This window comes from Gymnoscopelus microlampas (assembly GCF_963454915.1).
Source record: "Gymnoscopelus microlampas genome assembly, chromosome: 9".
NCBI lineage: Eukaryota > Metazoa > Chordata > Actinopteri > Myctophiformes > Myctophidae > Gymnoscopelus > Gymnoscopelus microlampas.
The window spans coordinates 48,335,624-48,407,712 of record NC_139946.1 but is presented as its reverse complement, the minus strand read 5'-3'; the positions used below and the strand labels follow the sequence as shown (position 1 = coordinate 48,407,712).

The 72,089-nt window shown below is 40.6% G+C and overlaps 1 protein-coding gene across 1 annotated transcript; it reads left to right on the top strand.

Annotated features, from left to right (window-relative positions):
• The first annotated feature begins 17,333 nt into the window (after window positions 1-17,333).
• On the top strand, window positions 17,334-51,295 carry dsg2.1 (desmoglein 2, tandem duplicate 1). The gene is made up of 16 exons (XM_084065639.1): window positions 17,334-17,576; window positions 25,284-25,409; window positions 27,427-27,585; window positions 28,836-28,977; window positions 29,748-29,914; window positions 32,428-32,562; window positions 33,605-33,790; window positions 34,195-34,378; window positions 35,872-36,070; window positions 38,183-38,325; window positions 40,061-40,282; window positions 41,454-41,684; window positions 44,790-44,920; window positions 45,957-46,322; window positions 46,969-47,398; window positions 48,181-51,295. The coding sequence occupies exons 1-16, from the start codon at window positions 17,523-17,525 to the stop codon at window positions 48,915-48,917; spliced, it is 3,612 nt and encodes a 1,203-aa protein (XP_083921765.1). The 5' UTR covers window positions 17,334-17,522; the 3' UTR covers window positions 48,918-51,295.
• The last annotated feature ends 20,794 nt before the right edge of the window (window positions 51,296-72,089 follow it).

Sequence of the window (72,089 nt, the reverse complement as noted above, 5' to 3'; positions counted from 1 at the left end):
CTGGTTAGGGCCTCAAAACGAGCAAAAAAAGTGTGAAAAAAGTTTAAAAGCCTTTATTAAGGTGGCTATTTCATCCGTGAAATGAATTATAAACAGTCACAGGGTTACACCTCACACGTAGCGGCCCCATGCACAGCCTTCTTCAGGGTGTCTTTTTATTAATGTTCTCAAAACCCATTATTATCTTGGTCATAATAACTCACACCATCAATCGTAGCAGAGCTACGGCGCCTCCTCCCTAAAGCAGGTGTGGAACAACAAAGAGACCTCCGCGCCTCAAGCAATGCAATACTGTAAATACTGTATTAAGCTCCCTCCCAACCCCTCACCCCCTACTGCCAAGGTTCAAGGTGTAAAGGGTTTGTTTGTGTGCTTGTGTGTGAAAACATCGTCTATAGCTGCCCTTGCCAGTGATTCAGAGTGTTTTCACTAACCTTTGAAAAATCATAGAATATTATTCTTCACAACGATCCACCCGGAGATCGCTTTAAAAGACATAGGGGGGTCTCGGCGAATCGGAGAAAATAAATTGTGCCGCCGCAATAATCCATTCCATAGTTATGGGCAGTTGAATGTAGGTTGTTTTCAGAAAGCAGAGAAAATGGATTTTTATAAATCTATAATACTAAACCAAACCAGCTCCATTTTGTTGTGATTACGTGATCTTTGGCTGTGCTCTTCATCATCATCATCATGATTCACAGGCTGTGGAACAGCGCCCTCTAGCGTAAACCATTGAAAACGCCACACACTCGTCAACTCTTCATCGGCAGTGTGAGCCTCGGGCCAAATGACGAGTGTACTCCTCGTCACTCAGTGGCAGTCAATGAGTCTTGCGGGCCTAAAGGCCATTAAGACCAGGGACGCGTCTGTGTCATTTTAGATTTCTTTGGCTATTAAAACATAGCAGATATACAAGCTCATAGCGCGGCACCGAGTGCCGCGCTATGAGCTTGTAGATCTGCTATTTTTTTTAAATCTTGAAAAAAGATTTTTTATAATTTTTTCAAAAAACGTTTTGTTTTTAGAAAACATTTTTAAGAATCGGCCTCAGGTCTTAATGGGTTAAGGCCGACAGGACCTTATAGGACCGCATATACCAAACTTTCGCTTGAGAAAGTGGAGGCGCTGTGCCTTCTTCACCACCCTGTTCAGTGTGTACGTCCCAGGTTTCTCAGTGATGCCAACTCCCAGGCATTTGTAAAAACCCTATAGTACAGACTAGTATATACACTGTGTCCTCTATGGCTGACAGCCCTGGAGTGATAGGCAGGCTGGCACTTCATCCATACTATAGCCCTCACTCTGACACACAGATATACTGTATAATATGGGGATACTTACAGGCCTATAATGACTTGCCCAAAATAGGCACTGCAGGTTGAAAGAGGCTAATATCTTCCCTCTCCTCCCTGAGTCCCTGCCTCTCTCTGTTAGGTGTCACTCATCTCCTTACTCTCACCTTGTATCCTATAATGCCTCCTCCTCTCTCCTTGCCTGTGGTGTAAAGTAACTTTAAGTACATTTACTTAAGCACTGTATGTACTTAAGTACAATTTTGAGATATTTTTACTTTAGTGGAGTATTTCCAATTTTAAATACTTTTACTTCTGCTACATCTCTTTTTTAGTAACTTTAGTTACTAGATACTTAGATTTTGATTATTATTATTTGAAAATAGCAGATCTACAAGCCTACAATGCCTCACGATGCGACGCATAGCTTGTAGATCTGCTATTTACAAAATATGTTTTATACATTTTGAACTTGTGAAACGGGACAGTCTGCATAATACTTGTACCTTTGGTACTTAAAGTACATGTTGCTACCAATACGTGTATACTTTTACTCAAGTACATTTTGAATTCCGGACATTTAATTGTAACAGTATTTCTACATTGCAGTATTGATACTTTTACTTAAGTAAAACATGTGAATACTTTTTCCACCACTGCTCCTTGCCTCTCACCAAGGGTGAAATTAGAACTCAGATTTTTTTGGGGGGAAATACTCAACTAAAGTAAAAGCACCTCAAACTTGAGTAAATGTACTGTACTTAGTTGAATGTCAGCCAGAGAAGAGGAGGAAAGGAGTGGAGAAGGAGAAGACTTCTCTGCTGTTCTCTGCGCTGCTACTGTTTTTTATTCCCAGAGGGAGGAAGTCACATCCAGCCGACAGGAACTTGGCATCGATCGGCACCAACACGCCGCTGAGGAGGCCCCAGGGGGGAACCGGAGATGTGTGTTTGTGTGTGTGTGTGTGTGTGTGTGTGTGTGTGTGTGTGTGTGTGTGTGTGTGTGTGTGTGTGTGTGTGTGTGTGTGTGTGTGTGTGTGTGTGTGTGTGTGTGTCAATGGTGGAAGAAGTACTCACATATTTTACTTAAGTAAAAGTTGCAATACCACAATATAAAAATACTCTGTAAGGCCTGTGTCCAAAATGTTACTTGAGGAAAAGTACAAAAGTATTGGCATTAAAATATACTTAAAGTACCAAAAGTATAAAGTACTCATGCGCGTGTGCGTGTGCGTGTGCGTGTGCGTGTGCGTGTGTGTGTGTGTCTGTGTCTGTGTGTGTGTGCCACAGGCGTTCAACTCATTTCTCCCGCTGTCTGTGTCATTTCTTTCTTGTTTTGTTGTTGTGTGTGTCGTTTCCAGAGGAGCTGACAGGACAGGCCCGGGGGTAACGAGTTGTCTCCGCTCCTCGGGGTGTGTCTGCCTGTCAACGCCATCGCCTCCTCCTCCTCCTCCTCCTCGCCACCAGTGGTGTAAAGTAAGTAAGTACATTTACTCAAGTACTGTACTTGAGTAAAATGTGTAGGTATTTTCCAGTGGGTCCCCAGCTCAGATCTACAAGCTTGTAGATCTGATATTTTTTTAAATATCTGAAAAGATATAAAAATGTTTGGATCATTTTCAACATAGCATTTTTTAACACAAATATTATCTTCTGGGGGTCCCTGGCACAAAACCTTTTCAGATGGGGGTCCATGGCCAATTACATGAAAATGTTTGAGAACTACATGCTCTATGCTACAGCAGGGATTCACTTAGAACGAGACTGTTCTGATTTGAATTCCTAAAACAGCATAAAAAAAGTTCCCCAACCGTTAAATTGACATTCTTTCTCTTTTGCTACATTTAGAGTACAGCCAATTTATGTTGTTGTTATGCCAATGTATCCTCCCCACACACACATTCCTGTGTTGTCACTGCTGTCTGTCTGTCTGTCTGTCTGGCTCGCCTGCCAGTGAGGAGCCCCCACCGAGAGGACATAGCATCTCCATTCTGGTGTTGATTCTGACAGCAATTTTTTTGTCTTTTGAATCATATTCCATTTAGTTTTAGTCATATTTTAGTCATCTGAAATGTTTTACTGTTAGTCTAGTTTTAGTCGACTAAATATCATAACATTTTAGTCGACTACAGTAGATTTAGTCGACTATAATGTATTTTGGTGGTGCCTTGATGGCGTCGTAATGGCTGATTTTACACTGCGTTGCATGCTGAAAATAGCCGATCTACAAGCTCACAACGCGTCGCGAGCTTGTAGATCGGCTATTTTCAGAGCGCAACACCAACAATCAGAACAACAACACTCAAAGAACAATCTACAAAATATCAAATATAAAGCTGCAGTGTTGTTGTTCTTGTTAGAAACATGGCACAGACTCACAAGAATGGTCTGATATCAAAGTCCTCATTATAAGGCCTGTTAGAGGTCACAGTGTCCGGTTGTAGATGTCATGTTTTAGAAGCATAGCGTTCATATTTCTCCCCCTCTCTCTGTGTGTGTGATCGTAATTAACTCATTCCTCACATATCTGAGAGTGGATGTGATGTGATGCGCTGTGTTTGGCCTTGGGAACGCATCTCTGTCATTTTAGATTTCTTTGGCTATTCAAAAATAGTAGATATACATATATATAAAATGTAGATTTGCTATTTTTTTTTTAAATCTTGAAAATGTATGCAAATCTTTGAATATATATATTTTTTAAAGCGAACATTTGTAACTTCAATCTTTGCCTCTGGGAGGGTCCCTGGAACAAAATTATGTTACAACTGTTCCAAAAAAAAAAGTGTATTCAAAGATTTGCACAAATGTTCACAATTTTTCAAAAATAGCAGATCTACAAGCTCGTAGCTTGTATATCCGCTATTTTTTTTAATAGCCAAAGACATCTAAAAATTACAGATGCGTTCCGGATTGAATGGGATAAGCCTGAATTATTCCTTGTTGTACAATAGTGCTTTGCGATGAAAAGAGCAGATCTACTGGCTTGCAATGCTTTGCGATGTCTTGTGAGCTAGTTACTTTAGTAGATCAGCTATTTTCAAAACATATATAAATCACGTACGGTATAATGACATGCCCAAAATAGGGACACCAGATTGAAAGTGCTCATGCATGACATTAGCAGTACAACATGGAATTAGATTAGACAAAATGTTTATGCTGTTCCGTATTTTCTTCCCGTAAGGGGGGCGGTTGAATGAATTGGTGTGATTTGGCAGCTGTTGACAATGTCCACATACAGTAGGCTATAGAGGTCATATCCGTGGTGTAAAGTAACTAAGTACATTTACTTAAGTACTGTACTTAAGTACAATTGTGAGGTATTTTGACTTTACTTTGACGTTACTAGTTACTTTGTAGATTTTGATTATTATGACAAAACATACATTAACCACTTCAGCCCCTATATACATTTCGGCCATTTGAAAATAGCAGATCTACAAGCTCACAATGCGTCGCATCAATGCGTCGCATTGTGAGCTTGTAGAACTGCTATTATCAAATGATTTTTATTTGAAAACGTGAAACGGGACATTCTGCAGAATGAGCACTCTCTACCTTTGATACTTTAAGCACATTTTGATACCAATAATGTTGTACTTTTACTCAAGTAAATTTTGAATTCCGGACTTTTACTTTTTACATTGCAGTATTGTTACTTTTACTTAACTAAAAATAAAATTGTACTTCTTCACCACTGGTCATTTCCAGAAGGGAGAGAGTTAAATAAATGTGAGGGTGTACAAGCTGAAGGTCTGCTCTCATCACCAGCATGTGAAAATACTTTCTCCCTCTTCTATCTCTAGTCTAGCCTAGTCTGGCTTAAGGCCAAGTATCTTTTTATATTTTTATTTTATTTACCATGGTTTCACTGAGCTGTACTATTTACTTTAAACAGTAGGTATCTTCAATTGTTATCAGTGGTTAAAAAAAAACTAATTTGATCTTAACTCTGACAAGCCAAAGTCATTTGTGCAAAATTGCCTATTTTGTGGTTTCGGGGAAGAATGTGCAAGACTATGAGCAGAATAAATAGATTGTGGTTTTGTGATATGTCTCTATGAATAATAGTGCTCAGAGCAGTGGTGTAAAGTAACTAAGTACATGTACTCAAGTACTGTAATTAAGTACAGTTTTCAGGTATTTTTTACTTTACTGGAGAATTTCCAGTTTTCAGTACTTTTATATACTTCTACTCGTCTCAGAGGCAAATATTGTACTTTTTACTCCACTACAATTATTTGAAAACTTTAGTTACTAGTTACTTTTTTTGTATTACTATTACAAAACATACATTAACCACTTCAACCCTATATACATTTCGGCCATTTGAAAATAGTCGATCTACAAGCTCATGATGCGACGAATTGTGAGCTTTTGATCTGCTATTTTCAAAAGATTTGTATACATTTGAAAACTTGAACTGGGACACTCTGTATAATGAGTACTTTTACTTTTGGTACTTTAAGTACATCTTGATGCCAATACTTTTGTACTTTTACTCAAGTACATTTTGATTTCCGGACTTTTTACTTGTAACAGAGTATTTCTACATTGCAGTATTGATACTTCCACTTAAGTACAAAATGTGAGTACTTTTTCCACCACCGGTTTTTGTGTCTCCATAAATAATAGGTCTCAGAGACGGTGTTACAGTGGTACAATGCTGCCCCCTGTTGACAATATTCAGCAGAATGTTGTCATATATCTGTGTTTGTCAGAAGACAGCTGTAGGGTGTGTGTGTGTGTGTGTGTGTGTGTGTGTGTGTGTGTGTGTGTGTGTGTGTGTGTGTGTGTGTGTGTGTGTGTGTGTGTGTGTGTGTGTGTGTGTGTGTGGGGGGGGGGGGGGGGGGGAGTCACTTCACAATATGTACAGTAATTACTCATGCATACTGGAACTGATTAACACACCCTACTGCAATATTCACAACATATGAATATCATCCAAATTGCTCAACTTTTTTGCGTACCGTTGATTGCAAAATAATAGAACAGCATGTTATAGTGTTACTGTCTAGCAACTGTTATATACAGCAGTATATAACAGTTAAGGAACAAAGTTTTGTATATATTTTTATTTATTTTTTACAAAATTACAAATGTCATACAAATGCTTCTCTAATATGCTTGTACTACCTGCGAAATTCCATGAATTTGAACGTACAGTTTATTCAAGGTTTCAGTTGAGAACGATAAAAACAAATATAGCGTATACAGTTAATAATCGTAATACAAGAGAGAGGGAGAGAGAGATAATGGGCATGTCTGTCTGTCTGTCTTTCTCTTTCTATGAATGAGTTTCTGATTCACTCAATAAAGTACGTTTTCTCTGTCTTTTTTCTCTCTCTCACACACACAAACGCACACACACACACACACACACACACACACACACACACACACACACACACACACACACACACACACACACACACACACACACACACACACACACACACACACACACACACACACTGTCTGTCTGTCTGTCACAGTGTGGCTGGCAGACAGACAGACAGACAGATAGATAGATAGCAGTGAGTCATGTAGTCTCTGTCCCCACCTGCGTCACTCTTCACTATAAAGGTGTGTTTGTGTGTGAAAGTGATGACTAAAGTGATGATGATGATGATGTGCAGAGAAAACCTGTTCTAGGAGCAGGTGTAACCACGGTTTACACATTTGTTTTGGAGGATATGTTGTTAGAACAATGTGAGAATGATAACGGAACAAGTTTCGCTCTTTAAATATTAAACAGAAGTGACACGTTTTCAGCTTCTCGATTGGCTATTTTCAGCTAAGACATTTAATTTCGAGCGAAAACAGAAGGGGGCTTAGTATAGAGCCCTGCATACTAGAACGTATAGAGTGTTAAGTGGTTACATTTAGCGCTGAAACCTGCTGAAATGAGAGGGATACTGCTGACCTTTAACCAGCAGGGTCCTTGAGGCGGTTCCAGGGGGTACCCAGCAAAATGAGTTAATACAGCATCACAATCTTTATCCATATTTTATACGTTGGCTATTCAAAAATAGCCGCTGTGCCGTGGCCAAATTACATATCATTTTGGGGGTCTTTGACATGAAAACGTTTGAGAAACTGTAGACTGTATACAGAAAAAGTTCTACAACAGAAGCTGTTTTATGCCACAGATGTGTTGTATCACTGACAGACATAGAGAGAGTTCAGTACTGGACAGATAGAACAGTGTTTTACAGCAAAAACAACTCCAACAGCCACCAGAGGACTCACTTTGACCCTTTGACCTGTGTGGTAGTGCTAATGTTCTTCAGCCAAGGTGTTTGGCTCACAGCCTGTGTCACTGCATCATAGAAACAGGATGGAACAGGACTGTCTTTATGCAGCACACAATCAACCCCACCTGTGTAGGTGGAGGTACTTACATAAGACTAGAATGCATTCACACAAGTAGTAAAAAACACTTTTTATACGTGCCCCACATTGCAAAATGGATTTAAAAAAGAAAAGAAAAGTGCTTTTAGATCACTAGAGCCGATCTATAAGCTCACAGCACATCGCCATTGTAAGTGTGTGGATCTGCTATTTTCGTTATGTAACCTTTGTTATGTTTGGGGCGGGGGGTGAAACTGGCACAATAATCTTATGCATTGAATTTGAATTGATATTCAATTATATATTCTTATTTATTTATTCATCTATCCCTCATGCTTTCATGCTTTTAATGTCAACGACCCCCAAATTGAATAGATATGCCAGGGACCCCCATACGAGAAGACTTCTACAGCTATAGGAGTGAACCATGTACGTATATTACATATATACGTACAACATGACAGCTGTTTAACAGTGGACATAGTATGTAACAATACATACGTATTGTTACATACTATGTCCACTGTTAAACAGCTGTCATGTTTTACAGTTGTCATGTTGTGAATCATGAACGTTTTGTATATTTTGCGTATTTTGCTACAAAACAGTCCTGATAGTTAAGGAACCATGCATATAGTAACTAAAATAAATGTTTGCATTAGCTAAACAAAAACAATAGCTAGAAAAAAACTAAAAGTAGAATTGCTTAATTTCACTGTTCACAGTTCTCACGTTGTAAATAATGAAAGTGTTGTATCTTTTACGTAAGTGTTCCCTCTCTGCCAAAACAAAAAGAGATGTATCAGTGGTTCTAGTTAAAGTTGCAGTGTATCATTAGCTGTCAATGAGGACAAACAGTGAACAAGTCCTCTTTATGTCCTCTCTTCATTCTGACCAGAAACTCTCACATTACAGACATCCAGCTTCACTGTGAGCAGGTTACTGGAGCAACCGGCTAGTGTTACTGAGAGAGAGGGGGGGGGGGGTGGGGAGAGAGAGAGAGAGACGGGGGTGGGGTGGGAGAGAGAGAGAGAGAGAGAGAGAGAGAGAGAGAGAGACAGAGAGAGAGAGAGAGAGAGAGAGAGAGAGAGAGAGAGAGAGAGAGAGAGAGAGCTGAAAGTGAGCGGGTGAAGTAGAAAAGAGTCTGGAATGCAGCAGAAAGGCCAAGGTGAAAGCACATACTAACAAGAAAGAAAACAAACTTGGGAGTTACCCTTTCTCTCTCTCTCTCTCTCTCTCTCTCTCTCTCTCTCTCTCTCTCTCTCTCTCTCTCTCTCTCTCTCTGTTAGAGATTCTCTCCCCCTCAAGCACACGACTCCTTGCTCTCTCTTTCTGTTTGTCAAGTGCAGCTCTGTGTTGTGCTACACACTGTTACTTCACTGAAATGTATTTCATGGTATCTTATGTATTTTAGCTGTGTTGTCACTGTCTCTTTTAGTACCTTATTGCCATATCATTGATATATGTATTGATCACAAAATAAAAACATATGTCACGTGTAACATACATACATCTGACCAACCAAAGCGTACAGCTTGTTTTTATTGCGGTCCTTAAATGCTAATAGATATTAACGTTTTCTCATCTTATTTTATCAGTTAAATATTATTCTGAAATAGAAATACAACTGTATACCGTATAATATCCCCACTTCATTTCAATTCTTCCCAATTTACTTCAGTTTCCGGTTGTAGTGTGTTGATTGTATTGAGAGTACAATGTTTATTCTGCACTGTGGCTAAAAGCAAATGTGTGTTGATGCACTGTGCAATTTTTGTAAGGTGGATTGATAGGCCTACTAAAATGAAATTGAATAAAGTAAATTGAATATACCCAGGCCAGCATAATACAGTAGGCCTACATGTTTGCTTGCATTGTTATAGTGTGGTTTAGTACAGTAGGCTACATACTGTACTACCAACATGTTATTTCCATTTCCATGTAGGGAACAAAGAAATGCGGAGAGTCTGCAGTGCACACTGTTATTGTTTATTACAATATCAATGTTTCAATCACCTATACATCTTTCATCATCTTCATCATCTTGATGAAGGTCTATAGGTGATCGAACAGCAGCAATCATCGTGGGAGCAAGTTGGAGCGTCCCATAGCTGAGTGGTTATAGGACGTGTACCACATGGGCTCTATGCCTGACAGAGAGCAAATTTTCTGCATATTACGCCCATGTTCTCTCCCCATGTTTCTCTGTCCACTATAACTGTCGAATAAAGGCTTTGAAAATAGCAGATCTACAAGCTCGCAACGCGTCGCTTGTGAGCTTGTAGATCTGCTATTTTCAAATAGCCTGAGTATGCATAGGGCTGAAGTGGTTAATGCATGTTTTGTAATAATAATCAAAATCTACAAAGTAACTAGTAACTAATGTTTTCAAATAATTGTAGTGGAGTAAAAGCCTTTGCCTTTGAGTATTGAAAACTGGAAATACTCCAGTAAAGTAAAAAATACCTCAAAATTGTACTTAAGTACAGTACTTGGGTAAATGTACTGTATATCATATAGGAACGTTAATGCAGGGAAGCACTCAAAAGGATCTGAAAAGTACACAGATTGCATGAACGAGCTTGTCTACCTTTAAGTGTTTTTATTTTTTACAGAATCACATTGGATCAAAGATCCATTTCCAGGAAGGCAGTTGGCCAACTGTAATGAGGAAACATTTGGAAAGTAACCATAACAACCGCAGTCATGCTATGCTATGAACGATCAAAAATTCTTCACTAGAAACAGCTAATATTATGTACATCCTCCTGAGTGTACATCCTCTGTGTTAATGTATCCTTTTGTGTCAGACTTACAGTACATTAACACTAAGGATTTTACTGTGTGTGTAGGGCAGAGTTATTATAGTTTTAAACAAATTAATTATCTAGGTTTTTAGTTTAGTTGAAGTTGAGTCAAAAGTCAGTGTTAGTTTTAGTTTTAGGAATTGATTCGTTTAGTTTAGAATGTTCCAGTTTTTAAATAATGACATGATGGAAGTACTAATACAAAGTCAATGTACATGTAATTAAAATGTTCCCCTTTTACAGTTTTCCACCATTGTTAACGACACGTTTCTCAAAACAATAACGGCTTTCTCAAAACTGCACATGCAAAACTCACACACAAAATGCTAAACCCTGACACTGCCTCTGCAAGATGACTCTTTCCCTGACACTGCCTCTGCAAGATGACTCTTTGCCATCAAATCTCTTAACTGTTCAGAAAATGGAACTCATCTGTTTTAATTTGGTACACACAGCCATATTTCCAAATGACACACACATACCAAACACACATATTTGTGTGTTGTAGGTTGGTGCTTTGAGAGTTTATGTGAGAAGTGTGTGCAACAACAAGGTGTGTAAAGGGTGTGCAAATTTCACTTTCTGTGTGTAAACAACATGGTGAAAAACTGTAATGTTAGTTTCAGTCTTTAGTGTTCCTCTCTAACCCTGGTAGGGCGTGTCACCTGGCATCTCTAACCCTGGTAAAATCTTAAATAAAGGTGTAGGGCGTGTCACCTGGCTGGGAGGACACATCTGTTCCTCTCACAGGATTATTGTTTCAGGTCTGGAGAACCACACCTTTCTCACTAAATACGCTGGGCATGTTTAGGCCAGTGTGTGTTTATTTGTGCCAGTGTGTGTGTGTGTGTGTGTGTGTGTGTGTGTGTGTGTGTGTGTGTGTGTGTGTGTGCGTGCGTGCGTGCGTGCGTGCGTGCGTGCGTGCGTGCGTGCGTGCGTGCGTGCGTGCGTGCGTGCGTGCGTGCGTGCGTGTGTGTGTGTGTGCGTGCGTGCATGTATGCGTGCATGTGTGGGTGCATGCGTGGGTGCGTGCGTGCGTTATGTGTACATGCATGGCCTGTGTCTATCTCTGCCTGTCAACGATGTACAGTGTATACTATGTGATATACCATGCCATACCTACAGGTACACATGCATGAGCGGTTCCCTCGTTGTCATTGTTGCCGGGTGACAGTTGTGTGACTATCCCGAAGAACCTGTTCTGTGTCTCCTCTCCGGCCACACCCCATGTGTCCTTAAACAGAGCCTGCTGCACACTCAGCTTTATACTGCATTCAAGGACCAGGGCACTTTCAAAGGACACTGACATTTTAGACTTTAGGTCTCTAGACGGTTGTGTCTAGACTAAGCTGACAGAGAGACGAGTCGTGTAGAAGAGACACGTAGTAGGAAAGCTGAGAGGGAGACAGTGTACTGTAGGAGAGACAGGCCGAAGGAAAGGAAGACAGTCTAGGACAGACAGGCCGAGGTGCATGGTCCACTTATGTTAGGTGTATAGTATGTGTACAACATGTCACATTCAGTGCCAGGTGTGTGTAGCAGCCCCCAAGGTCATCAGGTAGGAACAGACCTGATATTTCATCATTTTAGGGGGCCTCTTGACCTTTGGTGTTGTCAATGTTTTGAGGGCACAAAGGCCAAATTTCAGGGCAGGAATTAAGGCTATCAAATAAAACAATGATTTTAAGTTGACTGAACTAATGACTCAATAAAAATGTTTTAAAAAATGGTATAACTATCAGTGATACAAATAAATAAACAGCTGTTTATTTCACAAAATGCTGAAGGCCACTTTGTCCTCTAGGGTATATTCTGAGGGACAGAAGGCCAAACTGAGGGGTCACGGCGGCCATGGCCTTCATGGCCTCCCATGACATTCCTGATTGCCTGTGTTTGCTTTATAGTATGTGTTTGGACACGAGGGACGTTGTTATCGAAGATGAGATTGAGAGCTGAGGGGGACACAGTACAGGGAAACACTGGAGAGGAGTCTGGGACAGGATGCAATCCTATGCCAGGGAGGGGACGTAAATTCACAACTCTGTATTTCAATATCTAGTTTTTTATTATACTAAATACACAGTGTAGAAATGGGGAATTTCTAAATCCAACTAATGGGTTTCACTAAAAGTGATTTATTTGTTAGCATGTTTTATCATTGCTCAATGGTTGCAGCTGGCTGTGAGCTGTCATGCAATCTTCTTTCTACCAATTACTCATATTTTTAATGAGTAATGCTATAACAGAATCTGGTCGAGTCCTATTTCCGGGTGGTGTAACTACAGAACAGAGGGTCAATGAGTTCATAGCTCCTGAACTGGCAAGTTTGAGAATCTGAGAGTTTGAGAATATCGTTGGCTAACTGCCAATTTTGTTGTGTTATGCTTTACCTTCTGCCTCTCCCATCCCATGTCTTTCTTAAATTCCACTGAAGATTCTTACTCATGATGATACCAATGCTAAGCAGCATCTCACAAAGCCAGGTACGGCCAAGTGCTGCTAAAGTTCTTATTATGTAATAGGTGTTTATGGGAACATGATTCCTGACAATGCATGTGTGGACACAGTCTAGGGGCGTGTGAGAGAGAGTGTGTGTGTGTGTGTGTGTGTGAGAACTTGTGATTGTGTAACAATGTTTTGAGTTATTTTAACCTCTTTCGGTCTGGCCACTCTATTTTGATAATATCATTATAGGCAAATAAAAACAAATAAAACAAATAACATTTTTTTTTAAGCTTTAAAGGAAATTCTAAATGTCACAGTGCAACGCATTGTGAGCTTGTAAATCATTTGTTTTTGCTATTAATCATATGACTACATATATAGGGCTTAAGTGGTTAAAATGTCATGGTGGCCATCAAAGGGACTGTCAACGGGTTCAATGCCCACAACAGAAGATGGGTCAATGCATGTGACCATGAGCAAGGCACTGAACCCCTGTAGCTACCTTTTTCACTAAACTCAAGGACTTATACCCATTGTCAGCGGAGTTGGACTGTTGTTACATTGTCAACCCATTCCATGTATTTGTTTGACATTAAATGAGTCTAGAATGGATGGGTGGACTTTCATGAAACTTGGTGGGAATAACTTTTGAGTCTAAAACGTCAAACGCCACTATATGAGCCATATATCAAGTGGACATTTCATATCTTAAATAATGCATAGCATTGGCAGTGCATGCACTCTGCTGAGTGCAATCTTTGTTTTAGTTTCCTGCTGTATTGTTATTTATTAGACATGTTTCACTGAAGAACATCAGTCAATGTTGTCTGGTGCTGCCTTACTGCTGTATGTATATAACCTAAAGCAGTGGCACTCAAAGTGGGGTCCGCGGGGACCCCCATGGGTCCTTGAGGGGGTTCCAGGGGGTCCCCGGCAAAATGAGGAACAGTTTAACCACTTTAACCCTATCGTCTCTGTCCGGTGGCAGTCTGGGAACCCATCTGCAAAAAAAGGTCAAAAAGCTTCAGATCTGCTACTTTTGAGGCTTTTGTGTCACGCTGTAGTATGATCAAGTAGAGCGTTAATTTACGAAAAAACACACAAAAAGTTAAAATAGGGAGATTTCTGCCCGACAGCAACCATATGAGATGGAGATAAAACTAGGAACCAGGTTTAGTTTTGCTGCCAGTTTCAAGGTTGCTCAGTGACGTGTGCACACGTAGGGCGGGGAAAGGACAGTGATTCATCCAGCAACACACCCAGACACACACATGCCTACCAGCTAGGGGGCTGAGAAACACACCACGCCACGCCCTGCCCTGCACACACACACACACACACACACACACACACACACACACACACACACACACACACACACACACACACACACACACACACACACACACACACACACACACACATAATTTGAAACAATGAAGCAGATATGCATTGCTATAAACCAGTAAATTAAGACATTATACAATGTCAAATTCATGGATGTTTCATGGTGAAATGGTCAAAACATCAATGGACAAACAGGGACAAACAGGTATTGCATAACCGGGTGTGGCATCATGCATTTACAACTTGAATCGTTCCCGACTTGCATTGATTCGTTCCCAATTAACCAATTAAGACCTGAGGCCGATTCTACACAATGTCTTCTAAATCCTAACAGTTTTTTGAAAAAGCCATGTTGCTACATCAGTGGTTCTCAAGCTTTTTCATGTCAAGGACCATCCAAAATGATTATGTATTTGGCCACGGACCCCTCTCAAAATATTTTTGTTACAGGGACCCCCAGAAGCAAATATTTGAGTTACAAATGTTCGCTTTTTAAAAAAAAAGTATTATTCAAAGATTTGCAGAAATGTTCACGATTAAAAAAAAAAATAGCAGATCTACAAGCTATGAGCTTGTATATCTGCTAGTTTTGAATAGCCAAAGAAATCTAAAATGACACAGATGCATTCCCGGTCTTTATTACCTAGGCCTAGCAGCTGGCACTAGACCTTGATGCCATGATAATCTGACATGATCTGTTCATATGAGCTCCAATTATGCTGTTTTTTCTTTTTCTTTTCTTTTTTTTCTCTCCACACCCACTTTAATTGAATATAATCATTGCTACATGTTCAATCTGCCTGTTTGTGCACAATTACTTCTTTTTTTTTCACTGCCAATGTACTTTACTGTGGCAAGTTGGAACATATTATATTGCTGCAAACAACAACCCTGTTTTCTTTTATCCCATGGCTAAGAGCTATATCTAGACTTCAGGGATTGATGTGATTGGATACAGTAGTTCAGGGTGTTCTCAAATGTTTTTTATACCAGGACCCCGTTGTATGGCTGAATTGTTTTGGCCACACTTGATTTATAGTGCACTTTCAGAGTTGAAATAAAGCCTATCGTTGCTGTCCGGCAGAAACCAGCTAACTCCATTGAACACCCTTAACGTCTGTGTGTTGTTAAAAAAATATTGAACCAATGAAAAGCATTAAAAAGCGCTTCTGACAAAAGCGTGTGTGCGTGCGTGCGTGCGTGCGTGCGTGCGTGCGTGCGTGCGTGCGTGCGTGCGTATGTATGTATGTATGTATGTATTTATTTATGTATTTATCTATTCATTCATTCATTTCATCCATTGGCTTGGCTTTGCTGTACAGTTGTACAGTATATGGGTCACATGTCCACACCTGTCTGACGTACTTCAGTGTGTCATTCATTCCAGTGAAGATGTCAGTTCATGTAAACCACAGTCTGACCTGGAGCAGTCATGCCTACAGGCTTAATAGTCACGTGACTGACTGGCAACACTACTCATCCTGCCTTTATCACCGTAGGCTATTCTGTAGAAACACACTGCACAGTACTGGAAGAACTACTCAGATTTCTAAGTAAAAGTAGTATTACCCAGCGGTGGAAAAAGTTCTCACATGTTTTATTTAAGTAAAAGTATCAATACTACAGTGTAGACATATAATATTGGTATGAAAATGTACTTAGTTACCAAAGTACCAAAAGTAGAAAGTACTCATTATGCAGAATGTCCCATTTCACAAGTTTTCAAATGTATAAAATGTATGAACATCTTTTGAAAATCGCAGATCTACAAGCTCACAATGTGTCACATTGCGACACATTGTGAGCTTGTAGATCTGCTATTTTCAAATGGCCGAAATTTATAGGCGGAAAACACTAAATGCACCTCAAAACTGTACTTAAAGTACTTGAGTAAATTTACTTAGTTACTTTACACAACTGCTTCAGGACAAAACATCCTGACAAGTGTCTCGTGTCACCATGATTTACAGATTCAGCAGGTGGGTCTGCTTTGAGTATGTCTCTGTGAAATATGTATGCTATGTTTCTATGGAATATGTAGGCTATATCACCTATATGGCATATGTAGGCTACTGTATATGTTTCTATGGCATATGTAGGCTATACTGTATGCTTCTATGGCATATGTAGGCTATATGTTTCTATTGAATATGTAGGCTATTTTTCTATGGAATATGTGTCAGTGTTACAGTTAGGCCGCTACACTAACCTACTCTAATCATGCAGGGTCTATAACAATTTTATTTGAATAGGAAATCACCAATATAAACAGAAAACACTTGTATCTGTGTCTGTCTGTCTGTCTGTGTGTGTGTGTGTGTGTGTGTGTGTGTGTGTGTGTGTCTCTCTCTCTCTCTCTCTCTCTCTCTCTCTCTCGCTCGCTCTCTCGCTCTCTCTCTCTCTCACACGCACGCACGCGCGCGCGCGCGCACGCACACACACACACACACACACACACACACACACACACACACACACACACACACACACACACACACACACACACACACACACACACACACACTCTCTCTCTCTCTCTCTCTCTCTCTCTCTCTCTCTCTCTCTCTCTCTCTCTCTCTTTCTCTGTAACTCACATATTCACCTCTCTCTCTCTCTCTCTCTCTTTCTCTGTAACTCACATATTCACCTCTCTCTCTCTCTCTCTCTCTCTCTCTCTCTCTCTCTCTCTCTCTCTCTCTCTCTCTCTCTCCATACATTTACACATAGCCAAAGCCAGTGTGAAGAAAAAAGAAAAAAGCCTACAATTAAAGATATAAACTGCTAGATTAAGAGAAGGTGTAAACAGACTAGATATGTTTGAAGTTGCAACATCACAATCTAAATATCAAATCTCACTCTCCCTGTCGCACGCACGCACGCATGCGCGGGCGCGCGCGCACACACACACACACACACACACACACACACACACACACACACACACACACACACACACACACACACACACACACACACACACACACTTCCGAGTGAGAGCGACATTCCCCTGCCTACAGGTGAGGGTGTGACTACAGACAGGAGGAGTTTGTCATCATCATCATCATCATCATCATCATAATCATCTCATTAGAGTGTGTGTGTTCTTCATTGAAGGAAACACACATAAACAGTAAACACACGGATCTATTGGATATATCGTTTTCCTGGTAGAGAGACTCGCTAACGCTGTGGACCAGGGATAGATACATTGTTGCGGTGGACCTGAGGATACGTTTGGATACTTTTTGGGATCCATTGTGTCTCTGATCGTCATGAAACACGTTTCTGTTTCCTCTGTGGTTTTATTATCTGTGTTTGCTGTGACGGTGAGTAGCCTATTTTCTTTATTATACATTATCTGGCTGGGATCTTTGTAATTATATCGACTCTTACAACAGGCATATGGCTGAACTTGTGAGTTTTGTAAACAAACGTGTAAGACACTTTATTTGCTGTTTTATCAAGGCTGTTTATTGTGGACAAAGTAGGTAAACTGGTAGGCCTATGGGACGTTCTGAGGTGTAGGACAATGTCGATGGTCAACAAAAGAACAGATCTACAAGCTTGCATGGCAATGCAACACGTTTATTAGTTGTTGTTTTTTTCTTGACAAGCGACAGCCTGGTATGATGGATTTATAGGCACATAAATGAGGCTTTTAAGTTTCAGTGTGCTAAAAGTGAGGACAAGGTGTCACATTGTTGCTGAATGACGACAATAGAACAGGTCTACCTGGTTGCTATGGCAACAGTAGGTTGTTGTGGGAGCTGGGAGGAGCTACAGCCTCTCAGGTTTCACTCACAGAGATGATAGTGGTCAATATTAGGTCACACATTCAAATGGGCTGCTGGATTATTAGATTATTTACTATTTAGGCTATTTATTGACATTTATTCATACCATAAAGGACGTTTAGTGTAGCTGCAGTGTCAATATAGCCTAGTCAAGTCTTAACATCTTGAAATGTGACTTATTACAACACAGGCATCAGGATGAGAACACTGAATCAAAACATTTATTCACTCATTCATTCACTTGCTTGCTTATTTATTTATCTATGTATCTATGTATCTATTTATCTATTTATTTATTTATTTATGTATTTATTGTAAACACTAGGCTTTCTTTTTGCTTACTCAACACTTTATTTGGGATTTCTCAGGGCGTGTATTGTTTTGTGGACAAAGTAGGTAAACTGGTATGAGACGTTCTAAGGTGTAGGACAATGTAGAACAGATCTACAAGCTGCAGTGACAACTATTTTGCCACCACCAGTACTTTTCATTTCCTCACAACAACGCTGCAGTACATTGTTGACAACAAACCATGCTTTGGACAACAAACCATGCTTTGGTTTCATCTTGGCAATTTGTTGTGATTGCCAAGATGAAACCAAAGCATGGGAAACTTCCTCTGAGCCGGAACAGTTTTTCAAACGTACCATGTTACCGTGTTTGCATATTTATGATTCATCTTCTCCTTTTGTAAAAAAAAAAAAAAAAAGAAAAAAAAGAAGGTGTTCTTGGTGTCTGTTGGGTCGACCCACAACCAACCTGACTCATCTGTTACGCACTGTTACTGTATGAGGCTTTAGTCTAGTCTCTGGGCTTGGTAGGGTGGGTCACACACACACACACACACACACACACACACACACACACACACACACACACACACACACACACACACACACACACACACACACACACACACCACTTCTATCCTCAGTAATTACAGCTACATTTGTTGGATACGTCTATCTAAAGCAGTGCTGACTCCCAGAATGCTAAGATTTTTTTTATTATCTGTGAGACCCAAGCACCGTAAAATCCTCAGCGTTAATCTAACTCTGAGAGTGTACAAATGGAACCAAATGGACCAGGTTCCATTTGTACAGACCTGTAACTCCTCAAGGACCCCTGAGGGTCTTAGGAGGACCCCCACGTATAAATTGATAAAGTGGTTAAAATGATTGTGATGCTATGTTAACTACTTTTGCTGGGGACCCCCTCAAAAGGACCCCCCCCACTTTGAGAACCAATGCACTACAGTATCATGTGTGCAAAGCCTACATGTGAAACATGGGTGGGTGTGGATATCTGGAATGGATATCCTTACAGGATACTTACTTCTACTCAAATATTGTACTTTTACTCCACTACAATTATTTGAAAAATGGCCGATCTACAAGCTCACAACGCGTCGCGTTGTGAGCTTGTAGATCTGCTGTTTTCAAACATTTTTCTACTTTTATTTTTGGTACTACTTTGATGCCAATAATTTTGTACTTTTACTCAAGTAGCATTTTGAACACCGGCCTTTTACTTGTAACAGACTATTTCTACATTGCGGTATTGATACTTTTACTCAAGTAAAACATTTTGAGGACTTTTTCCACCACTGCTTGCAGGAATGAGAGCTTGAACCCTGTCAGTATCTATCTGTCCCCATTACTACAATGACAGGACAGTTCACTGCTGTATGTGACAGCTTTATAACTTTATCCACGGATTACATACAGACTGAGTTTTCATTACAGAAGTGGTACTGTAGTGCATTTTATTGCCACAGTATACGTTTCAACATGTGAGATTTCCTTTCCATTCAGGCCTGTCTAAACATTACATCATAGCATGAATACCTTGTCTCCACTCCAGTGCAGAAACACAAAGTAAACAGGAAAGAACAACTCTATTATTCTCAGTTGAGATGGAAATCAGAAAAAAAACTCAAATTCCTGACAGTGGATTTAAGATTTCAACTGAAGAGGGATATAGTCTAATACAGGGGTGCCCAAAAGGTAGATTGTGATCTACCAGTAGATCACAAAGGCTGTGCAAGTACCACATGACATTCCCCTTAAAAAGTATGATTACAAAAATGATGAACAAAAATCACAAAACTCCTCTTTTTAGCAGCTGCAACGCTGCTGCTCTACAAACAGGGTCAGTCCTAGTCCGACACCTGAGTGACACCTAAGTGTCATTGGCTGTCCTGGCTGTCCTTCACTCCTTTAAGCCAATGGCGACACGAATGGGGAGACGGCCCGCCCCCCCGCAGTTAACATGCTCCGCTGCGCTCCCCTCATTCACAGACAGTGCAAGTCAGGCAGGAGGGTTAGCCTAAATGCTAGCGTGCTTCATTAGACCTAGTTTGGCTATTAAGTTATTATTTGGCCATGTTCACACTGACGTCAATCTTAGCTATTGTTGGGAAGACCCGTGTGGTGTCAAAAAATGTTGCCACCACTTGTATAAAAAACATTACAGCGTTTAGCGTCGCAGATTTTGTCATTCACAATCACAATGACAGACAACCATTTTTATTTCAAGGACCCCCAGTTTGATATTTATTAGGCCACGGATATGATTTTGTTTTAATCTCTGGGATCCCAATCTACACTGTAAAGTCCTCGATGTTATTTTAACTCCAAGAGTGTACAAATGGAGTTAATCTCTTGGAGTTACAGAACTGTACAGGTCCATTTGGTTCCTATTCCTAACTATTAATCATTCAGTTGGGGACCGCCTTAAACCTCCTTAAGGACCCCTGGGGGTCCCCCGACCTCACGTTGAGAACCACTGGTCTAGATCCACTGATATGCAGAACAGTAGAAACATGACCTATTCAAATGTATGGAAACCAGTCAGACGTCCTGGAGTTTCATTAGATCAAACTAAATGTTCACTTTTTGTTAACATGTTAAAGCTCTATTATATTGTGATAGTAATCATTGCTATAAAGTGTTTGTTTAGTAATAGCAAGGAGTATCCCTGTCTCTCCAGATCTTTAATAAACAGAAAATACATGTTCAGGTGGGATTCGACCAATACACATTGATCAGCTTCAATTTGATGTTGTTCCGGTTCTATTTGTGTCAGCTCATTTCTTTGTGTCATCACTTCCAATTTCACTTGTTTAACCTGTATCTTGTCTGAGTTGTCTGTCCACTCCTGATTCGATAAAATTGGTATACTAAAGAGCTGGAGAGACAAGGAGACTCCTGTTACTGATCAAACACTCTATAGCAATGAGTACTATCCGAATATAGAGCTATTTGAACCAAAATAATATCACCTACCCCACCTTTAATGTTGTTTGTACCATAAATGTATTTGGAAGCTGTACTTGTTGTGGTGGCATACTAACAGAGGAATGTTTAGAGGCCAACAAGTTTGTCAACAGCATTACATGCTTTGCATATTTCTTTTCACTTTGGTTACTTTCTTCCCCTTGAAGAATGTACATTTTATGTGAAAGCTGACATACTTTTCTTGTAACCTCGTGAACCCTATGTCCCCATTCTTGGCACGTCACAAGAGGTGAACTCTTTGCGACGTGTTTGAATCCTGAAAAGTAACATTTTTGGACATATGAGGTTTTCACCTGACAGAGACTATATATAGTTTCATTAGTTGGTCAAACTCAGTCCTTGCCTTTGGACCAACTTGGTTGATTATTGTGTCTGTGTGAGTCTGACAGATCCACTACTTAGAGAATAAGGGCGAGAAACATACTGTATAATATAGTACATAAACTATTGAAATAGATCTGCCTGCATAATCATATCAAAACTATTTCCCTATTTCCCATGAAAAATGTAACTGCTTAACCAATAACTTACTGAGCTCTGAAAGCGATCACCTGAGGGCAACATTGCTGGCTGTCATGAAAGAAACCTGATCGATTATAGATATGATCATTCTTTGGTATTTCCTGTAGCTGATACTCTAACATACAGTGACATACAGCTTGGGTCATGCTTAAGGACACATGGCAATGGACTGCTTACGGGATCAAACCTGTGACTTTTCAGTGGGCCACTGTAGCTGTTTTTATATGATACACTATAAGACAGTGTGAAGTTTAGAGAGTGTAAAATGATAGTGATACTATTAGGAACATATCCTACATACTGATCCGTGTGGGATATGATGTAGATTGGTAGTCAAACGACCATAGATGTTGAAGCAATAACTGAAACAAATAAACCATAACCCATTAAGTTAACTTGCATGTGCACAAAATGTATGTACTGTATGAGCATCACGTGCAGAATGAATTCAGTACACTTTACATCAGTGGTAAACCAACCTTTTCAAGCCCATGAGCACTTTTTATTCCAAAGTGTGAGCCAAGATCTACCACTGTAAATCATCTTCACTTAGCACGACTAAGACACATATTAACCATATGCGGCAGTGGCTCAGGGGTAGAGTAGCCGGGTAGAGTGAACTGGAAACCGCAAGGTTCCCAATTCGATCGCTCCCCCAGAGTTAGTGTCGAAGTGTCCTTGAGCAAGACGCTGAACCACTAATTGCTCCCGATGAGCAGGTTGGTGCCTTGCATGGTTTCCTCCGCCAACGGTGTATGAATGTGTGTGTGAATGGGTGAATGGCACAATCAATGTAAAGCGCTTTGGATAAAAGCGCTATATAAATGCACCATTTAACGTGTGCATAGTCTTGAAGCCATCTATTGTATCACATTGACAGGCTAGAGACTTGAAGATTTGAGATGCGGAAGCTATACTCTAGGAAACCAAAAACACTCATAAGTTTAAAACATCAAAGAGCTATGGATTATTGATATCGTGAAATATAGCCTGGGGATTTTGGATATCATAATAATGTGATATGGTATAGTGTGTTGTCTTTTCCTGGTTTTAATCACTTTAACCCTGGTGTCCCAGGGATGTAGATGTTTCAGTTTCAGAATGCTTCGAAAATAGCAGAATCAGAAACTGAATCAGAATCATCTTTATTGTCACATATCATCGTCACAGGCTTACATGTGTAAAACCAGTGGATGATTCTTTTGTTTGTGTGCAAGCTCGTTGTTTTTGTTGTTTTCAGAAAGAGAAAGAAAAATAAGATGGGTGGGGGGCAGGGGTAGCAGGGGGGGGGGGGTAAAGAATAAAAAACAAAGGGTATTTACACATAGAATGTCAGTCCAGTACAGCATGTACATGAGGTTAGACAGATGTACAAGCTCACAAAACACGTTGTGATCCTATATTCCTGCCTGGCTCAATGCAAGGAAGCTTCAGTCTTTTTCTGCCACAGACTCGCATGTTAACTGGTACAGGTGTACTATAACAACACTGTAACACATAAACGTATACCACTCTTATGACATCTGATGTTGCATAGTGTAGTTCATTGGTTCTCCAAGTGGGGTCCGGGGACCCCCAGGGGTACTTGAGGGGGTTCCAGGGGGTCCCCAGCTAAATGATGGACAGGAACCAAATGGACCCTTATGGGTCTGTAAGAGTTAAATTAACATTGATTTTACAATATAAATTGGGGTCCCAGAGATAGAAATGCCATTAAATGAGGGTCCGTAGCCTAACGCATGTCAAACTGGGGGTCCTTGAAATTAAAATGGTTGAGAATCACTACTAGAGCCATAAAAATCTACTCTTATGGGGGTCCCTGGCATATTTTTTCAAATGGGGGTCCGCGGGGTATTAAGTGTCAATTTGGGGGTCCTTGACATGAAAAAGTTTGAGAACCACTGGTTTAGTTAATGCTAAATATGGGCAGAAATGCTGAAGCTTGACTTTCATCCCCCAATGGCCTAAATCAGAGCTGTTTGAATGACAGATAAGGCTCATGTGCCATGGATGATGAGTGGTGAGTGATGGGTGTGTCTTTGGGGTTTGGGATTGCTTTTGCAGCCAATGGGCTGAATGACTGAAGACCTTACTCACTGCGGGTGTAGGTCATCATAAAATACTTTTATACTTTTACTCAAGTCAATTTTGAATTGCGGACTTTTACTTGTAACCGAGTATTTCTACATTGCAGTATTGAGACTTCTACTCAAGTAAAACATTTGAGTACTTTTTCCACCACTGTTACTGTATTGTTGTATTGTATGGTGTAATCTGGGTCTTGCTGCTCTCTTGACTGCAGGGCTCTTGTAAAACACAACTATCTTTAGTGGGAATCAACTGGTTAGATGAAGGAGAAATAAATAAAAACAGGATTTCTCACGGGTGTTAACTTGTTTACATAAGGGAGGGTGAAGGGTGGGGTTCTGTACACGCCCTCAGTGAATTCCTCCTAACATTTAGTTGTGTCGTTGCACAACAACTGCTTGTTGCTTCAGTCAGTTGAGGAAGTCCTAATCAGCCTTTACAGGTTCATCTTAAAAACTATTTAATTATCATGGAAAAAGTTATTTTTTTAATATAATTTGAAAAGTGAAACGTTAATATATTCTAGATCAGGGGTCTTCAACAAGGGGTCCGGGACCCCTAGGGGGTCCTCAGAGTTAATACAGGGGGTCCGCCAAATCTTTGTGTGATATGATTGTTTATTTTTTTTCATTAACCACTTGAACCCTAACATCCCTTTTCTGAGGAGAACTTTAGCCAAAAATAGCATATCTACAAGCTCACAACGCCTCGCGCTGCGAGGCGTTGTGAGCTTGTAGATCGGCCCAGGTTTGCTTTGATAGCGGACTTCACTCATTAAAACCAGCACTTACCATTATTTTATACTTTAGCTTTTCAAAAATAGCAGATCTACAAGCTCATAGCTCACTCCGTGCTTTGAGTTGTATATCTGCTATTTTTTGAAAAATCTTGAAAATGTGTGCAAATCTTTTAATATATATTCTTTCCTTTTTTAACCCCTAGGGGGTCCTCAGAGCTACTATAGGGGGTCCGCCAAATCTTTGAGTGATAGGATTTAGTTTTTTTACATTAACCACTTGAACCCTAGAATTCCTTTTCTGAGGGGAACATTAGCCGAAAATAGCAGATCTACAAGCTCTCAACGCCTCGCAGAAAGAGGCTATAGATGTAGAGGTAAAAAAGAGCAGACTAAGTAAAAAAAAAAAAAACTTTAATCTGAAACACAATTTTATACAATATAGAGTAGGGGGTCCCTGCTTCATCTCTCTCTCAGCTAGGGGGTCCTTGGCCTGAAAACGTTGAAGACCCCTGCTCTAAAATCTCCTAGTTGGCTAGATGTGTTGACTCTGAATCTGATGCATTGTGTTGTGTTGTGTGTGTTCTGTTCCAGCTCCTTCCAGCGGTGGTAGAGGCTACTTTTTGGAATCGTCTGCTGAGGAGGAGAAGAGAATGGATCATTCCTCCAACCAAACTAGAGGAGAACAAGGATCACACCAAGAAAGACTACATCGCCAAGGTCAGTCTATTAGGTCTCACACATCATGATGATATTATACATGGATCCGTGATTACCTGGCTGTGGATCAAGGGTTTCTATTATTACAGATGATGAGTCTGTCTGTCTGTCTGTCTGTCTGTCTGTCTGTCTGTGTGTTCACTGTTGCTGTCTGCTTGTCTTTGTTTTGTCTTTTTGTCCGTCTCTTGTCATAATGACAAAACCCAAATACAAACACTGTCCAAACTGCCATGAACAGTTACAGAACTGATGAAGGTAGATGGTTCGAGGTTTATTATTGTGTTCTCATGGGGATTTCTGTGTCTCTGTAAATGATGTAAAGTAAACCTTGTGATTTGGTGCTATATATGACTTGACAATAAGACGATTCCCTCTGACCGCTGCATTATTAAACAAAGACAGATATGGCTATAAAATAAAGCTTAAGATAATAGATGGGCATCACAGACTATTATTTATTTAAAAATCAAACAAACAAACACATCATTCTTCTTGTAAATCTCCTTAATTACCATATTTTGTCTCTTTCACTCCATCTAGTTTTTAGTTTGTTTCCATAATTATTTAGAAAAACACAAAAAGGAAAAAAGATGATTACTTTAGCAGGTGGGCTTACAAACCAAAACAAGCTTCTGAAAGAATGAACACAGACTAATTAATCCATTAAGACCGGGAACGCATGTGTCATTTTAGATTTCTTTGGCTATTAAAAAATAGCAGATCTACAAGCTCATAGCTTGGCACTGAGTGTCGCTATTTAAAAAAAAATGGTGAATGTGTTTGCAAATCTTTGAGTATATATTATTTTAAAAGCCAACATTTGTAACTCAAATCCTATTGCTTCTGGGGATTCTAATATCTTCTAAATGAGTATTTACAGTTCAGCATTAACAGTTTAAAAAACAAATATATATATCAATGGTTCTTACACTTTTTCATGTCAAGGACCTCCCAAAATTATATGTATTTATTTGGCCACGGACCCCCATCTGAAAATATTTTGTTCCAGAAACAAGATTTGAGTTAAAAATGTAGATATATTCAAAGATTTGCACACATTTTCACGTTTTTTTTTCAAAGAAATTGCAGATCTACAAACTCATAGCATGGCATTCGGTGCCACACTATGAGCTTGTAGATCTGCTATTTTTGAATAGCCAAAGAAATCTGAAAATGGCACTGATGCGTTCCCGGTCTTAATAGATTAAATAATAAATGACAGCTGGGATGGAGTCATTGTAGAAAACACAAAGATATTGTTGAGCTGCAGCAAATATCTAACCCTGCCTGCACCAACATGTCTAGTCTGAGATATGAAGAAATAAAGTCTGCACACACTGGTAATAATGCTGTATTTTTATTACTGTCAACGTATCAGGACTCAATGTAAGTCCTGATCACTGGGTGCTCCAAACGTTGAAAGCAATAAAAATACTACAGCAGAGCTTTTACTTACATTTTTACTCAGCATTTAACTTGAGCTTTTACTTAGCATTTAACTTACAGTGTGCTGACTTTATGTTTGTCCTGCACCTGGGCCATCTTCTTCATGTAGTCTGAGATATGACAAATATCTGTAATTTATCAAATTGTACACAAGTGCAAAATAATACTGCCATTAATTTAAGCTCACATTCAACTAAGTCAGTGGTTCTCAAACTTTTTCATGTCAAGGACTCCAAAAATGATATGAATTTGGCCGCGGACCCCCATCAAAATATTTAGTTCCAGGGACCCCCAGAGGCAACGATTTGAGTTAAAAATGTTCGCTTTAAAAATATATATATTCAAAGGTTTGCACATATTTTCACGATTTAAAAAAAATAGCAGATCTACAAGCTCGTAGCGCGGCACTCGGTGCCGTGCTATGAGCTTGTATATCTGCTATTTTTGAATAGCCCAAAGTGTAAAATAATTAGCTCAAATCTAAAAATGACACAGTTCCAGGTCTTAATGGGTTAATTTAAGCCCACATTCAAGTACATAGGTTTTACATTATTGTATGTTTGTGTTTCAGATCCGTTCAGACAATGAGAACCTGGCCGGGGACGTGGAGTACTCCCTCACCGGGGTGGGAGCAGACAAGTACCCCTTCAACCTGTTCGTGGTGAACCACGTCACCGGCTGGGTCACCGTCACCGGCATGCTGGACCGGGAGGTCATCTCTCAGTACAACGTGAGTGACATAGTGACATCACTTCTCTCTCTCACACACAAACTGATCTCACAATATTTAATGAAAAGGTTAAGTAGTGGTTGAAATCAAACCAAAGCTGTGAACACTAATGTTAGGCACGTTTTTACGTTAATGTCACTGCTTTCATGAATGTAATTGTCTCCGCCAGGCCGAAAGGCATGGCGAGAGAGTATGTTTTACCCCCTGTCCGTCCGTCCGTCCGTGTATGTGTCCATCTGTCCGTTAGCAGCTAATCTACGGCACCGTTGGCCCGGTCGCTGCGAAACTATGCACACACACTCCCTGGATGCCAATTCAGACACATTTTTCACATGGGCCTGTTATAGCGCCACCAGGAGGCCGATTTGTGCAAAATCAATTTTTTGACATTACTTCTACAGATTTTATCCAAACATCATGCAAATTGGTACACAGCATCTCTACAGTCATGTGATCAACACGAATTTGTCCGATTTCCCATATTCCATCCTGATTGGCTAAGGTTGGCTTCCAAAGTTTGCAGGATTGGTCCGTTTTGAACAAAAGGCCTCAAATGATGCACGCAGTTCAGGTCTAATTTAGCAAAACACATTTTTGGAACAAAATGCCACAAATCATGAATGCAGTGTCCGCTTGCCATGCAAGGCCTAGGAATAAATGGCACAACTTTCACATTGGTCTATTATAGCGCCACCAGGAGGCCACAATAACATACCTGACCTGGCGGAGACCTGTGCTCCGAGGAGCACTTTTTCTAGTTTGGGAATGTTATTGTTATTCTACTTGTTTAGATTAGAGCTTCATGCATGTCCTTTTTGTAACAGAATGTTTTAATTAGGTAGATATTTGTATAGAAAGGTCTAACCAGGGACTGGGGTCGCAAATTAGCCTCGGCTATAAACCCCTTGTACAATTGCAACGGTTTCATGTTTTTATAACTTGATTCATTGTTTTTTGTATTGTCCCTGTCAAATAAACATATAAATACAAATATATATATATATAAAAAAAAAACATATATTTACAGTAACTCTGATAGTATTACAAATGTAACTAAATGGACCCGTATACTAGTAGAGTTACATCATTATTCAGGTCGGGATACCAGTTTCATTTGGTCCATCACCCTCTGAGTTATGCCCCGGACAGACTGACACTCAGAGATTTGATGACTTATATATATAATTTATATAATTTCAAATCTAGTGTGAGTTTTACCACAGGTAATAATGGTGCCGTCCTCCTCTCAGCTGTCAGGTATCGCCACGTTCAGGGATGGAAGGCCTGCAGAGAAAGACATCGAGCTGAGGATCAAGGTTCTGGATGAGAACGACAACGCTCCAGTGTTTAGTGTCATGGAACACCAGACAGTGCCTGAACTCAGCCCCAAAGGTATGTATGTGTACATCTTCACTTCAACATTATGTCTAGCATACAATGATTCTTATAGACACCTCTCATAAACTGTGAGGCTATTTTTCGGAATGTTTGCGACCTTTGTAAAATGTTTGCTTCAGAAAAATGAATGAGGACATATCACACATTATTTCCTGCTGTTACGGTTTTCGATGTGCACAGTGCCATGTCATTTTATTGAGGTATCTAAAGAGCACACAGAACGTTAACTGTAAGTATGGGCTTTTATTGCAAAAACTGTCAACTATTGCCAGCCTCAGAAAATGTGTGATATTAACTTATTCTAATTTCCTCAACCGGTTATCTTAAAAATGTCTCAGTCACTAACAGTGGTGTAAAGTAACTACAGTACATTTACTTAGGTACTGTACTTAAGTACACTTTTGAGGATTTTTAACTTTACTTCAGTATTTCCAATTTCCAATATTTTTTACTTCTACTCCACTACATCTCAGAGGCAAATATTATACTTTTACTCCACTACAATTATTTGAAACGTTTAGTTACTAGTTAGCCTGTAGATTTTGATTATTATTACAAAACATATTAACCATTTCAGCCCTATATAGATTTCGGCCATTTGAAAATAGCAGATCTACAAGCTCACAATGCATCGCAATGCAAAAGCATTTGAGCTCAGATGACCCCACTGGTCTAACTGTGTGTGTGTGTGTGTGTGTGTGTGTGTGTGTGTGTGTGTGTGCGTGTGCGTGTGCGCGTGTGTGTGTGTCTGTGTGTGTGTACAGATACGTTCATAATGCAGTTGATGGCTACAGACGCAGACGAGCCAGGCAACAACAACTCTATCATCGCATACAGCATCATAGACCAGCAGCCCCCTGGTGGTGAAGACATGTTCTACGTCACTAAAGATGGAAAACTCTACGTCAGGAAACCTACACTGGACAGAGAGGTAGGAATAATAATAACTAGAAGTTTGGGCCGCACAGCGGCCCTTACATCTAGTGTGACGTATCGTCCGTAATTAAGGGGTGGGGGGGTATTTGTTGCGTGTGTGTGTGTGTGTCTCTCCGTCTGTCTCTTTCTCTTTCTCTCCCTCCCTCCCTCTCTGGCCTGCAGTGAGTGAAACGGGGAGGGGCTACTGGCAGCGTGTCGTGAAAAAGAACAGATCTGCAAGGCAATAACGCGTCGATGCGCAAGGCGCTGTTAGCTTGTAGATCTGTTGTGCGATTTTGACGTTGCACTACCTGCGGAAGTGATTTACATAAGTATTGGGTACTAATTAGTTTCATTTTAACTGTGCATCATGCAAGTACAGTAACGGTATGGGAAGCAGCTGGTGTGGAATTTTTGTGGGAAGCGTGGAGTTATTTGGGGCATGTATCTGCTGGGAGACCCTCTACTCACTGTACAACGCTGACTCCACACTCCATGGTTCCCTGCGTCAATTAAGGTGCAAGATAATCAGTGGTGGAAAGTAACTAGTACAAGTACTCAAGTACTGTACTTAAGTACAATTTTGAGGTATCTGTACTTTACTTGAGTATTTCCAATTTCCAATACTTTTACTTCTACTCCACTACATCTCAGAGGCACATCTGTGAGCTTGTAGATCTGCTATTTTCAAAAGATATTTACACATTTTATACATTTGAAAACGATTAAAATGGGACCTTCTGCACAAATAGTATTTTACTTTTGGTACTTTAAGTACAGTTAGATACCAATACTTTTGTACTTTTACATTTTAGTACATTTTTTATTCAGGACTTTTACTTGTAACAGAGTATTTCTATATTGCAGTATTGATACTTTTACTTAAGTAAAAGATTTGACCACTTGTTCCACCAATGCCTAGTACCAGGTACTGTGGCTTAGCTGGTGAAAGCGCCTGTCTCGCAAACAGGAGACCCTCAGTTCAAATCCCAGCAGTACCTATGAAGGGTGTTTCAAGTGCTTTTGTTCTGGTTTAAAACTCACTACGTTTGTGTTATTTACACATCTTTGAAAGGAGACTTTGCTTAGAGATCCTTATTATTTCAGACATGCTTCGAGTATATACAATTTGTGACGTGCCTGCAGTGTTGATTTTGACAGCAAATTTTGATGTAGTTTTAGTCATAGTCTTTTGAATCAAATTCCATTTAGTTTTAGTCATATTTTAGTCACCTGAAATGTTTTAGTTTTTGTCTAGTTTTAGTCGACTAAATAACATACGATTATAGTCGACTAAATCTACAGTTGATTTAGTCGACTAAAATGTATTTTGGCGGTGCCTTGATGGCGTCGTAATGGCTGATTTTACACTTGGTTGAATGCTGAAAATAGCAGATCTACAAGCTCACAACGCGTCGCAGTGCGACGCGTTGTGAGCTTGTAGATCTGCTATTTTCAGAGTGCAACACCCACCCGCAACCAAACATAAAATGACTTGTCTTTTAGTTCTATTGGATCTCTTCTCCACTAGTCTCTCTCTAACATTTTAGTCTAGTTTTTACTTGTGGACGAAATTTTCAATATATTTAGTCTTAGTTGTAATCATCATAGCTTAGTTTTTATTTAGTTTTTATTTAGTTTTCGTCAGTGAAAAAAGGTAGTCGACCAACATTTTTCGTCATAGTTTTAGTCGACAAAATCAACACTGCGTGCCTGCCGGGTTAGCTTAGTCGATAGAGCATGAGAATCTTATTTTCAGGGTCATGGGTTTAAGCCCCATGCACTTCGGGGCCAGTCCTTGCCTTTTAAGAGAATGGGAGTGTTGGTCTGAAACATGTATAATTTCCATGTCTGGATAAGGTGCTCTTCAGCTCCACAGACACATGGTACTCATTCTAGAGTCAACACAGTGCAGACAATTGGTGATGTACTGCCCTCTACTGGTTGAAATTGTCAACGCTCCAATCCTAATGGAAAGATAACTTTATTTACCTCAAAAGGTGTCAAAGGTCAGGTGCATCACAACTGGACTGTGGTCATACACAGGGTGATGATTGGCTATTTTCGAAAGATATAAAAGAAAAGAAAAACTCAGGAAATGGGACAGTATGCATAATTAATACTTTAGTTTACTTTTGGTACTTTAAAGGAATAGTTCACCTCCAAAATGACTTTTTTTCTATCGATTAGTCACTCCATGGAGACTTGAATTCATGGATAGTTTTTGTCGCATTCCTAAGCCAACAATTTGATGACCGGCAGCGGTTCCGGTAAGAGTCTCCTTTGTGTCTCCTACCGGAAGCGCTGCCTACCGGTCCGCTGGTCATCAAATTATTGGCTTAGGAATGCGACAAAAAATATCCATGAATTCAAGTTTCTATGGGGTGACTAATCGATGGAAAAAAAGACAGGATTTTTAATTGTCACACAGCATTTCTACATTGTGGTATTGCTATTACACGAGTAGAACATTGGAGTAATTCTTCCACAGTGAAGCATAAACCTGTGTGTGTGTCGCTTGAATTCCAGCTCCATGACACGTATTCGCTGACGGTGAAAGGAGCCGACCTGAACGGCCGCCCCGGCGGGCTGTCGGGGACGGGGACCGTCAAGATTCACATCTCTGACGTCAACGACAACCTGCCCACTCTGGAGAAAGAACAGGTAGGTTTGGTTCATATACATAATACAGTAAAAAAGTATGGACAACGTTAAGCCCATATATCCGGTGCACTAGGACAGTGGTTCTCAAACTTTTTCATGTCAAGGACCCCCAAATTGACACTTATTAGCCCACGGACCCCCATTTGAAAATATTTGCGAGTAACCCCCATAAGAGAAGTTTTTTTTTTTACGGCTCTAGCAGGGATTTTCAACCATTTTAATTTCAAGGACCCCCAGTTTGACATGCATTATGCTACGGACCCCCATTTAATGGCATTTGTATCTCTGGGACTCCAATTTATATTGTAAAATCAATGTTAATTTAACTCTGAGAGTGTACAAATGGAACCAAATGGACCCGTTAGGGTCCATTTGGTTCCATTTGTACACTCTCAGAGTTACAGACCCATAAGCGTCCATTTGGTTCCTATCCATCATTTAGCTGGGGACCCCCTGGAACCCCTTCAAGTACCCCTGGGGGTCCCCGGACCCCACTTTGAGAACCACTGCACTAGGAAATTAATGCTATTGGTTGCGACCCGAGCGGGGATGGGGAATTAATACTATCGGTTGTGTAGCTTGTCAATTCAAAGCATCACAAGGTAGCCACGCCCCTCCTACAGCATACCCTGCTTTATCATCAATTTTAAAATAAATGGGACCATAATTTAACAAAACGCATATCATGGTGATTGAGAGAAGACTTTAAACTAGCGACTGGAAGCATAAAGTATTTATGAAAATGCTTATTAAGGTAATAAAAGTGTAAAGTTCAGCATAAAAACATCTGCTTGAATGGAGCCTAATTACTTCTGACACCAGCAGGGATGAAACAGCGAGACTACAGGCCATTCATGTGTCACTTCCTATACAGCCTCAATTTACAATTTGGAAGCTGGCCCCTTGATGTGAACGCAGCATCAGAAAGATTAGTCGGGAAAGCAAAGCTTTGGAACCTATTTATTATGCATTACTGTATGTGTTGTGTACCTTATGCAGTATGAGGGCAGTATATTTATGATGTATTATGTTTGTGTTACAGTATGAGGGCAGTATCGTGGAGAACACGCAGGGCGTGGAGGTGATGAGGATCAAAGCTGAGGATCTGGACCAGAAGGGGACCGACAACTGGACCCCCGTGTACGAGATCGTCAAGGGCAACGAGGCGGGCTACTTCAGCGTCACCACCGACCCCGTGACCAACGAGGGCATCCTGATGCTCGACAAGGTACACAACGCAACGCACACTTAACACATTCATTGCCAGGTATTAATTACTTAATTATTCCGCTACTGCCAGCGCTTATTTTGACGATCCACGGAAGCCACGTTGTGTACACGGAGGTAAACAGAGGCTGTCTGGCGGGAGGGGGAGGGTCTTGTCTGATCCACCATTGTTTTTTTTACCCCGATTCTGTTGTAATCAGCAGTTGAATATGGCTTGTTTTCACAAAAAAAAGAAGAAATCCGAGTTAGATGTGTTTTTCTACATCTCATAACATAGGAGTGGACGGAAGTGAATCTTTTGCGGAAGAGCGCCCTCTAGCGGAATTCCTAAAGAATATATATATTTTTTTTCATTGGTTCCGCCCTGATTAAATGGTCTCTGTCTGTCCTATCCCTGTCCCCCAGGCTGTAGACTACGAGGACGTGAAGGACTTGGAGCTGGGACTGGCCATTAAGAACGTGGCTCCACCGTACGCCGGCGGAGTAAATGGAGGAGGGGGAGGGGGCGGAGGAGGGGGCGGAGGAGGAGGAGGAGGAGGAGGGGGGGGAGGAGTCCCCGAGTTCGGCCCGGACGGAAATCTCATCCCAGGTAGGGCTTGATCATTTACTCAGCGATTACTTTTTAGATTAATCGAAAAATCGTAAAAAGTAAATACATGTTTTTCATTTATTTTTATAGCAATGAATTCATGCGAAAACATACTAATAGATTTATTTTTATAATCAACTATCAGTTAGTGTCATTAGCCACTTAAGTCACTATTTTATACTTCGTCATACAACACATTGTGAGCTTGTAGATCTGCAATTTCCCCTATTTTCATATCATGTCATATATTAGACCTGTTTGATCCCACGGGGGGAAGTACATTTTCATCTTCACCCAGCTGAGTGCTGCCCACAGAGGAGCACAGGAGGGAGATGTTAGGGTTTAGTGTCTTGCTCATGGACACCTTGACACCTTGCCAGGGCCAGGAATTTAACCTGGGACCTTCAGCTTCCCAGGCGGGCTCTCTGCCCGGGCTCTCTTACCTTTCAGCTTCAGGCTGCTGCCATATTATAAAAAATACATATTTGATAGATAATGAGTAAAATGTTATCCCACCCCCTCAAAATCAATATTTTTTTTATTAAAATCGGTTAGAGTTTATTTTAAAATAATCGATTAAATCGATTAGTTTTATTAATTAATTAGTTGCACCCCTCACATTTTATTTTCTACTGCCACTTATATCATGAGCTGCGTCAAAAACTATTTAACTCATTCCCTGCCTAAAACGACTTCTGTCCCATAGACGGGTTTCCTGTTAGTAAACATGAGAGGATATGAGAAGAGGAGGGGTAAGCCTATAGAGGGCGCCATTACCCGCAGCAGCTCTGGTCAAATGTCCATTCATAAAAGAAATGATCTTCACCGGGTTTAATGAAAGTAGATTAAATTATGCAGTTTGTAATACCTTGTTTACTCAATAAAAATGATTTGCCGGAAGTTGGATCTGTTTGTATATAATAGCAGCATTATGCCTATTATGCCTATAATAGCAGAGTTATGGCTATCTAACTCCCGAACACAACAACAGAGTGAACGGCGTAACAATTCGTTTCCCCCGAGCATGCGCAGATTGCGCATTCTGCTCTGTGATGACGTCGCGCGGAAATCCGTCTATAAGCCATGCCTGCCTAGAACGACTAAAACAACTTTTTTTTTTTTTTTTTTTTGACCCAAAGACCAATGAGATATGATTTTTCGAAGATTTAGACTCCCATCCACTTCCCTGTTAACTTTAAACTTAAAAATTCTGTATCTCGGCTCCTGAGTACTTTTTTTTTCAATGAAAAATCTTGGCAGTGGGCAAACGCGGCCAGAAATAATTCAGGCAGTGAATGGGTTAATAGGTGTAAAACATTTTTTTTACATGGATTGATTTTTGAAAATAAGATATTCGCACTTTCAGAATATTTAGAGAATGCATGGGATTTGTGCAGTTTTCTGTTTCCAAGAAGTGAATGTGATATAATTTATTGATGTTTTCCGTAAAGACACGCAAATACAAATGTATCAATTAATTCATGAATTCACAGGAGGTGGTTCCGGAGGAGGCACTAAGTATAAGACCTACCCCATTAAGATCGCTGTGCAGAACCAGCCAGAGGGGCCGCGCTTCGACCCCAAGGTCAAAGCCATCCCCATCTCTGAGGGGGGCGTGGTCAACACCAACGAGGTCATCACCACGTACCAGGCGCTGGACGGCGACACGGGCAAACCTGCCGAGAATGTCAGGTGAGTGGAACATGCATGCATGCATGTGCACATGCACATGCTCACACCCAGGGTTAGGCAACCTTAGGGCACGGGTGCCAACACTGGCACAGGGGAGGGTGATCACTGGCACCCTGGCATAAGTGTGAGAAGTGTTTTTTAAATATTTTATTAAAATGTAGTCAATTAATCCATTGAGACCGGGAACTTATCTTTCATTTAAAGATTTCTTTGGCTATTCAAAAATAGCAGATATACAAGCTCATGAGCTTATAGATCTGCATTTTTTTTTTTAAATCTTGCAAATCTTTGAATATATATATTTGTTTTAAAGCGAACATTTTTGCTTTGCCTCTGTGCTTCTGGGGGGTCCCTGGAACAACATTTTTAGATATGTGTTTGACCGCGGACCCCCATCTCAAAATGTTTTATTCCAGAAGCAAAGATTTGAGTTATGTTCACTTCAAAATATATGTATATTCAAAGATTTCGACACATTTTCAAAGGTTTTCAAAAATAGCAGATCTACAAGCTCGTAGCGCAGCACCCTGTGACACATCCGTTCCCAGATTGAATGGGTTCAATTAACACATTAACTGCCAAAAAACGTTTATAAACGTCTTTGAGAATTTAGCTGTTGTCTGCCAAAGACGTTTATAAACGTCAATTCTTTTTTATCTATTCACAACGAATTAGGAGATAACAATTTCCAAAGATTTGCTGCTCCATTCACTTCAATGTTAAAAAATAAACGGACAAACAAGTAAGTCCCCTCACATCTGTATGCAAATGACACCATGCACATAATTCTACATTCATTCAAACTGTGAGCTCTGACTGAGGAGGAAGTAAATTGTGCATAACCCTCTAACTGCTCTCACTTAGAGCAGTTAGGGTCAAACGCGGTAAAGTCATTTGATCCTTGGGGATCACTACCAATTCCTTTTCCACTTTCAGACTCGGTGCTGACATAGGTTCAGCACTTTAAGCACTTTCCCCAGGCGCTGTTATGGGGATATGCTCGGATAATATTGCTCAGATATATTTCTAAGTACAGAAGATGAAATCATTTATTAATTTATTATAATAAAAATGATTGTACTGAAAGTAGATGGGTTTCTAGGCGGCAGAACACTTTTACAGCCACCGGCTTCGAATGCTATCAATGCATTGAATGGGACATTATTTACGTTTTATTGTTACAGCATAATCTGGAAACGCGCCTTTCTAGTTTGAGGTCAGGTGATCACACACTGCAGCTCCCTGCTCTGTTAATGTTTAACATTAATGTTTGTGAACTTGAAACCTGTCTGTAGCATAATGCGACGAGGATGAGATTCGAACTCACGCGTGCAGAGCACAATGGATTAGCAGTCCATCGCCTTAACCACTCGGCCACCTCGTCTACTGTATCACATTTTGTGTACACTGTATTTACAGCGTACTCCTGGTGCTGCGATAGTGTGACAGTCGGCTGTGACTCGCAGTGGTGGAGAGAGTAAGCCCTGAGTGTGAACTCAATCAGGCATGTCAGCCAAGGATTTTATCACTTATATCAGTGATTCTCTACCTTTTACATTTTGTTTTAAGACCACAGGCCCACATTTGATTTGATTTGCTATATTTGGGAACCTAAACTACACTGTAAAATGTGTTAATTGAACTCTGAGCGGATGGCTATCAGCCCTGAGTGTAAACTCAGTTAAATAGTAGTCAGTCAAGGATCTCTTCAGCCCGACTAAACTGTCAGTTTCAAGTGTATGACGACTTGAGGATGGGATTCGAACCCACGCGTGCAGAGCACAATGGACTAGCAGTCCATCGCCTTAACCACTCGGTCTTCTCGTCCGTACAAATTTGTAGATCTACTATTTTCCCACCAATCTTCGCCCCAGAATAGACGCACTAGGATAACACCCAGTGTGAAGAGAGTGGTGCCTTTGAATGAGTGTAACTGGTTGCATCCTTGTGTTGCAATCAGCTGCAGCTGTTGAGGCCGTGCTCAAACATACGGACGAACGGACGGACAGACAGACACACATGGTCAAGTGTAGGAGTGGCTGGCACCACTCAAAAAGTATTTCTTCCACCAATGGTCATATTTTAAGTAACATGTGTTGTGTCGTGGTACAGGTATGCCAAAGGCTCAGACCCTGACAACTGGCTGACCATCGACCCCAAGACGGCCGAGATCAAACTCAACAAGAATCCTGACCGAGAGTCTCCGTTCCTGACAAACGGGACCTACTACGCCAAGATACTGTGCATGACGGAGGGTAAATACTATAAAGATACTGTGCATGACGGAGGGTAAATACTATAAAGATACTGTGCATGACGGAGGGTAAATACTATAAAGATACTGTGCATGACGGAGGGTAAATACTATAAAGATACTGTGCATGACGGAGGGTAAATACTATAAAGATACTGTGCATGACAGAAGGTAAATGCCATCGCTGTTTGAACTCAGTGGTGGAAAGTAACTAAGTGCATTTACTTAAGTAAAATGTTGAGATATGTGTACTTTACTTGAGTATTTCCAATACTTTTACTTCTACTCCACTACCTCTCAGAGGTAAATATTGTACTTTTACTCCACTACAATTATTTGAAAACTTTAGTTACTAGTTACTTTTCAGATATCATTTCTGATATAATGAAACATACATTAACCACTTTAGCCCTATTTTATACAGCCTAAATGTATGTGTGTGTGTGTGTATGCAAAATCAAGTGTATGATTTAGCATTTACTTTCACTTCACAAAACATTCACAACGTTTGTAAATCATGGATATCATGTGCACCGTAACAGTATTTACTTTCCGTACACAGCACTCAACCAGGAGATGCAACTATCGATTCTTTTCTTAGCAATTATTCTATGGATTACTTTGATTAAATTTAGATAATTCAATTGATTAGTTTGACCATGTTTGATCAAAGCTCTGTGAATAATAAGCCAGTAAGTTGTTCTGGACTGCTCATCTCCGATCTCAACAGCAGAGGGCAGTACACTCCACCACCAGAGTGCATAAATCACTATATCACTTGAATTATCTTATTGTGAATATTTATTCACAGTTATAGTTGTCATTTTGCTACCAATGACTGTTTTCCACCTTTTTTATAAATCAGATTTTTTTTTTCTTTCCACAATTGTCTTACAATTACAAATACTTCCATATACATACAGTACCTCTAGGGGTGCAACAGTTAATCAAACTATCAATTTGATTGATCTTACTAAAATAATTGTTTGTTTGTTTGTTTGTTTTTTTGAGGGGTGCTTCAAGATTATTTTGTATTAATTGAAAAAGTAATCAATTGAATAATCCTCCCAAAAAAATCATGGATAGTTGCACCCTGACATACATACTTCCAGTGGTGTAAAAGGTACTGTTGTAAATGTAAATGTTTTACCTAAGTACAAAAGTATCAATACTGCATCGTAGAAGTACTCTGTTACAAGTAAAAGTCCGGAATTCTAAATTCACTTTGAGTAAAAGTACAGAAGTATTGGTATCGAAATGTACTTAAAGTACCAAAAGTAAAAGTATACTAAAATGTTTGAAAATAGCAGAACTAGCAGATCAACGCGACACGTTGTGAGCTTGTAGATCGGCTATTTTCAGATAGCCTATGTATAAAATAGGGCTAAAGTGGTTTATGTATGTTTTATAATGTAATAATTTAAGAAAGTACACATTATGCAGAATGTCCCATTTCACAATTTTTCAAATGTATAAATATAGAAGATCTACAATACAAGCTCACAATGTGATGCATTGTGAGCTACCAAGTAACTAAAGTTTTCAAATAATTGTAGTGGAGTAAAAGTACAATATTTGCCTCTGAGATGTAGTGGAGTAGAAGTAAAAGTATTGGAAATACTCCAGTAAAGTACAAATACCTCAAAATCATACTCAAGTACCAGTACTTCAGTAAATGTACTTAGTTACTTTCCACCACTGCATACCTCCTTCTAAAACGCCTCTCTCCTGTGTAGGCGTGCCCTCTCAGACGGCCACGGGGACCATCGCCATCCAGGTGCAGGACTTCAACGACCACTGTCCCTCGCTGACCAGCGGCCTGCACACCATGTGCACCACGGACGACGCCGTCACCGTCAGCGCCACCGACCAGGACGCCTTCCCCAACGCCGCGCCCTTCAGCTTCACCGTGCTGGAGGAGGGCACCAAGGGGAAGTGGACCACCGAGCATCTCAACGGTGAGGGAGGGGAGGGAGGGAGGGTCTCGTCGTCTCTGTTGGGTGGAAACCTCATATGTTCAAAACTCTTACTTTTTCACGATTCAAATTCAAAAGTATCAAAAATAGCAGATCCAAAACCTCGAAATGCGTCGCTTCGCGCCGCATTTCGAGCTTGTGGATCTGCTATTTTTGATCTGATTTTTTTCTTCCAAAAAGTTGAAATGTGGAGATAAGAGGTCATTATCGTTGCTGTGGGGCAGAAACCTCTTATCTCCGTATTTTAGCGTTTTGAGCTTGTAGATCTGGACATAATGACGTTTCCACCCGACAACGACGTTATGATGAATCAGGGCTTGATGGTACCTTATGAATCAGGTGGACCTCGGCTTAATGAACACGAGAAATAGATTTTTTTGTTGTTGTTAAATTACTCTGCAGTGTGTGAAAAGGAATATCGTTGCTGTCGGGTGGAAAACATTTAACCGTTATTTATATAAGTTGGGGGAAAAAAACATATACAGGCTCACAACGTGTCACATCGAGAGGTTCTAGTTTTTATCCCAGGCACCGCCAACTCAGTGTATGAGTAGCACGACTTGGGTGACTAACAATCCATCCCCCAGAGGCCTAGTTTATTATTATTCATTGTGGTCAAACAGAGTGCAGGGTGCTGATATTGTGCATGTTGGCTCACTGGAAACACTATTTTCTCTATGGAGAATAACATTGGGTCATCATAGAATCGTCTCATATAAGAATTGTGGTCCAAAAATAAACAAACTGTCTTGGCGATATTGTCAGGGAGGAGGTTCTGTATCGTTTATGATAGTCAGTCATTTACATTTGATACAGTCTGTTTCTGGCGAAAATGTAACTAATTCGGCGGAAGTAACATTATTGTTTTCTCACCGTCAGTTGATGCTTCATATCCATAAGAGTCAAACCGCCGGGGTCATTTGTTTATTTTTGGAACACAGTTCTTATTTGACACGATATTAAATACGTCTGTGGGGATTCAGAATGGGGGTGGAAAACCGCAAACCAGGTAGACAAACCTAGGATGTGTAAATTACGTCAGACTTCGGTGCTCTATTGGTTTTAGATTTAGTCCATTTTATTATTATTAACAATCTTGTTAATAATATATGAACTCAATCCATGTGTTGTCCTCCTCCTTCTCCACATGCAGACACCTCGGCCATCCTAAGGGCCCAGGAGGGCATGTGGCCGGGCTCCTACGAGGTGATGGTGGCGGTAATGGACCAACAAGGCCTGGGCTGCCCCGAGCCCCAGAAGGTCACGGTGAAGGTGTGCACGTGTGATGCCGGGGCCACGTGCTCCAAGCGCTTCGAGGACAAAGGGGCGGAGCTGGGAGCCGCAGCCATCGGCCTGATGCTGCTGGGCGCGCTGCTGCTACTGCGTGAGTACCTACCAATACGTTGTTTTAACACATTGACTGCCAGAGTTTATTCATAATGTACTCACCCCTGTGCCAGCGATTTGCGTGTTTTTGTTGTTGTTGTTATTTTGTAATTTTTCATTCAAATAGTTTGTCTAGCTGCGGTTTTAAACACATACGACAGATCTACCAGCAGAGAGCAGCAAATCGACATCTTGACCACTCGCTCACTCGCTCGACCCCCCCCAAACAGGCTCAAACAGTCCATACGTCATAACCGGATGTGACGTTTTCGCAGATCGGCGATCGGCTTCAGTTCGATGTGATACACAACCTGGATGGCTGTTCGTCATCCAGACTAAAGAAAATAGAACTAGAGCTCTCTGTTAGTTTTTTATACCGTGTGAAAAAACATGTTTTTCCCTATTCTCGCCTAAAATGCCTAAAAAAGGCCTTGCGAGAACCGGAAACGGAATCTGCGTCATGAATCCGGAACCCTGTGAGTGAGATGTAAACAGGAAACGAAACTGATGATGAAAAATTCACAGAACACTGCGATCACAGATTAAACAATGAAAATTCCAAAGAACGTATATATGCGATTTTCAGAATTGCGGCAATCAAGCGATGGATTTGATCTAGGCAATCAATGTGTTAAAAGGTATAGTCAGTGGTGGAAAGTAACTAAGTATATATAGTTTACTTTACTTGAGTATGTCCAATGTTCAGTACTTTCACTTCTGCTCCAGTACATCTCAGAGGCAAATATTGTACTTTTTACTCCACTTCAATTATTTGACAACTTTAGTTACTAGTTACTTTGTAGATTTGTATTATTATTACAAAACATACATTAACCACTTCAGCCCTATATACATTTAGCCCGTTTGAAAATAGCAGATCTACAAGCTCACAATGCGTCGCGATGCGACACATTGTGAGCTTGTAGATCTGCTATTTTCAAGCGTTTTTTTTCCAAGCAGTAAATGTATGTTTTGTAATAATAATCAAAATCTACAAAGTCACTAGTAACTAAAGTTTTCAAATAATTGTAGTGGAGTAAAAGTACAATATTTGCCTCTGTAGTGTAGTGGAGTAGAAGTAAAAGTACAGAGAATTGGAAATACTCCAGTAAAGTAAAAATACCTCAAAATTGTTTTCAAGTACAGTACTTGAGTAAATGTACTTAGTTACTTTACACCACTGCTAATGGTTCATAGGGCAGGAGCCTATGTCCTGTTTCTTGGTGTGATTTTAATGAGCCAGTTTGCAAACATACACAGTTCTCCTCAGAAAACCACATGACCGTCATTTCAAGCCACTAGATGGTGTAGTTTTACCAGGCATGTGTCCTAAACCAGTGGTTCTCCAACTTTTTCATGTCAAGGACCCCCAAAATGATATTGTATTTGGCTGCGGACCCCCGATCTCCAAAATATTTTGTGCCAGGGATTTTTCAAAAATAGCAGCTCTCCATGCTTGTATATCTGCTATTTTTGAACAGCCAAAGTATAAAATATGGTTAACACATTCTGCTGGGGACCCCCTGGTACCCCCCCCCCCCCCCCCCCCCCAAGGACGCCTAGGGGACCCCATTTTGAGAACCGATGTCCTAACCATTCATTCATTTATTTAAGACATTCCATCACTGACACTTTACTGACACAGGTTTACTTTGAAGAGCTTCTAGGAGGAGAGAGGATTATAGTGTCATCATTGTAATGTAGTGGTATGTGCACTAACGGGTTAAACCTCCAAAAGTGTCATTAAATAGTAATCCAGAGAATGCATGAGGATCAGTGGTGGAAAAAGAACCCAATTTTTTTACTTAAAGGAGGAGTTCACCCAAAAAATGACTTATTTTCTATCAATTACACACCCCATGAAGCCTTGATTTCATGGATTTATTTTTGTGGCATTCCTAAGACAATAATTTGATGACTGTGTGTATTTCCGGTAGGAGACACAAATAATCTACTTTGTGTCTCCTACCGGATACATTAGCCGGTAGGAGACGGGAATCAAATTATTAGTTTAGGAATGCGACAAAAACTAAAAATAATCCATGGATTCAAGGCTTCATACTGTAGGGTGTGCAATTGATAGAAAATAAGTAATTTTTTGGGTGAACTTCTCCTTTAAGTAAAAGTATCAGTACTGCTATGTAGAAGTACAAGAAAAGTCTGGAATAAAAAATGTACTTGAGTAAAAGTACAAAAGTATTGGTATCAAAATGTACTTGAAGTACCAAAAGTAAAAGCATTAAAATGTTTGAAAATAGCAGATCTACGAGCTCACAACGCGTCGCAATGCGACGCGTTGTGAGCTTGTAGATCGGCTATTTTCAAATAGCCTATAGATATGTATAAAACAGGGCTAAAGTAGTTAATGTATGTTTTATAATATAATGATTTGCATCTGCAAAGTAACTAGTAACTAAAGTTTTCAAATAATTGCAGTGGAGTAAAAGTAACAATATTTGCCTCTGAGATGTAGTGGAGTAGAAGTGAAAGTACTGAAAACTGGAAATACTCCAGTAAAGTAAAAAATACCAAAAAAGTGTACTTAAGTACAGTACTTGAGTAAATGTACTTAGTCACTGTTATCCAGAGAATGCACAAGGATGTGGTTCAGTTTAACCCATTCAATCCCGGGGAACACATCTACAAAATGTCTTCTAAATCCTAACAGTTTTCTGAAAACCGTATGATGCTATAATATCAGTGGTTCTCAAACTTTTATCATGTCAAGGACCCCCCAAAATGGGTCGTGGACCCCCATCTCAAAATATTTTGTTCCAGGGACCCCCCCACAGAAGCAAAGATTGGAGTTACAAATGTTCGCTTTGAAAAATATATGTATATTCAAAGATTTGTACACATTTTCATGATTTTTTCAAAAACAGCAGATCTACAAGCTCATAGCGCGGCACTCGGTGCCGCGCTATGAGCTTGTATATCTGCTGTTTTTGAATAGCCTAAAGTATGAAATAACGGCTATAGCTAAAATCTAAAATGACACAGGTTTGAATGGGTTGAAAATAAAACCCTTTTATATGTCATTCTGTGAAGCCGTGGTTGAGGTTTATTTTTTTTTTTAAATGTCCTCCTTGTTGTGTCCACACAGTCATCCCTCTGCTGCTGCTCTTCTGTTACTGCGGGGGTCCCGGGGGGCTTCCCGGGGGCTTCACTGAAATGCCCTTCGACACCAAATCCCACCTGATCGCCTACCACACCGAGGGCCAGGGCGAGAACACGGTAAGACTGGCTAACATGCAAACAACAGCAACAACATAGTATGTTTATTAGTGGCAGTGGTGTAAAGTATAACTAAGTACATTTACTTAAGTACTGCACTACCCTATTTAAACTTTGGCTATTTGAAAATAGCCGATCTATAAGCTCACAACGCCATTCCTAAGCCAAAAATTTGATGACCAGCGGACCGGTAGGCAGCGGTTGCGGTAGGAGACACAAAGGAGACTCTTTGTGTCTCCTACCGGAACCGCTGCCGGTCATCAAATTATTGTCTTAGGAATGCGACAACAACAAAAAAAAATCCATGAATCCAAGTCTCCACGGGGTGACTAATCGATAAAAAACTAAGTATTTTTTTGGGTGAACTATCCCTTTAAAACAGCAACGAGCAAAACAATAATCAGGTCATTGTTAAAAAACAAACCCCTTAAGGGTGATAAAGACCCCTCATGCAAATGCGTTATCCCGCTTATTACACGGCCACTTGTATGAATGTATTCATTATTGATTTGTTAAGTTTCTTTCCTCTAATAATTACCTCTGATCCAAGTTCAAGCATGAAGATCTGGTTATTTTTGCCGAAGGTGTGCCTTATTATTATGACATGTCCAGAAAGGCAGAAATAAAGGGAGGTTTGTGTTCATGTTGTTAAGCGTCTAGCAGCAGCGTTCGTGACTAGTGTATTCTCCCTTAAGACATGTTAAGACACCACGGTGCAGAGAAATAAAAGCATGTTTGATTATCACGGTGTCATCTTTTATCATCTGCTGGATATAATCCTGAGATGATAAAAAAAACATGTCTGAACCAACTTGTTTAATGTGACTCTCAAAGTTAAGCCTGAAATCAAATAATACTGTGATGTTTTTTGGCATGTATCATCATTGTATTATCTGTGCTGTCAGGGCAGAAACCGAACAAACACTATAGCAATGACTACTATCAGAATACGTTATTTTTTTAACACAGTACTATCAGGTTTGACTACAAAAGAACATATCACTTACAGCACCTTTTAACCCCTGGTTTGTCACAGGAAGTGCCGCTGGTCAACATCGTCACACAGACGGACGCAGTGCAGCAACAGTCCGCCATGGGTGGCATGGGCGGCATGGGTGGCATGGGTGGCATGGGCGCCAACGGCATGCAACAGACGATGATATCCGAGGTGCAGAACAGCAGCTTCAACAAATACGATTATGGAATGGGCACGGGAATGGGCATGGGCAACGGGATGGGCATGGGGAACGGGATGGGAATGGGCATGGGCATGGGGGGCCAGGAGATGTGGGCCGGAGGCCAGAGCGGCGTCTACTCTGAGTTTAGCGGCGGCGGAGAGGCCCGAGGCGTGTACGAAGGCATCGCCCTGCCAGATTTCTACCTGAGGCAGTACTATGACCAGGTGAGGAATGCAACCCGTCGGCCATGTTGAAATACTTTCACCTCGACGAACACGCCCTAAAGCGGCGCTCACTCACATGTGGGACACAGACAGTAAACACAGTAGTAAATTCTGTATAGTTCTTTTTTTTCCTTTTCCTTTTTACTGTACCAGGTGTGACTGTTCTGTTCTGCTCTTGTTGAATGTGGGCCCCTGGCCTAATGCAAAGGTTCCGCCATTGGTTTCCCCCGAGGGCCAAATTATGTCAAGGATTCTCAAATCCTGTGTTGACGGTCAATAAAAAACACGGCACTCAACAAGTTCAAAACCAACCATTTGATGAAAATGTTGTTAAAGAAATTTGGCAACCCACCTGAAAATGTGTTTTCTGTTTAGCTGGAGAGAGAGGGAGACCCCTGTCACTGAACAAACACTCTATAGCAATGATTACTACAGTATCAGAATATAGAGCTTTAAACAGTTTAAACGTTAACCGAAAAAAAGATAACTTGCCCTACCGTCAATTCATTCAATAATTCATTCACACTGGCGGTCCTTTGAAATTGAACGTTTTGAGAACCAATGCTTTTCATTACCGTACACTGGCCCCACTTTTAGTTTGAGCGACGGGACGGTTTGGTTTGACGTTCCTCCATTTCCTTCACAGAAGGCCAGCGTTGCGGCCGACAACCAGGCGGCCAAGGACAGCCTGCTGGTGTACGACTTCGAGGGCCAGGGCTCCCTCGCCGGCTCGGTGGGGTGCCACAGCTTCATGGACGCCGACGACGACCTCGGCTTCCTGGACGACCTGGGGCCCAAGTTCAAGACCCTGGCCGAGGTGTGCAACGGCGGCAAGCAGCAGATAAAGACGACGGCCACGGAGGTCCGGCGGAACGTGAGCTTCCCTGACCTTCTGGATCGCGGCGGCGTATCGGCGGCCACGGCCGCCCGCGTCTCCACCGCCTCGTCCAGTGCGGTGTCGACCAGTCAGCCGGATCTCAGCTGGCCCCCGCAGCAGCACCCACTGCCCCCGCAGAGCAGCTTCACCCACACAGAGAGGACGGTGGTCAGCGACTATATGGACGGTTTTGCCCAAGGTTAGTATTTTAGTTTTTGAAGGCTTAGTTTTAGATTTTTATTCTAATATGGATTTGTTCAGGGGTGAAATACTAAAGGTTCAGAAAAATTGTGTAAATAGATAGATCTACAACGAACACGCCAAATGGGCGATACAAAAAAAATCCAAAAGGCTTGCTTCCATTGTGGTCCATTAAACATTCAACACTCAAACAACAGTGCAACAAAAACAACTACATTTGTGATGTGATGAGCTTGTAGATCTGCTGTTTTTGAAGAGTTTCACAAACTTCACAAACAGGGCTTAAACTGGCACAGCTAGGATATAATAAAGTACGATAAGATTTCATCTCCACTCAAAATTCTGGGCGTCATCATCATAATCATCATCATAATTATTGTCAAAGTCAAGTGATGTTATTTTGTTTTAGCTTGTTTTGTAAAAAAAAACACAATACAGTTTCAGTTAGTTTCTGCGTAAAGCCTCGTTTTAATTTTTATTTCAGTGAAATAAAATGTTTTATTTTTCAATTCTAGTTTTCATTACTTCTTTAGTTACTTTTATTCAAGCCCCCAGAGCCGCGGTAGAACAGCGAAGCTGCCGCGCCTGGTGGTCAAATCTGAGAATGCACTACTTCCACATTTAAAATGCCACATTGCGCCTGCTCACAATATTGTTACTTACGGCAGACTCATAAGCATAGACCCAATGGACCCAATTGTATACTTCCGGCAGACTACCGGGTGCTTCAAAACGCCACTAACTAACTACCGGTAAATAACCCTGGTACTTCTGCCGCAGCCTCGACGAAGAAGCAACAAGTCAACGTGGCGGTGCCGCCGCCCTCTAGCGGCCAGACCCTCCTACTGCAGCAGCATCATCAGCAGCAGCCCGTCTACTACGCCATGCAGCCCAACTACGCCGTGCAGCAGCCCATGCACTACATCGTCCAGCCGCAGATGCAGATGCAGAACACCGTGCTGCTCGCCGAGGCTCCCGGAGCCGTCGGCGTCAACGCTGCCAACATGCAGGGCCAGATGTTCCTGGTCAACAGCGGCGCCCCCATCCTGGGACAGCAGCAAGGGGGCGTGGTGCTCCTGGAGAGCAGCGGCGGGGGGCCTCAGGTCATGCATGGTCAGGTCCCCATGGGGGGGCTTCAGGTGGTCCATCAGGGCACGCTGCAACGAGGCGGGACGGGGCTGTCCGGCTCGCAGGGCGTGCTGATCGTGGAGGGTCATCATCAGGGAGGAGGAGGAGGAGGGTCTCAGCTGATCCAAGAGGCGGCGGGGGGGATTCTCCCGCAGGGCTCGCCAAAAAGGGGCGGCGGCCTCTCCAGTAGCTCCTCCCACCGGGTCACGACGACCAGCTCCTTCAGCGGCGGCTCGCAGGGCGGCGCCGGCGGCCTCCTCCCGGGGGCGTTGGCATCGGCGGCCGGGTTTTCCGCCGTCTCAGCAAGCAGCTTGGGCCCCACCCCCACCCCGCGTAAGGTGGTGGTGCAGGAGAAACGGGTGGTGAGGCAACAGGAGTTCACAGAATGAGGCTTTTTCTGACCCGAACCAGTAAAAAACGACACAGAAAAGACATAAGAAGCGACCTGCCCGAGCATTTGGTGTGAGTTAACCCATTAAGACCAGGGAACGCATCTGTGTAATTATTTTGATATCTTTCGGCTGTTCAATCTTTATCTTTGGGCTATTCTATAGCATGGCACCGAGTGCCGCGCTATGAGCTTGTAGATCTGCTATTTATTTATTTTTTAATCGTGAATTTAAAGCGAACATTTGTAACTCAAATCGTTGCTTCTGGGGGATTCTACAAATGTCTTCCTAACAGTTTTTTTGAAAAAAACTTATGTTGCTGTAATATCAGTGGTTCTCAAACTCTTTTTCATGTCAAGTGCCCCCAAAATGACATATATTTTCTCCAAATCGCAAAAAATGTTGTTCCAGGGACCCCACCAGAAGCAAAGATTTGAGTTTTACAAATGTTCGCTTTAAACATATATATATTCAAAGATTTGCACAAGTTTTCACGATTTTTCAAAATTAGCAGATCTACAAGCTTGTAGCGCGGCACTTGGTTCAGTCAAATATTTCTGGATGCTGGCTGGTCTTTCTCAGCTCGGAGCCCTGCCTGCTGGCACGACATTCCGTCTGTGACTATTTGGACGTGAGAAAGCTGTAAAACCAAACCGTACGTGTCTCGGTCTGTTTGTTGGTGGTGGGCGTGTTGAAGCCTCTCGGCGGATAGAATGGAGAATGCACACACACACACACACACACACACACACACACACACACACACACACACACACACACACACACACACACACACACACACACACACACACACACACACACACACACACACACACACACACACACACTGCTGCTGAATCATAAGGAACTGCTCAGATCTGCTTTTAATCCACTGCGGTTATAATCACTCAAAGCCCTATTTTATACTTTGGCTTTTATTTTTTTAACTGTGTAAAAATGTTGAGACATTTGAAAAGATTTGGGACCTCAGGGTGAAAGTTGGTTAAACAAACTCGGTGTCTATTTACATGAATTGTTGTTTCATTAGCAATTGCTTCTGCATCTGTGACTGTAAGCTTTTCAATAAATACAAAAGGTCAAACATTTTTGTAGAGGATCATAATTTAGCAAACAAGCGATTCAATCCTGATATTAGTGTCATTACTCTGCCCTACAAAAGCCAAAATGCAGTAACTACATATTTGGATACACCGACTTATTTGTGTATCCCAAGGGTCAAAATTAGCCTTCAAGATGTTGAGGGATAAACAATTACCTCAAGAACAATTATACAATTACTGTAATTAAGTAAACAATTGTGTTGTATAATATTATGTCCAAAACCCTTCCTTTTTCATTATTATTTCAAAGAACTTTTGATATAGTGAAAACAGCCGATCACAACGCGTCGCATTGTGATCTAACAGATTGGCTGTTTTCCCTACTTTTGTGTGACACTCTTGTATGATGAAGTAGGGCAGGGGGTCTGCCATCTTTGTGTGATGGGATTTTCTTTTTACCTTAACCACTTGAACCGTAGCTTTTCTGAGGAGAACTTTCGCCCAAAAATAGCTGATCTACAAGCTCACAACGCCTCGCAGCGCGAGGCGTTGTGAGCTTGTAGATCGCCTATTTTTTGGCAAAGAGGTGTAGAGGTAAAAAAAAAAGAGCAGACCAAGTAAACAAAAACAGTTAAATCTGAAACACATTTTTTATACAATACAGAGGGGGTCCCTGCTTCATCTCTCTCTCAGCTAGGGGGTCCTTGGCCTGAAAACGTTGAAGACCCCTGAAGTAGGGAGTTAATGTTATGAAAAAGACGTTGAAATATGGAGATACAATGTTTCTGCCTGACACAAAAACTCACAACCTGTGAGTCGCACACTAAGGCACCAGGTTCCCTTCTTCCCAACAGCATACAATACGTTACCATAATGTCACTGTCAGGCAGAAACCTTGTATCTCCATATTTCAACTTTTTAAATGTTTATTGGAACACAGGTTATTTTGTAAGTAACGCTTTTGGACAGCGACGATAAGTAATAAGAACTTTTTGAGGGTCCATTTGGTTTCATTTTACGTTCTCAAGAGTTAAAGATCTATGACGGTCCATTTGGTTACCAACTCTCCATCATTTAGCTGGGGACCACCTGGGACCCCCTCAAGGACCACTGGTGGTCCCCGGACCACTGGTTGAGAACCACTGTGTTACAGGAATGGAGAGGGTTGTCTATCTGTCTGTCTGTATTGCTGGTTACTATTGTTATTTTTTATTTAAATGTGACCTTGTGGTCTTGTCTAATCTTTACAAAAAAAAAACAATTCATAATTCATACTGTTATGTAATGATGTTTTCTAATAAATTTGAAGGTTTGGAAGTTGTGAAAGCAATAGTATTTTATGCCCTTAATTTAGTAAATAATTAACTGTTTTCCTGTGCATGCCTGCATGCATCAATAACAATGCCTCACTTCAAAGTACTGGTTCTCAACCTTGGGTCCAGGGACCACCACGGGGACCAAATGGACAGGTCTGTAACTATGAGTATTTGTACACTCTCAGAGTTAAATTAGCACTGATGATTTTACAGTGTAGATTGGGGGCCCAGACATTTGAATTTGAATCAAATGGGGGGTCTGTGGCCTATCATAGCATATCACTGGGGGGTCCATGAAATTAGACCTGAGGCCGATTCTAAAAACGCCTTCTAAATCCTAACAGTTTTTTGAAATATTATTAATTAAACACATTATTATTCAAAGAAATGTAAAAAAGAAAAACAAATGTTTATAGCTACATCTAAAATGACACAAATGCTGTACCGGATTGAAAGGTATAAAGATGCAGCCTGGCATTGGCCAGACTGATAACGTGGATTCACTCTCACGTTCCTCCCCGGTATCAGTCTGGACTTCGGCCCATAGGGAGCGAGTATGAGAAATCAGAAAATGACCGGGCCAACCAGTGACTGCTTTTCAACTGCTGATCGTACAACAGTGAAAAGCATTTAAAAAAAAACAGATTTCTCATACTCGCTCCATATGAGCCGAAGTCCAGACTGATACCGGGGAGGAACGTGAGAGTGAATCCACATTATCAATCTGGCCAATGCCAGGCTAATAAAGACGTACAATATTGGTGAAACATGTCTAAATGGGATGACTGGACTAAACTAAAGATGATAATGATAATGAATTTTACTTGTATAGCACCTTTCCAACAAAGTTCCAAAGTGCTGCACAGAGCAAGGTTAAAAACAACAGACAAAAAAAAAAGATGTTTGATTAAACAAATGACAACATGAGAGTGTGTACAATCATATATAAAACAATTATGAAAAACACTTGGTCTAGAGGCAGGTTTTCAGAAGTGACTTAAACAGAGACACGGATGGTGCCAACTAACCTCAGCTGCACCGGCAGTGCGTTCCACAGCCTACAGTAGGTGGGCAGTGACTTTGACCAGTTTCACTTTCAAAACCTTTGCATCATGCATGTCACACAAACACAATGTGATGTGTTTTGTTGATATATCAAGTTTGTTCATATAGACCGTACAAACAAATCCACAATTTAACTTCCACAATCCACATTATCAAAACCATTGGTGTTGTGTGCCGCATTCTGTTGCCGCATTCAAAATTAATGATGGGTGTGTTAGATTTAGGTGTGCCCAGAGACACGGGCGTGTCAACGTGCAAGCGTAATTCAAGGTTTCTTTATTGCAGCGGTGGAAAAAGTATGAAAATGTTGTACTTAAGCAAAAGCATCAATTCTGCAATGTAGAAATACTTACAAGCAAAAGTCTGGAATTCAAAATTTACTTGAGTAAAAGTAGTAAGTCTAGAACGTACTCCTAACAGGTTTTTGGGGGAACAATTTTTTTTTCGTTTCGGTAGTGTTACTACCGAAACGGAAAAAAAATTACAAAGTCCAGAGCTCGATGAATGTTAGGGACCAAAAAAAAAGTCACTACCAATCAACTTTAAATTGCCTGAAACGTACTCCTAACAGGTTTTTGGGGGAACAATTTTTTTTTCGTTTCGGTAGTGACACCATTGTGTCACTACCGAAACGGGAAAAAAATTACTAAGTCCAGAGCTCGATGAATGTTAGGGACCAAAAAAAAAAGTCACTACCAATCAACTTTGAATTGCCTGAAACGTACTCCTAACAGGTTTTTGGGGGAACACATTTTTTTTTCTTTTCGGTAGTGTCACTACCGAAACAAAAAAAATTACTAAGTCCAGAGCTCGATGAATGTTAGGGCCCAAAAAAAAAGTCACTACCAATCAACTTTAAATTGCCTGAAACGTACTCCTAACAGGTTTTTGGGGGAACAATTTTTTTTTCGTTTCGGTAGTGACACCATTGTGTCACTACCGAAACGGAAAAAAAATTATTAAGTCCAGAGCTCGATGAATGTTAGGGACCAAAAAAAAAGTCACTACCAATCAACTTTAAATTGCCTGAAACGTACTCCTAACAGGTTTTTGGGGGAACAATTTTTTTTTCGTTTCGGTAGTGTCACTACCGAAACGGGAAAAAAATTACTAAGTCCAGAGCTCGATGAAGGTTAGGGACCAAAAAAAAAGTCACTACCAATCAACTTTAAATTGCCTGAAACTTACTCCTAACAGGTTTTTGGGGGAACAACTTTTTTTTTCGTTTCGGTAGTGTCACTACCGAAACGGGAAAAAAATTACTAAGTCCAGAGCTCGATGAATGTTAGGCACCAAAACAAAAGTCACTACCAATCAACTTTAAATTGCCTGAAACGTACTCCTAACAGGTTTTTGGGGGAACAATTTTTTTTTCGTTTCGGTAGTGTCACTACCGAAACGGAAAAAAAATGACTAAGTCCAGAGCTCGATGAATGTTAGGGACCAAAAAAAAAGTCACTACCAATCAACTTTAAATTGCCTGAAACGTACTCCTAACAGGTTTTTGGGGGAACATTTTTTTTTTTCGTTTCGGTAGTGACACCATTGTGTCACTACCGAAACGGAAAAAAAATTACTAAGTCCAGAGCTCGATGAATGTTAGGGACCAAAAAAAAAGTCACTACCAATCAACTTTAAATTGCCTGAAACGTACTCCTAACAGGTTTTTGGGGGAACAATTTTTTTTTCGTTTCGGTAGTGTCACTACCGAAACGGGAAAAAAATGACTAAGTCCAGAGCTCGATGAATATTAGGGACCAAAAAAAAAGTCACTACCAATCAACTTTAAATTACCTAAAACGTACTTCTAACAGGTTTTTGGGGGAACATTTTTTTTTCGTTTCGGTAGTGTCACTACCGAAACGGAAAAAAAATTACTAAGTCCAGAGCTCGATGAATGTTAGGGACCAAAAAAAAGTCACTACCAATCAACTCTAAATTGCCTGAAACGTACTTCTAACAGGTTTTTGGGGGAACAATTTTTTTTTTGTTTCGGTAGTGACACCATTGTGTCACTACCGAAACGGAAAAAAAATTACTAAGTCCAGAGCTCGATGAATGTTAGGGACCAAAAAAAAAAGTCACTACCAATCAACTTTAAATTGGCTGAAAAGTACTCCTAACAGGTTTTTGAGGGAACAATTTTTTTTTCGTTTCGGTAGTGACACTACCGAAACGGAAAAAAAATTACTAAGTCCAGAGCTCGATGAATGTTAGGGGCCAAAAAAAATGTCACTACCAATCAACTCTAAATTGCCTGAAACGTACTTCTAACAGGTTTTTGGGGGAACAATTTTTTTTTTGTTTCGGTAGTGTCACTACCGAAACGGGAAAAAAATGACTAAGTCCAGAGCTCCATGAATATTAGGGACCAAAAAAAAAGTCACTACCAATCAACTTTAAATTGCCTGAAACGTACTCCTAACAGGTTTTTGGGGGAACATTTTTTTTTTCGTTTCGGTAGTGACACCATTGTGTCACTACCGAAACGGGAAAAAAAATACTAAGTCCAGAGCTCGATGAATGTTAGGGACCAAAAAAAAGTCACTACCAATCAACTCTAAATTGCCTGAAACGTACTTCTAACAGGTTTTTGGGGGAACAATTTTTTTTTTGTTTCGGTAGTGACACCATTGTGTCACTACCGAAACGGAAAAAAAATTACTAAGTCCAGAGCTCGATGAATGTTAGGGACCAAAAAAAAAAGTCACTACCAATCAACTTTAAATTGGCTGAAAAGTACTCCTAACAGGTTTTTGAGGGAACAATTTTTTTTTCGTTTCGGTAGTGACACTACCGAAACGGAAAAAAAATTACTAAGTCCAGAGCTCGATGAATGTTAGGGGCCAAAAAAAATGTCACTACCAATCAACTTTAAATTGCCTGAAACGTACTCCTAACAGGTTTTTGGGGGAACATTTTTTTTTCGTTTCGGTAGTGACACAATGGTGTCACTACCGAAACGGAAAAAAAATTACTAAGTCCAGAGCTCGATGAATGTTAGGGACCAAAAAAAAAGTCACTACCAATCAACTTTAAATTGCCTGAAACGTACTCCTAACAGGTTTTTGGGGGAACAACTTTGTTTTCGTTTCGGTAGTGTTACTACCGAAACGGAAAAAAAATTACTAAGTCCAGAGCTCGATGAATGTTAGGGACCAAAAAAAAGTCACTACCAATCAACTCTAAATTGCCTGAAACGTACTTCTAACAGGTTTTTGGGGGAACAATTTTTTTTTTGTTTCGGTAGTGTCACTACCGAAACGGGAAAAAAATGACTAAGTCCAGAGCTCCATGAATATTAGGGACCAAAAAAAAAGTCACTACCAATCAACTTTAAATTGCCTGAAACGTACTCCTAACAGGTTTTTGGGGGAACATTTTTTTTTTCGTTTCGGTAGTGACACCATTGTGTCACTACCGAAACGGAAAAAAAAATACTAAGTCCAGAGCTCGATGAATGTTAGGGACCAAAAAAAAAGTCACTACCAATCAACTTTAAATTGGCTGAAAAGTACTCCTAACAGGTTTTTGGGGGAAAATCTTTTTTTTCGTTTCGGTAGTGTCACTACCGAAACGGAAAAAAATGTACTAAGTCCAGAGCTCGATGAATGTTAGGGACCGAAAAAAAAGTCACTACCAATCAACTTTAAATTGGCTGAAAAGTACTCCTAACAGGTTTTTGAGGGAACAATTTTTTTTTCGTTTCGGTAGTGTCACTACCGAAACGGAAAAAAAATTACTAAGTCCAGAGCTCGATGAATGTTAGGGGCCAAAAAAAATGTCACTACCAATCAACTTTAAATTGCCTGAAACGTACTCCTAACAGGTTTTTGGGGAACATTTTTTTTTCGTTTCGGTAGTGACACAATGGTGTCACTACCGAAACGGAAAAAAAATTACTAAGTCCAGAGCTCGATGAATGTTAGGGACCAAAAAAAAAGTCACTACCAATCAACTTTAAATTGCCTGAAACGTACTCCTAACAGGTTTTTGGGGGAACACATTTTTTTTCGTTTCGGTAGTGTCACTACCGAAACGGAAAAAAAATTACTAAGTCCAGAGCTCGATGAATGTTAGGGACCAAAAAAAAAGTCACTACCAATCAACTTTAAATTGCCTGAAACGTACTCCTAACAGGTTTTTGGGGGAACAATTTTTTTTTTCGTTTCGGTAGTGACACCATTGTGTCACTACCGAAACGGAAAAAAAAAGTGACACCATTGTGTCACTACCGAAACGGAAAAAAAAATACTAAGTCCAGAGCTCGATGAATGTTAGGGACCAAAAAAAAAGTCACTACCAATCAACTTTAAATTGCCTGAAACGTACTCCTAACAGGTTTTTGGGGGAACAATTTTTTTTTCGTTTCGGTAGTGTCACTACCGAAACGGGAAAAAAATGACTAAGTCCAGAGCTCGATGAATATTAGGGACCAAAAAAAAAGTCACTACCAATCAACTTTAAATTACCTAAAACGTACTTCTAACAGGTTTTTGGGGGAACAATTTTTTTTTCGTTTCGGTAGTGTCACTACCGAAACGGAAAAAAAATTACGAAGTCCAGAGCTCGATGAATGTTAGGGACCAAAAAAAAAGTCACTACCAATCAACTCTAAATTGCCTGAAACGTACTCCTAACAGGTTTTTGGGGGAAAATCTTTTTTTTCGTTTCGGTAGTGTCACTACCGAAACGGGAAAAAAATGACTAAGTCCAGAGCTCGATGAATATTAGGGACCAAAAAAAAAGTCACTACCAATCAACTTTAAATTACCTAAAACGTACTTCTAACAGGTTTTTGGGGGAACAATTTTTTTTTCGTTTCGGTAGTGTCACTACCGAAACGGAAAAAAAATTACTAAGTCCAGAGCTCGATGAATGTTAGGGGCCAAAAAAAAAGTCACTACCAATCAACTTTAAATTGCCTGAAACGTACTCCTAACAGGTTTTTGGGGGAACATTTTTTTTTTTCGTTTCGGCAGTGACACCATTGTGTCACTACCGAAACGGAAAAAAAATTACTAAGTCCAGAGCTCGATGAATGTTAGGGACCAAAAAAAAAGTCACTACCAATCAACTTTAAATTGCCTGAAACGTACTCCTAACAGGTTTTTGGGGCAACAATTTTTTTTTTTGGCCTCCACACTTAGTGATTTTTTCGGATTAACTTCGTTTCGGTAGTGACACAAAAACGTTTCGGTAGTGACACAATGGTGAAAAAAAATTACTCCACAACAAAGTACTACCAATCAACTCTAAATTGCCTGAAACGTACTCCTAACAGGTTTTTGGGGGGACGATTTTGGCCTCCACACTTAGTGATTTTTTCGGATTTAACTTTCGTTTCGGTAGTGACCAACTTTCGTCTCGGTAGTGACACAATGGTAGCCGATATGTCCTAAGTAGGCCGAACGTTGTAGAGTTGGAACGGAGTTTGTGGCTAAAAGTATGAAGGACTAGTTAGGGGTCAAAAAACGGGCCAAATACATAGTGACAATAACGTCAAGTGTGCTCGCTAAATATATACTGTTAGGCACATAGATGAAATGTGTCCTCTGCACTTTAACAACTAACAGCCTCAAATCACTCTAAGATTGCCACATTGTTGACCTGACCTGGAATCGTACCCAGGACATCCAGGGCCTTTGGTTCACCAGGCAGGCCCACTAACCACTCAGCTATGGCACTCTGATTAACATCATGTCAGAAAATGAAAGGATACAAAAGTCTGACTATTCTGAGTCAGAGTCAAGCTTTACAAAATGTAAGTTGTGTAAAAAAAAGTCTGACTATACTAAGTTGTTATTTGTTTGTTTAAGTCAGGCTATACTTTACTCAGAGTCATAAGTTTACAAAATGTACTAAAGTAGAGTGAACGTCTGTGCGGTTTGTCTCCATCACTGAAAATCACGTACATGTAAACAGATATAAAACTGCTGTCCTGTGCAGTTGGGGTGAAAAAACACAACCATTCCACTCCTAATAATACCTATTTGATTTGACATCCTGACTTGCTGCTGTGGCTGAGCCTGGAACCTGTTACCTGCGGGTCACTAGTCAGTGACTCTATCCATTCACTTACAGCTGTTTCCTTGAAATATGTGGTTCTAAAACATTTTGTTGTCAACCCCCCAAATTGACATGTATTTGGGCAGTGTGAAAAGTAACACATTTATTTAAGTTATTTGTCTTGTTTGTTGTTCAAGTCAAAGCACCAGGAAGGCTGTATTTCGTGGCCAACAGTTAGCTCAATGGGTTGAGATGCAGTATTCATGATCCAGAGGCCATGAGTTCAAATCCCACTGGTGTCTTTACTGTGATGCTTTCCTTTGCAGACTGGCTTCCAGAAGATCAAGTGAAAACCACCAGGAAGGCTGTATTTGTCATCCAACTGCTTAGCTCAATGGGTTGAGATGCAGTAGAGCGTCTGTCCAATAACATGACTTGACTTGACTGGGTTCGATTCCCACTCGAGTCAAGTGTCCCCGGTAACTTGGGGCAACGGATAAATTGACTGATATCCTTAGTGATGCTTCCCTTTGCAGACTAACTTCTAGAAAAACAAGTTAATTCTAAAAAAAAAAAAAAACAAGTTATAACCACCAGGAAACCTGTAACTCTCAGCCAACAGCATAGCTCAACTGGTAGAGCGTCTGTCCAATAACATGACTTGACTTGACTGGGTTCGATTCCCACTGGAGTCAAGTGTCCCCGGTAACTTGGGGCAACGGATAAATTGACTGATATCCTTAGTGATGCTTCCCTTTGCAGACTAACTTCTAGAAAAAACAAGTTTTCTAAAAAAAAAAAAAACAAGTTATAACCACCAGGAAACCTGTAACTCTCAGTCAACAGCATAGCTCAACTGGTAGAGCGTCTGTCCAATAACATGACTTGACTTGACTGGGATCGATTCCCACTCGAGTCAAGTGTCCCCGGTAACTTGGGGCAACGGATAAATTGACAGATATCCGTAGAATAACTCCTACAAGTTATTCTACGGATATCTGTCAATTTATCCGTTGCCCCAAGTTACCGGGGACACTTGACTCGAGTGGGAATCGATCCCAGTCAAGTCAAGTCAAGTCATGTTATTGGACAGACGCTCTACCAGTTGAGCTATGCTGTTGACTGAGAGTTACAGGTTTCCTGGTGGAAAAAATATATTTTTTCCGAAAAAAAAGTTACAGGTTTCCTGGTGGAAAAAATATCTTTTTACCGAAAAAAAATATATATATTTTTACCGAACCAAAAGTTTAGTAGTAGTAAGTATATTAGTTATATAGTAAGTCTCTCGATCTCTCTCTCTCATTCCAGCTGTCCGTTTGGAATGTTACTATAACACCTCTGCTTTATTGTCTGGAAAACACCGGGAGGAGACGGCCCTCCCGGTGCCCACTGCTCACACATCGATGGGTTATTTTTCAGTACCTGACACGAGGCTTGAACCAAGTACATTGTACAAGGTGCCCTGCGCCACTAGCCCTGTGACTAGTCCACTGCGCCATTGGTACCGGCCAATCCTCACTGCTTTCCGGGCGGCTTTAGAGTAGTTCTTCTGGAACTCAGTTTTTAAAGGAAGGTTTTCGGGGTAAAGAGTCAGTGGGGTTTGAACCCACAATCTCTGGAACATGTTAACAGTGTTGACAGTGACTCAACCCACTGTGCTACCAGCTGCCTTGCTGTGATGAGGTCTTCATTCCTCTTTGGGGAACAACACAAAACAATACAAAAACAAAAAAAAAAGATCTTTACAGCATATTATTTTGTCTATGGTTTGTTGTGCTGTTGCTTCTGAATGTTTAATGAACCCCAATGGAAACAAGCCTTTGGCTTTTCTGTCATTATCTAATTGGCCTTCAATCTTTAGCATGGCACAGTGGCCCACTGGATAAAGAGCCTGCCTGAGAAACAAAAGGTTAGGAGTTTGATTCTTAACCCTGACATTGTGTGAAAATAAATATATATATACTTTTAAAGTTTTAAATATAAATCTTTTTCATGGGGGGCCCTGACACTACATCTTTTCACATTGAGGTCCACAGCCAAATACATGTTAATTTGGGGGGCCCTTGACAACAAAATGTTTTAGAACCACAGATCTAAGTAGAGCTGTAGCTGAATGGTTAATGTGACTACCTGGTGAACCGTAGGTTACAGGTTCAAGGCTCGGCCACTGCAATCGGCACAGTCCGTCGATTCCCTACAAGACCATGGCACTGATTAGATCAGAAAGTCAGAATATAGAGCTTTAACTTAAAGCCAACCAAAAATGATTATTTAACACCTTTCAAATAACCCATTATGCACAGAGTTGAGAAGTATTCATCTGGATACAGTGTCTTCATATACATTCACATTGAAGTAATCTTTAAAGATACCTTTTTTTTAGGTAAGTTAAAAAGTTAAAGCTCTACATTGTGATACATACTAACTTTCGTTTCGGTAGTGACACAATGGTGACATTTTTTTTACTCCACTACAAAGTACTACCAATCAATCTAAATTGCCTGAAACGTACTCCTAACAGGTTTTTGGGGGGACGATTTTGGCCTCCACACTTAATGATTTTTTCGGATATAACTTTCGTTTCGGTAGTGACACAATGGTGAAAAGAAAATTACTCCACTACATAGTACTACCAATCAACTCTAAATTGCCTGAAACGTACTCCTAACAGGTTTTTGGGGGGACGATTTTGGCCTCTAAACTTAGTGATTTTTTTGGATTTAACTTTCGTTTCGGTAGTGACACAAAAACGTTTCGGTAGTGACACAATGGTGAAAAACAATTACTCCACAACAAAGTACTACCAATCAACTCTAAATTGCCTGAAACGTACTCCTAACAGGTTTTTGGGGGGACAATTTTGGCCTCCACACTTAGTGATTTTTTCGGATTTAACTTTCGTTTCGGCAGTGACACAAAAACGTTTCGGTAGTGACACGATGGTGAAAAAAAAAATTACTCCACTACAAAGTACTACCAATCAACTCTAAATTGCCTGAACGTACTCCTAACAGGTTTTTGGGGGGACGATTTTGGCCTCCATACTTAGTGATTTTTTCGGATTTAACTTTCGTTTCGGCAGTGACACAAAAACGTTTCGGTAGTGACACAATGGTGAAAAAAAAAATGACTCCACTACAAAGTTTTGGGGGGACGATTTTGGCCTCTAAACTTGGTGATTTTTTCGGATTTAACTTTCGTTTCGGTAGTGACACAAAAACGTTTCGGTAGTGACACAATGGTGATTTTTTTTTTACTCCACTACAAAGTACTACCAATCAATCTAAATTGCCTGAAACGTACTCCTAACAGGTTTTTGGGGGGACAATTTATGCCTCCACACTTAGTGATTTTTTCGGATTTAACTTTCGTTTCGGTAGTGACACAAAAACGTTTCGGTAGTGACACAATGGTGAAGAAAAAAATAAATTACTCCACTACAAAGTTTTGGTCAAATAGAACCGAATTAGGCCCAAATTAGACCGAATTAGACCCGAATTAGACCCGAAAAATTTCGTGCACGCGCACAGGTTGGGTGCATGCATGTGCGTGCATGTGCGTGAAATTACGCCGCTGGGGGGGCCTTTGGTTTTGTGCTGTTCCACGGCCCTGAGGGGTCTTAATGCGGCCCTGTATGTGCCTAACAGTATATACTTAGCGAGCACACTGACGTTATTGTCACTACGTATTTGGCCCGTTTTTTGACCCCTAACTAGTCCTTCATACTTTTAGCTACAAACTCCGTTCCAACTCTACACCGTTCGGCCTACTTAGGACATATCGGCTACCATTTGAATTTTAGACAATACCTTAGAGCTTTAGAATATTTAAAACCTCTAGAACCGTAAACCTTTAAAACCTCTTCCCCCCTGTTCTGAATTCCCATAGACGTGTTTAATATCGCGTCAAATAAGAACTGTGTTCCAAACATAAACAAATGACCCCGGCGGTTTTACTCTTATGGATATGAAGCATCAACTGACGGTGAGAAAACGCTAATGTTACTTCTGGCGAATTCGTTAAATTTGCCAGAAACGGACTGTTTCAAATATGAGTGACTGACTATCATAAACGATGCAGAGGCTCCTCCCTGACAATATCGCCGAGGCAGTTTGTTTATTTTTGGACCACAATTCTTATGAGACGATTCTATGATGACCCAATGTTATTCTCCATAGGGAAATTACTTTACGACCCAGGGAATGGACGAGTGACGTCAGGACTTCTGTACTCTGGGTTAACATGTGCATGTACAAACTGGATGTATCCACTAGAGGGCAGTGTTGTCCTTCCACCTCGGTCCGGCATGCCTCTCGGTCGGTCGGAAGGAACGATCGATTATAACAATTGGGGGTCAGGGAAACGAGCTCGACCTTTTCATCTTCAGGGGACAACAGGAATGGAACAGATGTTTTCACGTATACAGTATATTATTTCATTCCCACTGTGCAATGAGAGGTCATTTTTGAACGTCCCATTTTGGTCCCTGGTGGGTGCAGAATGAAAGTTTTAATTGCGTCTTTGTCTGACGTCTTCTGAACGTCCAAACCTCTACATAAGGGCTTATTCTAGTCCAAATGAGGTCATCTTTTCTACGTCAAATTTAGACTAATTATAGACACTTCTTCTAGGCTCGGTGCATAACTGTAATCCCCATTTCCTGTTCATTTTCCTGTAGCTTTAACATAGTTAGTAGTTAACATGCTGCTAAGCTAATCAAACAAAGCTACAGGAAAATGAACAGGATCAAATGGTTATGCCACCTTCTGAAAACTGGGAATACAGTACACAGAGGTTTACACATAAATCACAATTCAATACACACTTATTTCCTTATTATCTCTTTATTCTTCTTGTGAATACACAGCTGCGCAAACAAATGTTCCACAATTACAGTATTCCACAAATATTCCATATGATTGTGGAATATTTGTGGACTGGAACTAGACCCCCTGAAATGGAATCTAGTTCATAGGACCACAATGGAAACAAGTCCCCAGGACTTGTGTTATCCTTTTAGCCTTAACATACCTCATGACGTTTACCTTTCTGACTAATTAAGTATTCAAACAAACAGCAGATCAAGCCAGCTTTGAATTATTTTTGACAGAACAGAAGCGGGACAGCCACTTAACTCCCACAATGTTGTTCCATGCAGTCTAGCTCAAGATTGAATACAGAAGGTCATACAGAAGGACACACACACACACACACACACACACACACACACACACACACACACACACACACACACACACACACACACACACACAAACACACACAGCAGTCACTAGGGCTGATTAAGCTTGATCCAGAACAGAACAGTTAACTTCTCAACAAAAAAAAATTACACGTCAGAATCAGAATCAGAATCAGGTTTATTGTCACATCACAGGTTTACAAGGTATAAAAGTGGGTGAAATTCATTTTTGTATATCGTTCCCATCGCAACATTAATTTCCATAGAAAGAAGAGGGGGGGAAGAAGAAGAGGGGTGGGGGGCAAGTGGGAAGGAGATCAAACAAGAGAACAACAGAAGGCCAAACAAGTTATCTACATATTTACAAAGTACCTGAGATAATAAAAACTAAGGTGCCTGAGCATAGCAGCAATGTATGTATACTGTGCATGATATACTTATGGACGTCAAGGTGCTTAGAGAAAAAGAGCACAATAAAAAAAAAAGACAAAAAAGTCAGTGCGTTATACATGGGATTAAGGTGCAAAAGGTCAGTGCGTGTCCACCTAGGGTGGACTGACCCTGGTATAATCCGCAAGTAGCTCCATGAGGGAGAGCAACAAAAAAGTCATTTGTACCTGGTGTAGTCCACAGGTATGTCCGAGGGGGGCTAAGTCCAAGTCAAGTCCACGTCACTAGTCGAATGAAAATAAAATAATAATAAAACATAATAGCACAGCCTACTTTGCAGGGACACCCTTTTTGCTTGGGCCGGTTCCACAACAACTGAAAAATATTAAACAAGTGCTGTACTGAATAGCCAGTGAGCTACCAGGGTAAGGTCCAACCAGAGCTACTTCGTTGAACAGAACACAAGTTCAAATTACACAATACTGTACAATACTGTGACACTAAGATCCCCCACAATGGACAGTGAAAGTTCAAGTTAAATCAGTCCTGAGTGCCTGCTGTGTGTCCTCCGCCTCCCCTTCTCGCTGGAGCATGCTTGAGGTGGTCTGCGGCATGCTGCCTTATGAGGTCCTCTGTGGCTTCTGGGTCGAATTTCATGACTGCATCTGCATAGTTGAAAAAGACAACAAAGAATGTGCAACGGCAACATGCTGTCCTAGTCCTTATCTGACATAATACACAGCTTGATTGAACTCCTGCCATCTGGTAGGAGGTTCAAGAGCTCAGGGGGAAGCACCAGCAGGTCATCCAACAGCTGCCCCAAACCATCAGAACCCTGAACCCATGCTCGCCATATATTGCCCCCAAAACCAACATCTTGAAAGATGGATTGCACTTTGAATGCATCAGCACTTTTTACCAATGTTGTCTGCTCTTTACTTTTTAATGTTTGCCTCTTTTTAATGTGCACCATGAGTTGTGGAGAATGGTATTTTGCTCCCCTGTTTGCCTAGTGTGTATTGTGGAAGTGACAATAAAACTGATTGTGAGTCTCCATATTGACATGCAAAAATGCTTGTACATCCACAACTAGTTTAATACAAAGTCATCTCCCTTCTACACCTAACCACCAGTTATTTAAAATGTTATGATAGCAACGGTAACGGTAGACAGTTGGCATTGTATTTTTTATGTCAACAGGGAAGGACATGTTTTACCCAATTACATTTAAATTTGTCCTTGGTCAACATGAAATATGGGCTTACCTTGTATTGCGCTGAAAGTCGCAGTCTTCTCTTTTTCCCCCTTCATGTTCAACTGTGCCATCAGACTGTTATTGAAGAGCCTTAAGAAAAACAAATTACATTTAATAATGTAGTAGGATTAGGATTTATTGTAAAACATGGTATAAACCCTTTATACCACTAATTTTCACTTAGAGGATTCAGGTGTTAAGAAACAAGCCCCAAAAAAAAACGCAAGCTGCAACTACCAATATTTACGAGCAACATAACAGGAAAAGAAGCCCATGGTCGCTTATAATAAGCGGACATGGCAACACTGGTAATTGCTGAACTTTGCTTCATGGCTACAGTCATTTATACTCTGCCATACGCCCTGTGTGTCATGCGGCAAACAATAATATCCACAAGCTCAAAGCGTGTGAGCTTGTGGATGGTATAGTATATCGTTGCTGTCTTGAATGTCCAAAACCGTTCCTTTTTTATTATTATTTTGAAAACATTTTAGAGTTGTGAAAATAGCCTTATGGATGTGCTTGTGTGATGAAGTAGGGCATTAATCTACAAAATACGGAGAACATGTCTGCCTGACATCTTATGTTGAACACATCACAGTGATGAATGACTAAAAGAGGCCTCGTCATGGACACTCACTATTGAGCCAGCGGTCTCTCCTCTCCTTCATCTTCTCCTTCTTTGACTTGAGTTTCTTCTCTTCCACGCCTGTGGAGGGGGAAAGAAAACAGACAGACAGACTCAATTACATTCTTAACGGTAATCGATTATAGATTATAGATTAATTGTTAACATCCCTAGTCTCCATCTAGACTTCCTACACAAACAGTGTGAACAAAACTGTTATGGCAAAAGCTACAGGCTAGTGATGCACTTAAAGTTTGGGCTTTTATGGATTGATGAAAAATAAGTAAGTGTACATTAACACAGAGAAATGTTATAGACACCACCCTACAATGATACAAAACACTGATATAATTGAAGAGCAGTTTTTGTGTCCCGATAGGAGAGGAGACAGAGAGAACAGTAAAGGAAGAAAGGAGAGAATGGGCAGAAGAGAGAAGGGTTGCAAATTAAGTGTCCCCCAGTTTTTTGGGGTCTTCATTGAAATAGCTCAGAACTTACCTTGTGTTGGCAATGGGAATGCCCATGTTGGCCTCTCAGTCACTGCATATCACCTGTAATAATAACAAAAGTACATTTTAGAAATTACAAAGTGATATTTTTGCATTAAAACTTTCCAAGACAGATGACTATACATTAGATGAGAAATAATAAATATGTCATATTGTAACAATTAGGGGTGCACGATACTACTTGCTGAATTGTAAAGGTTTTCACAAAATAATAAGCTACAGCAATGTTTCAATGTATTAAGCTTTCCGAGTTGATGTTATGATCTATACAGCAACCAGCCAAGGGTGTGTTTAGGCTATTTTGTCAAATGTTTTGAGAAAGTAGCCTAAGTTAATGTGCCTCATGTTTTATTATAATATGTAATAGTAAGCAGTATAGCATTCATGTGCAATGGGCTTCCATACATTTCTGGAGCAGGTAAGTTATTTGGAAGTAGGCCTACAGTTTGTCAGAAATTAGACTAATAATCAGCAAATATTGATATACAACGAGCATGCATTCTCCTTTCATGACGTTAGCATGGACTGGCTGGTGTACAATTTACGGTACAGTTCTGTAGTAATGAGGAGTAATTTGTTCCTAATAACAACATAATCATTTTTATTAAACAATAAGGTAGGCAGAAGTATAATTAGTCCATGGGCCCAGGTCAGAATTTTCACTAATCAGGGACACTCAAGGTGGCAAATTCTAGTTTGGTATTTTGAAAAGGTCTATATCCCTAGATAATATTTCAACATGATAACCCTTCCCAAGTAGTAGCTTAGTCCTAGTTATCAGCCTTCAATGACACCAACCATAGATCCAAAGAATGAAAAAATCGCCTAACCTTTTTTGAATAGAACATGTCATACAGAGGGAAAAAAACATTATTCAATCTCTTACATTCACTTATTTAACCACATGAACCCTAGCATGCCTATTCTGGGGCAAACATTCAGCAAATGGCATGTCTACAAGCTCACAACACTTCACGTTGTGATACGATGTGAACAGCATTTTCACTAATCGGGGTCACTCAAGTGCAACATTTGCAAAATCTAGTTTTGTATTTTGAATAGGTCTATATCCCTAGATGATATTTGATCATGATAGCCTTTCCCAAGTGGTAGATTAGTCACAGTTATCAGTCTTCAAAGACACCAACCATATATTCAAATAATGAAGAAAGCGTGCCACTTTTTTTGAACAGAACATGTGATACAGAGGGGGGGGGCAGAATAATTTTCTCTCTTTCATTCACTTTAATATTAATAAAATAATAATAATAATAATAGTAGCTTGAATGTATATGGCGCCTTTCAAAAACAATGAACAACCAACAGCCAAACTAACAAAACAACAAACAACTATGCCATAAGCCTGAGAGAATAGGTGTCTTTTCAAGACACACAGCCTTAAGAGTCCAGTGTTGCATGAGCATGGAGCAGGAGCATGACCAATCCCTATTGGGAGAGAGTTCCACAGGGTGGGGGCTGCCACACTGAAGGCTCTGTCCCCGACAGAGCCTTCAGAACAAGGTTCAGAACATGGTTCACTTGTTTGCCTTAGGGACAGAGAGGAGGTCCAAGTCTGTGGACCACAGGGTCCGTGACAGAGTCGGTTTATGGAGTAGGCTTGAGAGGTACTTTAATCAATGATCATCATCACCATCATCATAACCGTCATACCAATATCAATTCTTCAGTATTCGTCATCGTCATCATTATCATCATCATAATCAATCAGTTCCACTTCATCTTCCTCCTCTTCCTTCTGATTGCTGCAGGTTTGTAGCTTGCACATTTCTGTGCACTTTAATTTGTTGGTAAGGCAGGAACAGTCTGGAAACTTGCAGGTCCGTACACACTTGCAGGCCATAAGTTCCAGGACAGCCATTGACTGAGGCTGACAGGCTGGTGGTAAATGCTAAATGGTGCATTTATATAGCGTTTTTATCCAAAGCGCTTTACATAGATTGTACGTTACATTCACCCACCGATGGCGGAGGAAACCATGCAAGGCACCAAACTGCTCAGAGAAATTAGGGGTTCAATGTCTTGCTCAAGGACACTTCGACACTAACTCTGGGGGAGCCCGGGATCGAACTAGGAACCTTGCGGTTTCCAGTTCACTCTACCCGGCCACTCTACCCCTGAGCCACTGCCGCCCCATGGTGGTGCATGTGGAGTGGGCTGTTCATGTGAAACAGTGCAAGAGAGTTGTCATAGTCTCCAATGACACACACACCTTCACATTACTGCTATACTACACCCCATATACTTACTTCCAAGCACTGAGGATGAAGGAGATCTGGCAGCAGTATGGCACTGGTGAGAAGCGGCGCATCCTCCCACTGCATCAAGCAGTCTCTCATCTTGGAGCACCACTAGCCAAGACAGTGATCAAGGCACACATCCTGACTGGAGATGACTGCATGAGTAAGGTGGGGACCAAACATGCAGGTATGGCTTTTGACCCAGTGCAATATCTGACAATCTTTGGAGAGGCAGACACCTTGACCGAACAAGACACCGCGTTGACAGAGAAGTACTTGGTGCGTGTCTGGGCAGGGTCCAGTTCAAGTACAACAGCAAGACATTTGATGACCTCAGGGCAGAAAACTATACCTGTGCCAGTGCTGGAATGGATGCTCTCCCTCCCACAAGTAGTGTGATCAGAGGCCACATCCAAGGTGTCTTTCTGGTGCATAGGGCTTGCGACCTGTTGCGACAGCCAAGGAACCTCAGGCAAGACTAGCACCAATGGAACATGGATGGGAGGAGCACTTTGGTACACTCCTGCCATCTAAGTGTCTGAAGGCCTTACCACCAAGTCTGCTCACAGCATGCAAGTATTCAGGCAAGTGTGACACTCGCCGATGTGGGTGCCGTGCTGCTGGAGTTCCATGCATCATATTCTGCCATGGAAACATTTAAAATCCATCCTGTAAAAGTCCATCACACTAACCAGCATGCACACATATGGTGCACTTTGAGAGGAATTGTTATTTGATTTTGAGTTACGATTTTATTTGTATGTCTTTGTATGTCTTTTGTTAGAAATAATACAAATCATTATTGGAAAAAAAAATACAATGAAAGTTATTGAGTAATTGAGTTATTGAAAAATTGCATTGACTTACATATTTCAATGACAAGATGCTCCTTAATGGTCAAAACAATATCAGAAAGGAATTATAAATGCCAGAATTAGTTTAATTAGTCTTATTACACCTGTTTTTAGTCCTAACAATGGCCAAGTTATGGCCAAGGTCTTCGAAATAGCAAGATGACGTTGACCATGACCTTTCAAGGTCAACATCACCCAAAGTGGTCATAACAGAAATGAATTCCCCACCCCACAATTAGTCAACATGGAGGTATTGCATGTGTATATACACTCAGAAACAAAAAAAGTTGGATTTTCATCTTAGGCGATGGCGGCCATTTTTGATTTGGCCATTGCGCCATTCGTGGCACTATGGCGGATGAGAACCTCTGTGATTTTTCATGTCTAGGTACCCATTGACTCAGTTCAAGTGAGAAATTCTCCTAACACCAAATTGCGAACGGTTCTATTGGCCAGGTACAGAACTACTGTGCAGATAATGTGGGGAGATAATGGCAAAAACATGAATGTCCTAAAAAAGTATTAAAGCTACTCATTTGAAAAGGTTATCATGTTTCAAAGTACTTATATGGACCCTACAAACAAAATGGTGCCAAAGAGATTTTGCCACCTTACGTGTCCCTGACTTCTCGTCTGGCCCATGGACTGTCATGAAGTTAGCCCGGAATGGCTGATGTACAATTTACGGTACAGTTCTGTAGTAATGAGAAGTAATTTGTTCCTATAACAACATAATAATTCTTATTAAGCAAAAACGTAGGCAGAAGTATAATGTGTCATGACGTTAGTACGGAATAGCTGGTGTACAACTTACGGTACAGTTCTGTAGTAATGAGAGGTAATTTGTTCCTAATAACAACATAATAATTTGAATTAAGCAAAAAAGGTAGGAAGAATATAATGTGTCATGAAGTTTGCCCGGAATGGCTGATGTACAATTTACGGTACAGTTCTGTTGTAATTATATGTAAAGTAACTTGAAGTAAGTGGAAATAACATTAAATAAAGGCCTAATAAAGAACACATTTGTTCGAAACCCTTACAGTAGACTAATAGTAGCCTAACATCACATCGTGTAGTTATAGTTGCGGGGTTCTTATTAGGCTTTGTTAGGTCTTATTAGGCTTTGTTAGGTCTTATTAGGCTTTGTTAGCCTCTAGGAATTTTGTTCCAGAATTATAACTGCGTTTGTTTCTGTCTAATAGCAGAGAACACCATTTCTAATAACACCTTTTGTTACGTTTCATTCAATTTCTAATTAGAACATAATTAAGGGATAATAGTGGAAAATAAGGGTATAACAATGTTTGTTTCGTTCTAATAAAAAAACATTATTGCTAATAAGAAACACATTATTTGTAATAACGGCTTATTATGTCAAATTAGTGTACCGTAAATTGAGCTGCAACCCACAAAACTTTACTATATTACTATATTTTTACTATAAGTTTACTATATTCTGATAGCAATCATTGCTATAGAGATGGGGGGGGGGGGGGCATAGAGTGTTGGGGTCTCCCAGTCTCTCCAGCTCTTTAGTAAACAGGACATTTCATCCAATTAGGAGGGAGAACAGGATATAGAGTAAACAAGTTAAAGTGATAAAAAAAAATATTGGAATTGGAACACAGGCTGACAAATTATCTTTGTGGGATTCTCAATGATTACTATTGGAATATAGAGCTTTAACCTTTTAACAATAAACATTTTGTTTTTAGCTACAACAATATGGAGTGGAGACACAGGAAACAAAACGTCCCAAAGAATAAGACTGTAAGTCAAGCTAATATTTGTGCCAGCACAAAACTTCTAAAAAACAAAAAGATTTACCCATGTACAGAACACTGATCACTGCCTGTTAGAACTGTTTGATGTGATCTGTTTTAACAACATGAACCCCAGCGTCCCTATTCTCAAACATTGGGACATGTAAGCTTGTAGATTGTCTATTTTATGCAAAGATATTGTAAAACGAAAATACTCTAGTCAACTATTTTTTGAAAAGGCAGACTTTAAACAGGCATAAGTCATGCCTCGTTTGGCCGAAAGTCGTGAAACTTGCTTACACATGTGCCTTGACTCATGAGGAACACACGTATCGATTTGACCATTAAGCTCCGCCCTTAGATTTTCCGCAATTTTGAGCAGTTTGAAAAATACTTGTTTTTGCCAGTTCTGGCTTAACCGTGCATACGCTTTTTACGAAACTCGGCCATATGGTAGATGCTCATGAAAAACTACCAAGAAATAATTCTCACACTCATTCGTCAAAGGGTGGCGCTATAGCACTCAATTGAAAGTGCCAACTTTGAACAGGTACAACTCATGCCCTGTTTGACCTACAACCATGAAACTTCGATACACACATGCGTCTCTTCATGCCCGACAACTTTCGTGGTCTGACTTTTGACCTCTGACCTTTAGATCGCCCACCATTTTGAATTATATGAAAAACAGCCATTGGCTCATAACTTCTGCATTTTTTCACTTATGGAAAATCCGCCGCTTTTGTTTTGTCGGCAAAGGTCCTAAGTTCATGTGTAAAATGTTTTGTGCAGATTACTCAAAAATCCCAGGAGGAAATAGATTTTAACTATTGCAGTTTTATGAAAATTATTCATCTGCCC

Coding starts and splice junctions, on each gene's coding strand:
- dsg2.1 (XM_084065639.1), top strand. CDS start 17,523: ATGAAACACGTTTCTGTTTCCTCTGTGGTTTTATTATCTGTGTTTGCT. Junction 28,978..29,747: donor GCCTGAACTCAGCCCCAAAG/GTATGTATGTGT, acceptor GTGTGTGTACAG/ATACGTTCATAATGCAGTTG. Junction 44,921..45,956: donor AGGGCCAGGGCGAGAACACG/GTAAGACTGGCT, acceptor GGTTTGTCACAG/GAAGTGCCGCTGGTCAACAT.